The sequence below is a fragment of the Pongo abelii genome, chromosome 22 (assembly GCF_028885655.2).
Source record: "Pongo abelii isolate AG06213 chromosome 22, NHGRI_mPonAbe1-v2.0_pri, whole genome shotgun sequence".
Lineage (NCBI taxonomy): Eukaryota > Metazoa > Chordata > Mammalia > Primates > Hominidae > Pongo > Pongo abelii.
The window spans coordinates 37,802,148-37,874,236 of NC_072007.2; the positions used below are offsets into that span (position 1 = coordinate 37,802,148).

At 34.8% G+C, this 72,089-nt stretch overlaps 1 long non-coding RNA gene across 1 annotated transcript; it reads left to right on the forward strand.

Annotated features, from left to right (window-relative positions):
• The first annotated feature begins 18,266 nt into the window (after positions 1 to 18,266).
• On the forward strand, positions 18,267 to 35,874 carry LOC129052386 (uncharacterized). The gene is made up of 4 exons (XR_008517391.2): positions 18,267 to 18,657; positions 28,408 to 28,508; positions 32,672 to 32,815; positions 35,222 to 35,874. It is a non-coding gene; the product is annotated as an uncharacterized LOC129052386 (long non-coding RNA).
• Positions 35,875 to 72,089: the final 36,215 nt, after the last annotated feature.

Sequence of the window (72,089 nt, forward strand, 5' to 3'; positions counted from 1 at the left end):
ACTCAGGAGGCTGAGGCAGGAGAAGGGCATGAATCCGGGAGGCAGAGCTTGCAATGAGCCAAGATAGCACCACTGCACTCCAGCCTGGGTGAAAGAGTGAGACTCTGTCTCAAAAAAAAAAAAAGTTATGTCAATGAAGGAATGATATTTATCTTCTTTTTTTTCAATAGTGGCATTTCTAGCTTAATCTGAAAACAAAATTTACTAGGAGTCTTTAACCAGTTTACATTTTTTTCTCTTCTTCACATATTCCTTTCTGAAAAAATATCTCTATTTGAAGCCCATAGTCATGTCTAAAATTACCTTGTTCTTTGTGTACATTTATCCATACATATTTACTGAGAGCCTCCTACTTGACTGGCATTGGATTTTGAATCAGGAAATAAAATAGAAGCAAAATGAAATATTTCTTGAAGGAATGGAATGTCTAGTGAATTATGCCAATGGAAAACTAGGAGACGAAGGAATAACTTTTTTTTTTTTTTTTTTGATGGAGTCTCACTCTTTTGCCCAGGCGGGAGTGCAGTGGCGCTATCTCAGCTCACTGCAAGCTCCACCTCCCAGGTTCATGCCATTCTCCTGCCTCAGCCTCCCTAGTAGCTGGGACTACAGGTGCCTGCCACCTCACCCGGCTAATTTTTTTTTTTTTTTGTAGAGACAGAGTTTCACCGTGTTAGTCAGGATGGTCTCAATCCCCTGACCTCATGATCTGCCTGCCTCGGCCTCCCAAAGTGCTGGGATTACAGGCGTGAGCCACCGCGCCCGGCCAGAAGGAATAACTTTTGTCCTGGAGCACCACACACCACCATGAAGGAGGTGAGGAGGGTGACTAAGACAGCTATAGCTAATTAGGGACAACCATATAGAGAAGTACTTGTGAAAAGATGCATGAATTAGACTTAGCTACACAGAGAAACAGAAAGAGAGAGGACCGCAAGAAATTGGATATGTATATGGGTGATTCAAAGAACTACAGAAAGTTAGAAAGGAAAAACGTTTAACTTAAATGAGGTAAGATATAGGCCAGATCACAAAAAGCACTGGATCCTATGAAAGGTGTTTGGGTTTTAATTACTAAGAATTTCAAACTGAGAGTGGAAATAATAGATTTTTTTCATGTTAGAATAGTCCGTCTTTATTACTATGAATGGGAGACTGGCTTAGCAGGAACAGAGAATGAAATGCTAAGGGTCTGAAGGGAGGAGATCAAGACAAAGAGGCAATAAGAAGGGTCTAGGCTAAGAAGCTAAACTCAAGGTGAAGGGTAGGAATGCTTATAGGAGTACAAAATATTTCTAGGAGGAAGTTGTTTTAATGTGGGGGAAGAGGAAGAAGTTCAGAAACACATCAAGGTATGTCGAGCTATTAGAAAACCACTTGAAGGAAATGCAAGAAGGGCAGGGTTTTCTTAATTCTCTTTTTTATTTTTCCTTTTGGTTTTATGCATTGGCGCGAGTGGGAAAAGTCCCAGAGCTCTGGGTATTTCCACTTCCTACCCACATTCCTAGTTTCACTTTCACAAACTCTCTAAAAATCTAAAGAATTAATCCCATCATGCTCTACTTTTCTATTTACATCCTTGCCACCAGCTCGTTTCCCAGATTCCTCTTTGCCTGGAATCTTAACCCTTACACATGGATATGGATCTCTGAAATTCTAAACCACACTGGGCCCTTTGGATGTCCAGCCTAAGCAAAATCTTCTACTTCTTCAAGCTTTCATCAAACATGCCCTTTACCATCTTGTTCTAATTGAAATCTTTCTCATTTCTGTGGAAATGCTTTTTAACATTTGTTATTTTTTTCTCTCATAGTCTTTTATAAGACTGGACATAGAGGTGGAGTAAGTTTCCTATTGCCTCTTGATATCATTTTACACCCGTTTGTTGCTCCCTTCTTTTTTCCAAAATTCCCAACTTTGAAACTCATACCGTTAGTCTATGCTACCTATTACAACTCCATGCTGTAACTGTTTACAGGTTTGGGCTCACATCAAACCCTCATTCCATGATGATTTCTCTGCCTGCTTTATCTTCCAGCTTTTCAACATGATAAAGATATATATATGTGTGTGTATATATATGCACACATATGTATCTTTGATAAAGATAGATATACACACATATGTATCTTTGATAAAGACAGATATACACACATATGTATCTTTGATAAAGACAGATATACACACATATGTATCTTTGATAAAGATAGATATACACACATGTATCTTTGATAAAGATAGATATACACACATATGTATCTTTGATAAAGATAGATATACACACATGTATCTTTGATAAAGATAGATATACACACATATGTATCTTTGATAAAGATAGATATACACACATATGTGTCTTTGATAAAGATAGATATACACACATATGTGTCTTTGATAAAGATAGATATACACACATATGTATCTTTGATAAAGATAGATATACACACATATGTGTCTTTGATAAAGATAGATATACACACATATGTGTCTTTGATAAAGATAGATATACACACATATGTATCTTTGATAAAGATAGATATACACACATATGTATCTTTGATAAAGATATATATATACACACACATATGTATCTTTGATAAAGATATATACATACACACATATGTATCTTTGATAAAGATATATACACACACACATATGTATCTTTGATAAAGATATATACACACATATATGTATCTTTGATAAAGATACATACATACACACATATGTATCTTTGATAAAGATACATACATACACACATATGTATCTTTGATAAAGATACATACATACACACATATGTATCTTTGATAAAGATACATACATACACACATATGTATCTTTGATAAAGATACATACACACATATGTATCTTTGATAAAGATACATACATACACACATATGTATCTTTGATAAAGATACATACACACATATGTATCTTTGATAAAGATACATACATACACACATGTATCTTTGATAAAGATACATACACACACACATATGTATCTTTGATAAAGATACATACACACACATATGTATCTTTGATAAAGATACATACACACACACATATGTATCTTTGATAAAGATACATACACACACATATGTATCTTTGATAAAGATACATACATACACAGATATGTATCTTTGATAAAGATACATACATACACACATATGTATCTTTGATAAAGATATATACATACACACATATATATCTTTCTAAGTGGCATTCATAGCAAAAAAAGATATATATATAAAAAGATATATATATATCTTTTTTTGCTATGAATGCCACTTAGAAATTTATTCTATTCTCTGAGACTCTCAGTTCATTGACTTTCTCTTCTATAACCACTTTGTTTTCCACTACAACTCGCATGTCTTATAATAGACTTAGAGCATTGTTTTTTAAACTAGGGAATTAAAAAGAAATGATATAAAATATTTCCTGAAGGAACATAACGTCTAATAATGAATTATGCCAATGGATAATTGGATGGATCAAGATGGATCAAAGACTTAACTCTAAGATATAATAGCATAAAAATTATAGAAGGCAATAGTAGAGAAACCCTTCTAAACATTGGCTTAGGCAAAGACTTTATGATCAAGAACCCAAAAGCAAACGTAACAAAAATAAAGATAAATAGATGGGACTTAATTAAACTAAAAAGTTTCCGCACAGCAAAACAAATAATCAGCAGAGTTAACAGGCAACCCACAAAGTGGGAGAAAATTTTCACAATCTATACATCTGACAAAGGACTAATATCCAGAATCTACAAAGAACTCACACAAATCAGCAAGAAGGAAACAAATAATTCCATCTAAAAGTAGGCTAAGGACATGAATAGACAATTCTCAAATGAAGATATACAAATGGCCAATGAGCCTACGGGAAAAAGCTCAACATCACTAATTATCAAGGAAATGTCAATCAAAACAACAATACAATACCACCTTACTCCTGCAAGAATGGCCATAATCAAAAAATAATTTAAAAAAATAGATGCTGTCATGGATATGATGAAAAGGCAACAATTCTACACTGTTGGTGGGAATGTAAACTAGTGCAATCACTATGGAAAACAGTGTGGATATTCCTCAAAGAACTAAAAGTAGATCCACTGTTTGATCCAGAAATCACACTACTAGGTATCTACCCAGAAGAAAGGAAGTCATTATACAAAAAAGATAATTGTACGGGAATGTTTAGAGCAGAATAATTTGCAATTGCAAAAATATAGAATCAGCTCAAATGCCCATCAATGAACAAGCGGATAAAGAAAAGTGGATAAAGAAATGTGTGTGTGTATGTGTGTATGCGTGTGTGTATATATACACACACATACACACATACACACACACATTTCTTTACACACATAATATATATATACACATACACATACACACACACACACACACACACACACACACCATGGAATACTACTCAATCATACAAAGGAACAAAATAATGGCATTCACAAAAACCTGGATGCAACTGGAGACAATTATTCTAAGTGATGTAACTCAGGGGGATGGAAAATCAAACATCATATGTTTTCCCTGAAAAGTGGGAGCTAAGCTATGAGGATGCAAAAAGCATAAGAATGATACATTGGACTCTGTGGACTCAGGAGAAAGGGTGGGAGGGGTATGAGTGATAAAAGACTACACGTTGGGTACAGTGTACACTGCTGCAGAGATGGGTGCACCAAAAGCTCAGAAGTCGCCACTAAATAACTTATTCATGTAACCAAACACCACCTGCTCCATAAAAAGTTATCAAAATAAAACATAAATTAAAATAAGCCAGTACCAGCCACTGCAAAAACATACCAAATTGTAAAGACCATCAACACTATAAAGAAACTGCATCAATTAATGGGCAAAATAACCAGCTAGCAGCATAATGACAGGATCAAATTCATACACAGCAATATTAACCTTAAATGTAAATGGGCTAAATGTTCCAATTAGAAGACACGGACTGGCAAATTGGATAAAGAGTCAAGACTCATTGGTGTGCTACATTCAAGAGACATATCTCATGTGCAAAGACACACATAAGCTCAAAATAAAGGGATGGAGGATTATTTACCAAGCAAATGGAAAGCAAGAAAAAAAAAAAGAAAAAGAAAAAGAAAAAAAGTAGGGGTTGCAATCCTTGTCTCTGATAAACCTGACTTTAAAAGAACAAAGATCAAAAAAGCCAAAGAAGGACATTACATAATGGTAAAGGGATCAACCCAACAAGAAGAGCTAACTATCCTAAATATATATGCACCCAGTACAGGAGCAGCTAGATTCATAAAGCAAGTTCTTAGACACCTAAAAAGAAACTTACACTCCCACATAATAATAGTGGGAGACTATAACACCTCACTGTCAATATTAGATAGATCAATGAGACATAAAATTAACAAGGATATTCAGGACTTGAACTCAGCTGTGGACCAAGCAGGCCTAAAGACATCTACAGAACTCTCCACCCCAAATCAACAGAATATACATTCTTCTCAGCACCACATTGCATTTATTCTAAAATTGACCACATAATTGAAAGTAAAACACTCCTCAGCAAATGCAAAAGAATGGAAATCATAACAGCTTCCTAGACCACAGTGGAATCAAATTAGAACTCAGGTTTAAGAAACTCACTCAAAACCACTCAACTACATGGAAACTGAACAACCTGCTCCTGAATGAGTACTGGGTAAATAACAAAATTAAGGCAGAAATAAATAAGTTCTTTGAAACCAATGAGAACAAGATGCAACATACCAAAATCTCTGGGACACAGCTAAAGCACTGTTTAGAGGGAAATTTATAGCACTAAATGCCCACAGGAGAAAGCAGGAAAGATCTAATATTGACACCTTAACATCACAATTAAAAGAACTACAGAAGCAAGAGCAAACAAATTCAAAAGCTAGCAGAAGACAAGAAATAACTAAGATCAGAGAGAACTGAAGGAGACAGAGACATGAAAAACCCTTCAAAAATCAGTGAATCCAGGAGCTAGTTTTTTGAAAAGATTAACAAAACAGATAGACCCCTAGCTAGACTAATAAAGAAGAAAAGGGAGAGGAAACAAATAGACACAAAAAAAAATGATGAAAGGGATATCACCACTGCTCCCACAGAACTACAAACTACCATCAGAGAATACTACAAACACCTTTACACAAATAAACTAGAAAATCTAGAAGAAATGGATGCATTCCTGTACACATACACACTCCCAAGACTAAACCAGGAAGATGTTGAATCCCTGAATGGACCAATAACAAGTTCTGAAATTGAGGCAGTAATTAATAGCCTATCGAGTAAAAAAAGCTCAGGACCAGACAAATTCACAGCCGAATTCTACCAGAGATACAAAGAGGAGCTGGTACCATTTCTTCTGAAACTATTCCAAACAATAGAAAAAGAGGGAATCCTCCCTAACTCATTTTATGAGGCCAGCATTATCCTGATACGGCAGAGACACAACAAAAAAAAGGAAATTTCCAGCCAATATTCCTGATGAACATCTATGTGGAAACCTCAATAAAATACTGGTAAACTGAATCCAGCAGCACATCAAAAAGCTTATCCACCATGATCAAATTGGCTTCATCCCTGGGATGCAAGGCTGGTTCAACATACACAAATCAATCAATGTAATCCATGACACAAACAGAACCAATGACAAAAACCACATGATTATCTCAAAAGATGCAGAAAAGGCCTTTGATAAAATTCAACAACCTTCATGCTAAAAACCTCAATAAACTAGGTATTCATGGAACATATCTCAAAAGAATAAGAGCTATTTATGACAAACCCACAGCCAATATCATACTGAAAGGGCAAAAACTGGAAGCATTCCTTTGAAAAACAGCACAAGACAAGGATGCCCTCTCTCCCCACTCCTATTCAACATAGTCGGAAGTTCTGGCCAGGGCAATGGCAATGAGGCAAGAGGAAGAAATAAAGGGTTTTCAAATAGGAAAATAGGAAGTCAAATTGTCTCTGTTTGCAGATGACATGATTGTATATTTAGAAAATCCCATCGTCTCAGCCCAAAATCTCTGTAAGCTGAAAAGCAACTTCAGCAAAGTCTCAGGATACAAAATCAATGTGCAAAAATCACAAGCATTTTTATACACCAATAATTAACAAACAGAAAACCAAATCATGAGTGAACTCCCATTCACAATTGCCACAAAGAAAATAAAATGCCTAGGAATACAATTTACAAGGGATGTGAAAGACTTCTTCAAGGACAACTATAAACCACCGCTCAAAAAAATAAAAGAGAACACAAACAAATGGAAAAACATTCTATGCTCATAGATAGGAAGAATCAATATCGTATAAATGGTCATACTGCCCAAAGTAATTTATGGATTCAATGCTATCCCCATCAAGCTACCACTGGCTTTCTTCACAGAATTAGAAAAAACTACCTTAAATTTCATATGAAAACAAAAAAGAGCCCGTATAGCCAAGACAATCCTAAGCAAAAAGAACAAACCTGGAGGCATCACACCACCTGACTTCAAACTATACTACAAGGCTACAGTAACCAAAACAGATATATAGACCAATGGAACAGAACAGAGGCCTCAGACATAATGCTACACATCTACAACCGTCTGATCTTTGACAAATCTGACAAAAACAAGCAATGGGGAAAGGATTCCCTATTTAGTAAATGGTGTTGGGAAAATTGGCTAGCCATATGTAGAAAGCTGAAACTGAATCCCTTCCTTACACCTTATGCAAAAATTAACTCAAGATGGATTAAAGACTTAAATGTAAGACCTAAACCCATAAACACTCTAGAAGAAAACCTAGGCAATACCATTCAGGATATGGGCATGGGCAAAGACTTCATGACTAAAACACCAAAAGTAATGGCAACAAAAGCCAAAATTGACAAATGGGATCTAATTAAACTAAAGAGCTTCTGCACAGTAAAAGAAACTATACTTAGAGTGAACAGGCAACCTACAGAATGGGAGAAAATTTTTTCAATCTATCCATCTGATAAAGGGCTAATATCCAGAATCTACAAAGCACTTAAATTTATAAGAAGAAAACAAACAACCCATCAAAAAGTGGGTGAAAGATATGAACAGACACTTCTCAAAAGAAGACATTTATGTGGCCAAACAAACATAAGAAAAAAGGTTCATCATCACTGGTCATTAGAGAAATGCAAATCAAAACCACAATGAGATACCATCGCATGCCAGTTATAATGGTGATCACGAAAAAGTCAGGAAACAATAGATGCTGAAGAGGATATGGAGAAATAGGAGCACTTTTACACTGTTGATGGGAGTGTAAATTAGTTCAACCATTGTGGAAGACAGTGTGGTGATTCTTCAAGGATATAGAACCAGAAATACCATTTGATCCAGCAATCCCATTACTGGGTATATACCCAAAGGATTATAAATTATTCTACTACAAAGACACATGCACACATATGTTTATTGCAGCACTATTCATAATAGCAAAGGCTTGGAACCAACCCAAATGCCCATCAATGATAGACTGAATAAAGAAAATGTGTCACATATTCACCATGGAATACTATGCAGCCATAAAAAAGAATGAGTTCATGTCCTTTGCAGGGACACGGATGAAGCTGGAAACCATCATCCCCAGCAAACTAATGCAGGAACAGAAAACCAAAAAACCAAATACTGCATGTTTACACTCATAAGTGGGAGGTGAACAATGAGAACACATGGACACAGGGAGGGAACATCATACACTGGGGCCTGCTGAGGGGTAGAGGGCTAGGGGAGAGATAGCATTAGGAGAAATACCTAATGTAGATTATGGGTTGATGGGTTCAACAAATCACTGTGGTACATGTATACCTATGTAACAAACCTGCACGTTGTGCACATGTATCCCAGAACTTAAAGTATAATAAAAAAAGTAATTAATTAATTTAAAAATGAATAAAAATAAAAATAAAATAATGAATAAATAAATAATCCAGGTACAAAATTTTGTGTAATAACAACATTTAAATATTGGGGATATAGAACAGTACCTGAAAAAAAGAAGGAGCACAAACGATTAGAGTTAAAAAATAAAAATGGCCAGGCACAGTGGCTCATGCCTGTAATCACAGCACTTTGGGAGGCCGAGGCAGGCAGATCACGAGGTCAGGAGATCGAGACCATTCTGGCTAACACAGTGAAACCCCGTCTGTACTACAAATACAAAAAAAATTAGCCGGGCATGGTGGCGGGTGCCTGTAGTCCCAGCTACTCGGGAGGCTGAGGCAGGAGAATGGCATGAACTCAGGAGGTGGAGCTTGCAGTGAGCCGAGATCGCACCACTGCACTCCAGCCTGGGCGACAGAGCAAGACTCCATCTCAAAATAAATAAATAAAATAAATAAAAAATAAAAAAGTTTGATTAAAGCCAAAAGAATTAAGAAAAAGATTGCAAAAGAGTCAGTGTTATTAAATGCCCAAGAGACCAACTTAGATAAAAATTTGGATTTACAAAAAGGGGATTCTTGGAGACCTAATTAAGGCAGATTTAGAGAAACAATTGGGGCAGAAGCCAAGTTACAATACATGAAGGACTCAATGGGAAGATAGAAGATGAAACCATGGGCATAGATTGCAGGCATATTATTCTTGGCTATTAAAGGAAGAAGTAGGAGATATACAGAGGGTTAGCTAAAGGTGGGCACAGAGTAAGACATTGAAATTTCATCTGGGAGAGGATATCTAAAGATGCTAAGGAAATTTAATCAATAATATGGCAGCATTTGAAGATATAGGAGGGGATACCTGATAGGATAGGGTTCAGGAACAGATAAGGTGTCTACAAAATCAACATCAATAAAAATAGTCATTTTACTGCAATGGACCAAATGTTCTTTTATTATCAGTTTTATGAAGTTCTTAGTTCTGAGTACTATTAATAGGTCAGTCAATTTCTACGAAGCAAAAACAAAGAAAACCTTCTGCAAGCTCCAACCTGATGGCTTTAAACTAAGCAATGTGAAACAAAAGGTATGAACTATATAAAAAAAATAGGCTTCTGTACAACCAGTGATAACTAGCAAAAGCAGAGGAGGACTCTTTTTTTTTCCTGCACATTCTCTCCCTGTAGGAAAATTATGAGAAGCCAAAATCATATCAAAAGCCTTGCTCAGTGTAATAATTTGTTCTTGGTAGGAACAATAGTGGTCTTTGGCCTTCCTCCCCATTAGATGCTGTAACTACTGTGACGATATTCTCATGGAAAGCTAATTTTAGAACCTACTGAGAATACAACTGCACCCAGGTGGGTTATAGTTACCAGAGTGTATCTGTAAATGTACATAGAATTTAATTAAATCCATAAAAAGACTACTGATATAAAACTGGGGAAAAGCTGGAATGTTTTACTAGCAGGCAATGAATAGTCTCTTGGTAAAGAAAAAAAACTTACCTTGCTAATAACCATGAGAAAGCTCCTAGGTGTTGAAATGATGTCTCAATAATTAAGTACTAAAGCCATTTCTTTGCACAAAGTAGAAGTAGACGTACAAAGGAGATGAAAGGCAGGCATCTTCTAAAATTTGCAGGTCCTAGACAATAGTACAAGTAGTGTACCACATACCACATATATACATATTTAAAATATTGGTTACTAGTCGTTCCCTAGGTCAATTAATCTTAACCTTGGCTGTACATTTGAATCATGTAAAGAGGGTTTTAAAATGCCTACCCTGAACCTTTCAACTTGGTGAGACTTAGATTTATTTATTTGGTGGAGTAGTTAGTATTTTATTATCAGCTCCCAAGTTGATGCTAATGTGCAACAGGGTAACAAAATTCTTTGAAGAATAATGATAAATACCCTGGCATGTGGTCTGTGAGAAGGATGACACTTACCTAACTTAATTCTGTGGAATATGAGAACGTCCAAGAATCAATCTCTCATTATATTTCTGTTTTTGGCCAGAGGGTACATTTGGCTGCTTTTAAAATTCAATAAAAAACTGTGTGGGAGAAAGAGTGCAAATCTATGTAGGGAATAAATACATCTCCAAAGATGAAGTTTTTTGAAACATCAAGAGGCACGTGAAAACACCTTGAAACATACATGCAAATTAACTATCTTCTTAACCAATCTTAATGTGATTAGTTTCCTCTAAACTAGAGATCACAAAGATAAATATTTCCTGGTTCTAAATTTTCCAGGACAACTAAATAATCCACCAAAATAACATGGATATTTCGAATAGATAATTTCCTGTTCAGTTTAAGTTTACTTATACAAACATGAGGAATCATTTGTAGTTATTATCCAGGATAAGCCTGCAACTGTGTAGTAAAGAAAATATTCTGTAGATAATACTTACCACAAACAGTTTTAAAAATGTAGTAATACATGCACTTTTTACTTTGAGGGAAACTTGTTGTAGAGTTAGCAAATACATATTTATTGAAGAGAAACTTCAACAATCCTTGTAACAACATTTTCAATTCCTTCTTTCTCATCTAGCTGAGATAACATATTTCTAGAAAGACTAAGAAGTAGTTTTCTTTTGGTGTTAATTTTTTCTTAATGTCAGCATTATAAATTTATAGTAAAATGGGATGATTTATTCAAATTAGCAAACAGTTAATTCACAGATATTAAGTTCTAAATTTTTTATTAAAAATTTTTAAGAAAAATTACAAAAATGCATTAGTAACCTGTGCAAAAGCACTTGAGTATTTGTTTTTCTTTCATAAGGGACAGAATGCTATTTTGAGCTATTTATTAATACATAACTCATTCTCATTTTTCATAATCATATTTTCTCATACTTGAAGGCTTCTCTAATTCATAAAGCTAGGACATCTTGCAGTCACTAACCTCAGAGAAGGTTTGTTACTTGTTAGAGAAGTACGCATTTCAGTAACGCCTTCATTAGGAAAAACTTGGCTTCAAACTAAACATTATTTTCTGAGGTGGAACACATTTTTTGGCTATTGATAGTCACAGGTTCTTAAAGCACAGTAGTTTTATATATATATACATTTTACACTGAGCTTTATTTTTATATTTGTGTACTATTTACTTACTTAAAAAATATTTTTACTCTTAAGTTCACATAACAGAGAGGACACCATGAATCATCAGGCAAATGCAAATCAAAACCACAGGATGGCTATTCTCAAAAAGACAAAGAATAACAAATGCTGGTGAGGATGTTGAGAAATGGGAACTCTTATATATTGTTGGTGGGAATGTAAACTAGAACAGCCACTGTGGAGAACAGTTAAACATTCCTTTAAAAACTACCTATAGGACTACCATATGATCCAGCAATCCCACTACTGGGCATTTATTCAAAAGAAAGGAAGTCAGTTATTGAAAAGACATTTGTACCTTCACGTTTATTGCAGCACTATTCACAACAGGCAAAGTATGGAATCTGCCAAGGTGGCCAGCATTCAAATACATGGATTTTAAAATGTGGTACATATACACAATGGAATACTATTCAACCATAAAAAATGAACTCTTGTCATTTGCAGCAACATGGATGAAACTGGAAGAACTCTGGAAGGCATTATGTTAAGTAAAATAAGCCATGTTCTCACTAATGTGTGGAAGCTAAAAAAAATTTAAAAGGTGACCTTATAGAAGTAAAAATAGAACAGAGGATATTAGAGGTTAGAAAATATAGGGGAAAAAGAGATAGGGACAGATTTATTAAAGAATACAAAATTACAGCTAGATAAGAGGAATAATTTTTAGTGTTCTATAGCACCATAAAATGACTATAGTTAACAATAATATATTCCATAGTTTCAAATAGCTAGAAGGATGACACTTAATGTTCCCAACACTAAGAAACAATAAATGTTTGAGATGACAGATATGCCAGTTACTCTGATCTGTATATGAGTATATAGTAAACTGTAATGATCACTATACATGGCATGTATCACAACATGGCTATGTACTTCATAAATATGTAAAATTACTATATGTTAAATTAAAAATATATTTAAAAACTGTTTGGATGTTCAAAATGAAAGAAACACCGCAATGCCTTCAGCGATAGGTCTTTCACAGTTCTATTCTCAATACAAATAAAAACTGGTACTTTTTCAGAAAAGAGCATGCAAGGCAACCAAAGACGAAACAGTATCATGCAAATACATTGAGATACCTGCCACTGTTTAATACACACCAAAATATATAGAAAAGCTCATTGTTAGTTCATATGCTCCTTCTTGAAGTAAATTGAAATACTATTTGAATTAGCTCAGCAGAAAGAAGAACAAATTTTAATGATAATGAGCTGTTTTCCAAAAATGAGACTAGGAAAGCAGTAAATAATAATTTACTGTGTATCCTATAGATGTGTGCAATTATTACATATCAATTAAAAAATGTTTGAAAAAGAAATATAGCAGATTGCTCAAAATTAAGGAAACAACATAATGCCTTCAGGGAACGTAATAAGGGGATCTTGTTTTTACAAGGACTCTCTTTAGATCAGTGTTTCTCAAACTTGGCACGATTGACATTCTGAGCTGGATAATTCTTTGTGGCAAGAGGTTGTCCATGTAAGGTTTTCAGCAACATCTCTGGCATTTATCCACTGGATGCCAGGAACACTTTCACTCAGTTGTGATAGCCAAAAACTTCCTGAAGGCAAAATTGCCCCTGGTTAAAAACTGCTGCTATAGATATACACACAGATTGTCAGGTATTAGATGAATATAGACATTAGATGCAGATAACTATAGATGGAGACATATATATATATATGTATTGGTATAGGTACTACTCGCTTCTCATCATGACTTCATTTTCAAAGTGATAAATGTGAACATAGAGTCTCACAATTTAAAATTTAGTACCTGGACATAAAATAGTTTTAGACATTTTTCTCATGCCATGTTCAAAAATCTCAGGAACTGATTGATTCTTTTTGGTTCACATGCCTCCCTCAGATCAATGAACTTTACCCAGGGTATATGGAGTAATATAAATACAGTAAATCCTAACAAAATACGTAAGGATGGTGTCGTGAGAGGAATAATTAAAAGAAAGAGTCAATGCTGTCCCCCTAAAACAGAAGATTACAAAGAACCTAAATGAAATGGAAGAGGGAATGCTATTACAGAATTTAACACAGGAGATTTTTCTGAGCAGAAAGCAAGACAGAGGTCTTCAATGTGAAAGGGCTTCACCAACCTCCTAAAAAAATTAACAAAAATAAATACATAGATTGATGTCTAGCATATCAGTTCAATGTATCAACTAAAAAATTTCAAGAGAAAAGACAGTTTACCTACAACAGAATGAGTATTAATTTATATTATTAATCTCATCTACAGTAGCTCAAAATAGAAGAAAATGGAGCTTTAATTTTCTGAGGGGAGTTGTTTTCAACCTATAATTTTATACCTATCAATCAATGAAAATAACTGAGAAATGAAGATATTTTAAGAACTCAAAACTTTCAGCTCACTTCATCCAGTTTAAGGATTTAATGGTGAATTTGTTTGTAAAAATAAGCAGGAAAAAAGAAAACATGAGGAGGGGACGACGGATTCAATGAAGTAGAAAAGCAAAGGGAAGACCCAGAAGGACGTTTGTGCTGAGAACCTAAATTGCAACAAATCCAGACTAGAACAGGAAATAGCCATAGAGAAAAGCGTCTTCATGGGATGGTACAAATAATATTTTAGATATTATTGAAAGTATGACAATGTAATTGTTTAAGAAAAATAAAGGTCATCACTAACTCTAAAGAAAACAAGCTACAAGAGGATGTGAAGCCTATACAAAGCAAATTAAAAGAAGTCATAGTATACATATGTAATTAACCTGCATGTTGTGCACATGTACCCTAAAACTTAAAGTATAATAAAAAAGAAAAAAGAAGTCATAATGTTGAGCTATTGCTGGAAAATTCATAGAAATATATTTCCAAATATTCTCCTTTAACTGACAAAGAACTTGTAAATTTGAAACTACAGAAAACAAACCCTCGAATTCTGTAATGAATGATATTTCTCTAACCATAATATTCTTTTTTTTTTTTTTTTTTTTTTTTGAGATGGATTCTCGCTCTGTTTCCCAGGCTGGAGTGCAGTGGCGCGATCTCAGCTCACTGCAAGCTCTGCCTCCCAGGTTCACGCCATTCTCCTGCCTCAGCCTCCCGAGTAGCTGGGACTACAGGCACCCGCCACCACGCCTGGCTAATTTTTTTCTATTTTTAGTAGAGGCAGGGTTTCACCATGTTAGCTGGGATGGTCTCTCGATCTCCTGACCTCGTGATCTGCCCGCCTCAGCCTCCCAAAGTGCTGGGATTACAGGCGTAAGCCACCGCGCCTGGCCAGCCATAATATTCTTTTAAAAAAAGTCGAATTTTCTCTTTCTGGTTCAGATTGGTTAAATAATAATTTACATATCTTAAGATTCTCCTTTTTTTATAGATGTACAGTGCTATGAGGTTGATAAATGTATACAGTTCTGGAACCAATACCACAAATAAGATATGGAATATTCATTTCATCTCAAAAAGTTTGTTCATGTGGATTTGTATGGTTCTCCTCACAATCACTGATCTCGTTTCTGTCCCATTATTTTTTCAGAATGTCATATCAATGCAGTGAGACAGTAGAGAGTCTTTTCTTGTATAGCTTCTTTCACAAGAATACTGTCTTGGGATTTATCCACATAATTAAATCTATCAGAAGTGTGTTTCTTTTTATCACGGATAAATATTTCATCTTATGGAAATACAAGTATTTTTAGGTATTCATCACTTGATATGTACTTATTTTCATGTTTTTGGCAATGTATTTATCAGGATCCCATCAGAAGAGATGGAGTTTCAATAACTGAATAACAGATTTCAGAAAAATTATGAAAAAAATTATAGACATGTTAATATAAAAAGTGTAATTTAAGTGCATCGGTTTCTAGTTCAAGGGGTCCTAAAATCTCTACCAGATTTTAATAAACTATGATAACAGCCTTCAGATGGAAAGCAGGTCACATTAAAAAAAAAACTGGGAATTAGAATGGCATGGTAATTCTCACAGGAAGCACTAACTACAGAGTCTGAGTAAAAATATTTTTCACCCATCCTATACTCATACATCTTAGAAAATACAGCATCATAAATGGAATATTGGTAGAAATACAAGCATTAAAAGCATGCCTAGTGAGGGTTCATAAAGAAATGAGGAAAATGCTATTAGAAAGTGGAGGAAAAGGAATCCTTATTATGTAGTAACAGAAAGCTTGGTGGAATTGTGTCCTACAGTTATGTGGAAAGCAGAACCTATAAGAAATGAACTTTAATATCTAGCTGAGGGGATTTCCAAGCAATATGCTGAAGGTAGAGCCTTGTTTCTTCCCATTGCTTACAGTGAAATGTGAGAAGAGAGAGAGATTGAGGGAAGCAGTATCAGGAAAAAGGGAAACAGGACCTGATGACTTGGGAAATTCTCAGCCAATCCAGACTGCAAGGCACTAAAATTAGGAGATTCATAATCAAGAAAGCCTGTTCTGGACAGAAAGCCAAGGTGTGGCTGGACAATCTTTTGCTAGTACTTTGGAAGGATCAAAGGATCAGAGTATTCAATTACACACATGGCCTTTTGAAGGGATTAGAGCAGTGAATCATGGTTCCCCTCAGCCCTCCAAGCAGAAGCCAGGAATAGAGATGGTATTATAAAAAAAAGATTTGTGGATGAGCCTCTTGTCTAGTGGAGAGAATCCCTGAAACATACAAGGAACATTTGCAAGATTCTTAAGAATGTTGTGCCAACAGACATACTCAATGTCAGCTTGAACTAAAAGGGAGACAGAACAAAAGGAGGGAAGGCTATTGAATTCTCCAAATTCTACATGTAGAAAACAAAATGATAAAACTACTCAGCTGCAAACATATAGAGTCTCTACAATAGCAGCAGAGCCAGGAAACAGAGAATGATTCTCAAGCTTTGAAACCTAATGTTGAATGCAAAAAAACAGATTTTGAAATTGCTCAGCTCTGGTGATTCCTTTTGTGAATTGGATATCTATTCATGTTATCTGATCCCTATCTCGCCATAGCATTTTAGGAGCCAATAGTATGTTTTATAGTTTCACAGATCTCCCGATGGAGAATAATTTTGCCCCAGAGTGGATAACAGTGAAAGCCCCACCCATGACTAATTTAGATAAATTAGATTATAAGATTTGGGCCTTCCATGATAATGAGACCTATATCCTCATTCCTGGAACCTGTGAATATGTTATGTGTAAAGTAGGAGACTCTGGGGATATTAAGTTAAGGATCTTGAGATGGAGAGATTATTCTGGATTATTTGGGTAGACCCAATGTAATCATGAAGGTCCTACAAAAGGGAGGCAGGAGTGTAAGAATCAGAAAAGACCATGTGATTGAAGACGAACTGAGAGAGAGACAGCATGATTAGCAGATATTTGCTGTTGGCTTTGAAGATATAAGATAGGCCACTTCTACAATTCAAGGGTGCAGAAAATATCTAGAAGCTAGAAAAGGCAAGGAAACAAATTTTTCTGTAAAACCTTTAAAAGGAGTGCAGTTCTATTGATCAATTTTAGACTTCTAACCTCCAGAACTGCATGATAATGCATTTGTATTGTTTTAAAACACTAAGTTGTGGCTTCCCCTTCCTAACTCCACCCTTATTACCACAGCCACCTTGTCCCTCTCCCATTCTCCTACTCTGGGGTAGAAAGAATAGGGGAAAAATAAACAGAAACCAGAAATTTTAATGCAATATGGAAAATGTATTTTATGGAGTTTTCAGAAACTTGAAACAATTACAGCATTTCAATAGAGGGGTTTATCAGAGTCAGATAGATTGGGGCCCCATTGCTGTCTTTCCTTCATAGAATAGATGTAAATAGGGTGGACATTGGACCACACAGACAGTGTATTAAACTGGTGAGTGTCATCCAGGGGCTCTATGTCCCGTTCTGCAATGGAAGGAACTACCATGTAAGTAGAAGGTTAAGTAATGCTGTCAGGTTTACCAGTCTGGCTCAAGGTCATAGTAGGAGATCCAGGCACAGGTATCCTTTTGGAAAATACTTGAAAAGGAGGCTTTCTCAAAGCAAAAGTCTCCAGGCCAATACAAAGAAATTTGTATTGTTTTAAATCATCAACTTTGTGGTAATATTTTACAATAGCAGTAGGGTGCTAATATACCATCCATACTATTAATCTAGGGTGAAAGCAACATAAAAATAACCTCAGATATAGCTAGATCCAAAAGTTCATTTTATGTACTCTTTTTCTAGGAGGATCTTGAAGGATGTGTCTTCTAAACGGAGTATGGTTCCAAAGAAGACATGGTATCCCAGCAACCAAATATACAACACAGGAGACAGATGAATTTCTCATTCTTGCAGGCTACCATTTCTTTTGGCTTATTACAAAACAACAGGATGCTGCAGCTTTATCAAAGTCTACTTATTTGTCCACTAAAAGTTTATGGCTATACATTTCCAGCCAGAACATCTGAACACCAATATATGGAATTCTGACAAAGTTAAAACCAGGAAGAGATCCTATGAAGGCTGACATTGATTTGTACATCCTTTTTATAGAACAAGAAAAATAATAAGAACAAGAATAAGAACAGCAACAACATTTGCAGTGAGTCTGCTCTCTGTCTATCAATGAGTTATATTCTTTAACACACACATACACACACACAAAATGGGTTTGATATCATTTGGTTATTAATCACATGTATAGATAAGGAAACTGGATTTAGAAAAGTGACATAACATGCTAATGTCATTATATTATTGAAAAAAGAGATTCAATGAGAATTGATGTATTTCTATTTATAATTTAGGGCTATTGTGCCAGCTTCATACTAGAAACCATCAACTCATCATACAGGAAAAAAAATCCAGTTTTACTTAAAGAATAAGGAAAAGATAGAATTAGCCACAAAATCAAACAATATCCCCATATGCCTAGCTGAAATCTCATTCGTGTCACAATCATTTTAAAAATTTAAAATAAGACCACTCACCTGGAGGTAAAGAGCCATAGCATATATTTACTTGCCATGAAAAATGTTTTTCTTATACATAGTGTCTAGGAAGTATGGGATTTTATTTCCTTTTTCACAGCTGGAAAGGCTTAGTAACCAATTCGCTTTTTGTAGTGTAATATCGTCTGGTTTTAGGCAGTGCCAGAAAAGAAATGAAAAAACAATTGAGCAAAATATATGGTTTTAAATGAATGTAAACCATGTGCATGGGTTTCATATCAAATTCTGAAATGTTTTTTTAGTTTGAATGTGAAACTATTTAATAAGGACAACATTCCAGCTAGAGATCAATTAACTTATTTGTGATATTGCCTTTTATTTAAAAGAGTAAGCAAATATGGATTGGGTGTCTACTGTGTACTTGTTTCTATGATACCTTTCATTTACTTTATAATACTAGGACTAGTAACAATGCTATAGCATCATTTGAAGCAAGTATCTGACTTCTGTGGTAGTTGTCTTGAAGGCTTTTTTCCTAACATTTTAAGAGAAAACCGACTTAGGAAGATGTATTCCATCCAAAATATTTAAGCGAACTGACCTCTATGAGATGATGGATGCCAATAAGCTAATGGATAAATTCATTCTCTTTTCAAAGAGATAAAATCTTTTTAAAAACATTTATTACTATTTTGGTGCAATTAGAGAGGCAAAAGTCTAATTACAAGTAAAACTAAGAACATCAGAGTGTTACATAAAATAGGTTGATTATAATAAAAGTGTTCTGGAAAGTTATAAAAGAGCTGCTGCTTTTGCTTCCAAAGCTCTAAAATATTTAATAAATTAGAAAGAAAACACATTAGTTAAGTGTTAATTTCACTCAATTGTTTATCCTTAATTTCAATTTCCAGGGGGAAATTATTACTTGGTTTACACAGCAGGACTTTTTTTAACAATACAGGACTTTCAGGAAATTATTTTATAGAAGTAACGTTTGGACTACTAGTGGAAAGTGTCAGGTTGAGGATAGGAATTTACCTCCTTCCCTCCCAATATCCTGTGGAAATGAAGAAAAACTCATTTTAAGGTGTGTAAATCCAAAACATAGTTCTGGAAAGCAAGAAAGTGTGCTATTAATTCATTGCACTAATTTTGAGGACTTTCCAGAGCATAACACTGATATTGGATTAAAGGAGCAACTGAGTAGAACCAGTGTAACCCAAAACAAATGCAAGATCATTGTATTGGAGAGAGTCATCCTTCCCAACTCTACTTTAGAGAAACTAAACTCTAAGTGAACATTCACGAAGAACAGGGAATGATCCTAGGGACATTTAAAGGCAGAACCTATAGAAGGTTCTATAAAGGATTCTATAAAGTCTATAGAAGAATTTAGCCTAATGTAACTCCCCCTCCTGATTACCAGCTATACAGATGAGTGAGATATTCTTTTGTCAACTGCTTTACTGACCTCTTAACATATACCCAAGCTTTATATTACAGTTCCACAGGGCTAGGTAATGTGCTGTTTATTATTCTCTGTCATCTCTCCAACTTGATTTAAACTTTCTGCATTGTTTAAATATCATCTATCTCTTGATGACTTCCATTTTTCAAGTTTCCAACTCATAGCTAGATTTGAAGTCTGATTGCCTACTGACATGCCTACTTTGATGTTTCAGGACTTCTGTAGTGACCACTCATTGGTCAGGGTTCATTCACCCATTTTGTAGTAACAATTCATCAATCGCCCTTTAGAGAATCAATAGTTTTCCAATCTTCCCATGTTGTTCAAATTAGGTTGATTTCTTTTCTGCTCCAAGCATCAACCTATATTCCAGATTTAGTCAATCACATGAATCGGTTCTGATCAATGAGAGACAAATAAGTGGTTTTTGCAAAAGATATTAGAAAAAAAGAAAACATTACTGGGGTGGACAAGGTGAAAATAATATAAGCATGTATTTTAAAGGGCACACGCATGCACATACGTATACGAGGACACATATATAGACATAGGGCCCAGGGTAGAGGGACAAAGACAAAATTGTTACAAAACAATTTGAACCTCATCTTCTAATATCTTCCTCACATTATCACATTTTTGTCACCTTTGAGATGTTGCCATGTAGTTGGATTTTTCTTTACCAGGAATGCTCTGTGACCTTGGTCTTTGCCTGTTTCCTTCTCAAACTTCAGGTCTCAGTTTAAATATTAACTCCAGAGAGATTTTGCTCAACTATCACTCAAAATGGCACCATCAATATTCTCTGTAAAGGCTAGAAGATGTGGCTGCTATATCACTGTGTAGTGGTTTCATTCATTTGTTTATTTTTATTATCTGTCTTTTCCCTTGAAATTCAAGCTCCGAGTCAGTAGGCACCAAGTCTGTGCTGTTCCCTGTTATAGTCCTAGAAGCTGGGACTATAACTAGAAGCTAGTGGCACATAGTGTGCTCACTAATTTTTTTTTTTTTTTTTTTTTTTTTTTTGAGATGGAGTTTTGCTCTTGTTGCCCAGGCTGGAGTGCAATGGCGCCACCTCGGCTCATTGCAACCTCCACCTCCTGGGTTCAAGCGATTCTCCTGTGTCAGCCTCCCGAGTAGCTGGGATTACAAGCATGTGCCACCATGCCTCGGCTAATTTTGTATTTTTAGTAGAGCTGGGGTTTCTCCATGTTGGTCAGACTGGTCTCAAACTCCTGACCTCAGGTAATCCGTCCACCTCAGCCTTCCAAAGTGCTGGGATGGGATTACAGGCATGAGCCATCCTGCCCAGCCTCACTAAATATTTTTTAATGAATGAATGAATAAATGAATAAAAACAAAAATTGTATAACTACCAAAAATTGGAAAGTTGAAGAGAGAGTCCTGAAATTATAAGTATACTAAATTCCTCATCTTATATAAAAACAACTTAATAAATATTGCATAAAATTGGTAAATTTAAAAAGGAAGGTATAATTATATCAATGTTAGGATAGCAAATAGCAGAATAATTTATACAGAAACTTAACAGGCTTCCTTTCAAATGTAGAACTTGATTAATCATAGTGTTAGTCTGCATAGTCTGGTATTTTTTTAATATGCGTAACTAAGGGTGAAGGTAAAGGAAGGAGGCTTTTAAAATTAATTAGATATGCCTCTGCTTTATTTATTGACTTTTTCACATGTATTTACTTTTTTCACAAGTTTTACTATTCTAAATTACAACAATCTTCATATCAATTTAGTTTAATTCATAGAATAAATTCAACTCAGCACTAAAATCTGAAGTATTCCCTATATTATAAATTGATAAGCTTGTTTGTTTTACAACATAAATGAAAATTACTTAAAATATCTTACTAAAATTCTAAAAAAAAATTCATAGAAGTTGGATAATAAATCAGTGTAAAGTACAGCCATGTATTTTCTGTCACTGTTTTCAAGACACCAGCATATCTAAGGATGATCAATACTTTGGTCCTGTTCTAACGGAGAAGAAAAACAGAAAAAAGCTGACATTCATTTAGAAGGTACCTATATGTGGCCCTCTGCTATGTCCCTGTCCTTCATAAATTCACACAACAACCCTGACAGAAGATTTTGTAATGAAAGGGACATTCAGATATTGAGAAACTACTCTAGGTTTCTACAGTTAAACACATAACAAAACTAGGTTTCACTATTTTTTTCTGGCCTATTCTATTTCCCTATAACATATTGTTTTTATTACAAAAACATGAACATTTTGAAAATTTGTATTTAAAAGCATAAGATGCTTACTTTAAGGTTTATTTTCACCTTATGCTATTTCTATTTGTCATTTAAATATGTGATGTTTCTTTATACTTATGTTGCCCTAATATAAAGTATATTTTGGAGAAAATACCTTGTATATTTATGGAGGTAGGCAGGTATGTATGTGTTTATGCAATTTACTTGGAGTGAAGTTGAGCACATTCCTTAGTATTTTTTTCAGTGAAAAATGTAGGACTATCTTCAATGGCAAAAAGTGAAGAAAAACATTAATGGTTTTTGAAACACAATGTTTCAACACACATTTAAATGAAATTTACTTCGGGCAATAAGATTTCTTGATTGTGTGATATAGACAGATATTTGTGAAGATGGATTTGGCTTTGGTAAAGGGAAATTAATTTATAATATTTAAAATAGAGTTATTACAACTGATTATTACAAAATAATTTGACTTTTTACTTATGCCAACACTCAGATTCTGAAGAAAGCTCAGCAACATTGTGCAATATCAATTCTTTCCTACTCTGTGCATAAATAACATTTTTTCCATGTGCAGGAAATTTGCAAATTTCCAAATGGAGGATTTGAATATACTCATACTCCACTAACTAAAAACAGTTATATGTTTTTCATGAGCCCTATAGCAATTCTTATACTGGAAGATGCACATTGACCACTGATGGTTTGGCTCTGTGTCCCTACCCAAATCTCATCTTGAATTTTAATCACCATGTGTTGAGGGAAGGACATGTAATCCCCATGTGTGGAGGCAGGATGTTGATTAAATCACTGGGGCAGTTTCCCCCATGCTACTCTCATGATAGTGAGTGAGTTCTCAGGAGATCTGATGGTTTTATCAGTTTTTTGCATTTCCCTTGCTTACAGTTCTATCTCCAGCTGCCATATGAAGGAGGTCCCTGCTTCCCTTTGCCTTCTGCCATAATTGTGAGTTTCCTGCAGCCTCCCCAGCTATGTGGAGCTGTGAGTCAATTAAACTTCCCTCCTTTATAAATTACCTAGTCTCTGGTGTGAGAATGAACTATTAAAACCACATAATCAAAAAGTCAAATCTGAAGGTCATGTTAAAAGAGATGCCATGGATTGTTTTCCAAAAGCAAAAGAAAGGTAAAAATTAATCTGTCTGCCTTCATGTATTTGTCCTCTAAGAGTGATACGGCTTTGAGATTTCCTCAATGAAAACATCCATGTCATACTAATAAGGAAAAGTTATGTCTGAGTAAATTTAACTTATTATGTTTATTTAAATATTCAGATAACATTATATCACTAGTTAATATCATTCAAAGTTTATTGATATTTAATTTCGTATGGGATTGTCTTCAATAATTTGGAAAAACTTTTCCAAATTTGACAATCTTCAAGTCTAAAGTTAGAGGTAAAGCAAATATGTGTGTAACTACGTAAAAATTATTTGAAAGCTAGTGTGTGTGTTTGTGTGTGTGTGTGTGTGTGTATACTTGAATCATGAGGTTCTTTGACATTTATCTTTTACAAAAAAATTTGTATTATTTAGTTTTTAGTTCAGATTCTCGGATTTAAGACTTCAAAATACTTACATTGAGCATGCTAGGTAATTATCCTTTATGTTAGAGATATGGGTTAGAAGTCAGAAAAAAAAAACAGGGAGAGTAGAGGACAACATGTTTATTCAGCTTGTGTTCTCTCTTTATAAATAAGCAATTGAATACTAAGTACCTTACAAAATACTTCTATTGTTTGCATCCAGTTTTAGTCTGCTCTCACTCTGCTATTAAAAACATACCCAAGACTGGGTAATTTATAAAGGAAAGAGGTTTTATTGACTCATAGTTCCACATGGCTGGGGAGATCTCATAATCATGGTGGAAGACGAATGAGGAGCAAAGTCATGTCTTACACAGCCGCAGGCAAGAGAGCTCGCGCAGGGGAACTCCCATTTATAAAACCATCAGATCTCGTGAGACTTATTCACTGTCAGGAGAACAGTATGGGGGAGACCCCCCCAAGATTCAATTATCTCCACTTGGCCCCAACCTTGACATGTGGAGATTATTACCATTCAATGTGAGATTTGGATGGGGACACAGAGCCAAACCATATTAGACCTTCAAAGTAAATAAGCCCTAAGAAACTCATATAAAACCATTGATTAACATTAAGTACTTGTTATTGAAATAAAACACACAGCTATCCTTTTATAATTAAGTAAATATTTAATGTCCGTGTTTATGTAAAAATATACACTATGTTGTAAATTAATGTGCAGGAATTTTTTTAAATTTTTCAATTAATTTTATACCTGAAATTTCAAATCATAGCTTTAAAGCTGAAATAGGTAAATAGGTGCTGAAATTCATTATGTTGATTTATGCTGAGTACATGTCCCAGTTACCAACTATCGCATGACAAATAAAAGCAAACTTAGTGGTGTAAAGAATGACTACTTTATTGTGTACCCAGATTATGTAGGTCAAGAATTCAGTGTGCCAGCAAGAATGGCTTATTTCTGATTCATGGTATCTGGAGACTTAACAGGGAAGATTTCAATGGCTAGGAGTAACTGCAACCTAGAATCATCTGGATACTTTTTCATATACATGTCTGACAAAACCAGATTGGGAGGATTCAAAGACCAGGCTCACCTGGGGCTGTCAACTGAGGATCTACCCTGGCTTCTGTCACAAATTCCACGTGATGTGAACCTCCTTGAAGCATGTCACACTACAATAGTTGGTCTTTCTATATGGAAGCTTAAGGCTCTACTGTGATCAGAATGTTTGTGCCCCCTCATAATTCATATGCTGAAATTCTCACCTTCAAGGTGATGGTTAGGATGTGGGCCTTTGGGAGGTTGATTAGGTCATGAAAGAGGGGCCCTCATAAATGGGATTTGTGCCTCTTTTCCCCTTCCCCCATGTAAGGATATAGCAACAGGACATCATCTATGAATAAAGAAACAGGCCCTCAATAGACAAAATCTGTTGGCATCTTGATTTTGGACTTTCCAGCCTCTATAATCGTGAGGAATACATTTCTGTTGTTTATAAGCTGCCCAGTTTATGTTATTTTGTTATAGAAGCCTGAATGGACTAAGACAGGCTTCTGAATGAAATGTTTCAATGAATACAGTAGAAGTTTCATGGCATTTTATGACATAGCTTAGGAAGTCAAATAGTATCTTCTGCTATATTTTATTGGTTGTGACAGTCAATTCAAGGGAGAAGGATACATCCCTACCTCTTGCTGGAAGATTATCAAAGAATTTGTGACCATGTTTTAAAATCACCAGAGTAGGCCTTCTATTCACAAATGATTTGCATTTCTTCCACATGCAAAATTCACTTCTTTCCAAGACCCTCCCACCTAAAGTCTCATTTTATTCCAGTATCATCAGGTTCAGACTCAAGGTTCAAAATCTCAATCTCAATCAAGTCCAGGTGTCCATAACACTTCCCAGGTATAATTGCTCTTGATACACCAAAAAAACAAGGTATCTTCCTCTCCTCACACCCAGCATGCAATGGTGAGAGAATCAAGGACAATGTAAAAGAAAAGACCTATCAGAATAATTGCATTTAATGTAAAGTTATTCAGTTATTTCTGCTATATGCAAATTCCAATGATTGTATTTTAATGTGACCAATTTTGAAATGTAATTTTAAGTATTTCATACTTACAAATATCTACTCATCATCAGCATTGGCACATTATCAATAAGATGTCATTATTTCAAAGTGGAAAAGGAAGATGTTTTAAAACTGTATTCAGTTTCCCAGAAACAAGAAGATGAAGACAAAAGCTAGATGATCAAACAGTTTTAAAAATATTGCCAATAGCTTAACAATATAAGACACGTGTGCAAGGGAAAACTTGCTGAAGCTTGAATTGTGTCTTCTGGGAAATAAAAGGGGCAATGACTAATTGCCACAGGATATTGGCAATTGCAGATGCCAGATTGTTTCACAAAAATAGGAAAAAAATAAAACTACCAATCTCAGATACTTTACCTCACAAACAAAGAGCCAATTCCTTTGATCTTAAATATTATAATAATCAAAATGTATCCCAAGGTAAAGAAAATAATACTATGCAGTGATCATGGAAGGATAAAAATATTAGTAGGTATATGCTACAACACAAAACCTTTGGTAGAAAACATTCTAATCTGGAAATCAATGACACAATGGCAAAATATTGCAATTCTGAGCAGGAAATAAAGAAATGCTTTTTATTGTTCTTTAGTTCCAGAAATAATAACAATAGAAATAGGGTGATTATGTGGATTAAGTCAATCAAGATTTTTTTCTAGTCATATTGTATAAGTACTTGAACTATACAGAAATTAAAATACAAGGAAGACAAAACTTCATGGCCTGGAGCCTGTGAGAATTCTCTATTGTCTCAAGTCCGGTGTTTGAATTAAACAAATCCCATCTGTTCCAGTTCTACTATCTTGAAGTCAATAAATTTTTATTCTAAAATTTAAAGTTACAATATCAGACTCCATTTGATAATACCAGTATGTTTAAACTCTGGCCCATTTCCAACATTTTACATTACTCCATTGCTGTACTTACAACATCTGACTTGAGTACAACTATCTGATTTGGCTTGGTGTATATTTCACTGGTGTACTCACCTGCTCCCTTGATGATTCTAATAACACGATCTCCAAAGAATGGAAAGGAATTCCTGGAAAAAACAGTGTGCTCCTAAAAATTAAGTAGAATTTTCTTCTGGGGATTGCCTTGGCAAAAGGAGGTAAGAGAGGGGATTCCCTGACAGTGTACAGGAATTTCCACTGCATTTCCTCAGTAGTGCAGGGAAATCAGAAACTTCTAACAGTCATTCAAGAGTAGAAATAATTAAGGGGAATATAATAATTTACCAATTTTAAAAAGAGACATATTATATAGTTCATAGGACCTAGCAGTAATCAAGTTAAAAAATCACTACATAAATAACTTGAATATATCTACTTATATGTTATCTATCTATCTATCTATCTATCTATCTATCTATCTATCTATGTAAACTTTATAATACCAGAGAACAGAAACTGATTTGTTTTTTGTTAGTTGGTTTTCCCCCCGGAAACGTTAATGGCATTGGGATGTACTATGGTTTAGGTAATTAAGATGTTTCTGAAAAACAATTACTTAAATGAAATTGCAGTAAATTATTTATTAAAGAGAAATTTAAAACAAGTTGTATTCTATAAGTAAATAATTCAGGTCTCATATGATGGTTTTAAATCAATATTTGGTTTTGTGTCTTAGGTTTTCTGGTAGTAAAACAATTTGATTAGATAGACGATAGACAGATAGTTGTCATTAAACAACACAGTATTTCAAATAAAATTCCCCACCATGAATATTAGCAGATTTTACCATATTATAAATTTTTCAAACATAATTATATGAACGTTAAAACTAAAGATTATAAAGTGACAAGTATTGTAGTTCATGAAATTCTTTCCAGAACATGCCTGACTAGACAATGAGCACACACACTAAATATTCATTGTTGTAACTTAAGATGATAGCTTGTACACAAAAACACTGAAGAGTGTTGAGACAATTTTGAAAATACCTAAATAAGCAATATTTACATATTATGGCTCAAGGAATAGATATTAACAAAAATTATCCTCTCTCAGGCCACTGTCTAGACCACAGGAAACCTGGTCAACAACATATGGGATGTCACCAGATTCAGACTCAGAAGTTTCCATAATGCTGTGGCCAACAGCTAGACACAGTGAGTCATGGCTGCCCCAGTAACCAAACTCTCATCACACACAGGCTGTTTAGATAGTAATGGAACTAACATGAAATAAAATCAGGCCAAATAACATCTTAAGGTTCTAAAGAAATATTTTAGATTCAGCAGATCTTCTAAATTCAGCAGTATCCAGAAAGTTTTGCCAGAGCAAGAGAAGTATAATAAATTAGAAACAAGTTACTTTCCACAACTCAGGTTGCTTTGAAAAAGAAATTATTAGAAGAAAAGGATTTAATCTAGACAGTTACAGGTAGTCACATCCATGTCAATATTTATATCTCTGTCTATATAGTAAGCTTGATATCTGTGTACATCAGCGAATAATAGTACCTACCTCAAATGAAATTAAATAAAAAATAAATGAGATACCACAATTGAAGTTGATTAGCATGTTAGTTGTGTAAACAGTCACATGTAAGCACAAGTGTATACACACTACTTTTATTGGGTCCTTATATTTCTTGGAAAAAAATTACATTTGTATTTACCAGAGAAGCAGAGTTATAAAACATAGCAATATGCTATTCCACATACAACAATAAGCATGTCTTGGAAGGCAAGCTAGATAAAAAATTGACGTATAAGATGGAGTTTAGAAATCAACTGTAATTATATCTCTGGAAAATTCGTGCACTTTAGGGAAATCTAGCTCCTGCCAGCTTTATTTGTATGCTTTGATTTATCTTAAAGTAACGTCATGCTTCATGCCAGTGACTGATTCCACACATAACATTCTACAAGTCACAGGAGTCCATTCAGGAAGGAAAGATATGTGACTCACTCACTATCATGAGAACTCATTCACTATCATGAGAACAGCAAGAGGGAATAATCACCATAATCAGCACCTCCCACCAGACCCCTCCTCCAATTCCACGTGGAGGAAGAATTTGGGCAGGGACATAAATCCAAACCATATCAACCTTGCTTTTACATAATCTACGTTTGTCACCCAGATTTTCAGTAAAACTTTCCCTCATTCATCACCAATGTGTTCAAGGCACTTCAGGGAGAAAAATATTTCAATATATTATTTAGAAAGGGAAGAATAAGTTCAAAATACATGAACCTGATATGGATACTGGTCAGGAGAAAACAAACCCACTGGACAAACTTGGAAAGACAGGGGAAGTTTTTTGCACATGAGTGGGGACAATGTTTCATGACTTGGATGAGTTGAGTTGGATGATGTTTCATGAGTTGGATGAGTAGGGAATAAATACAGCAGATCTAAGGAAACGGGAACACACTGCACATACAGTGTATGTGTAATTATGAACATACAGCAGCTGTAAAATGTAGTCTATCCAGTTGGAAATAAGATTATTTAATGTAAATATTCTCTAAAAGGCACATTACTTACCTGAAGTTTTTCTGATTTGAACATGTATGTTCTTAGTTGCAAGTATTGGTTGAGTCACATAGTTCATGTATATGTGTATATAAGGGGCTTGAAATGAGGATATAATAAACATAAGAAATGTATATAAATACTCTTCTCTATATGATAAAACTAAACATATCCCAATATACAATTCTTATGTACATCTAATATGGAAACAGTACAATGATAATGTAATATAGTCCACTCACTACTCACCAAAGAGATGGTGAGAATCCTAATCTAGAAGAACCAATAGAAAAATAAATTAATAGTGCGTTATACTCATCTTCTCTTTTTGGTATTATGTCCTCTGCTAATTCTTATACTTTATAGCATTATCATTACATGTAATCTACAAATTTTATAGTTTTTACTATAACTATAACTTACAGTTTGATTTTAGAGTTGAAAGGCACATAAATCATTTTAAGTAGAGTATTTACACAGATTTTATTTCTCTCTACTATGAAGTGCAAAATGCCAATAGCATACTTTCCTGACTAACCTGGGGTAGCTTTTCTTTTATTCTTTGTCCCTGGAAATCACTCAGACACTGGTGTTCCATGAAGCACCTAGTTAGGGAGTGTACCTAGTTAGTGACTGTTCTCACGCTGCTAATAAAGACATAATTGAGAATGGGAAATTTATAAAGAAAAAAGAGGTTTGATGGGATCACAGTTTCACATGGCTGAGGTGGCCTCAATCATGGCAGAAAATGAAGGAGGAGCAAAGGCACATCTTACATGGTGGCAGGCAAGAGAGTATGTGCAAGGGAACTTCCCTTTATAAAATCATCAGATCTCAAGAGACTTAATCACCATCATGAGAACAACATGGGAAAAACCTCCCCATGATTCAATTACCTCCTACTGGGTCCTTCCTACAACATGCGGGGATTATGAGAGCTACAATTCAAGATGAGATTTGGGTGGGGACACAGCCAAGTCAAACCATATCTGGAAGTATATTTAATTTTGCCTCATCTGACTAAAGTTTTTCCTTTTTCTGTTATCCAAGCTGGATGTGTATTTCCTTTTCTCATTGTTCTATTACACTGATGAACAACATTGTGAAATAACAGTAATTGACTAGTACTAGTTTAAGAATGCTGTTGTTTTCTTATGATACATTCAGTATCTTGTAGTCTGCACAAATGCTGTAATTAAATTTTATTTTTTCCTCCTCCCTCTAAAAAAACTGAGATAAAAATAGAGGTGCCTCTATGTTCCAAGGTAAATTTCTTGCAAAAAAATGACAATCCATCTCTAACCTTTCTATGGCATTTTATTTTTAAAAAATGGTTGATGAACTAATACCAGAAGATACTGAATAAATATATATAAATGAATGGAAGAAAATTAATATTGTAGTGAACCATAGGGTGATGATGCATGTTCCCCACTACTGTGACTGACTTAATGATGGTTTCTTTTTTATTGAATAATTTTCAGTGTAACTAACAGATCTGTAAATTATAAACTTCACTTAATTAATTTCTGTAGTTTCGTCACAAGACATTTAGCTCTGGAATTTTATTGAACTCTACATTACTAAAAATATATTTGCAAAAGTAAGCTATGAAAAATATCTGGATGATTTCATTTCATTGAAGTTTGGTAGAAAATGAAATCAAACTTCTTGTGTATCTTAGAACGATGTACTAAGTTGACCAATATATGTTGCATTAAACAGAAGTACTGGAACAAACAAATTAACAGACAAATATGTTTACAAAGCCCATATTTAGAGTCTTATTTTATTAAATCCAGATCCTTCTAGAGGATCATTGAAAGCATCTGTAATTATTTCAAATAACATTATCTCTTAGCCTTGCAAAAAATATGGTAGCTTTTTTTTTTTTTTTTTTTTTTTTTTTTTTTTTTTTTTTTTTTTTTCTGAGACAGAGTCTTGCTCTGTTGCTTAGGCTGGAATGCAGTGGCATGATGTCAACTCACTGTAACCTCTGCCTTCCAGGTTCAAGCGATTCTTCTGCCTCAGCCTCCCAAATAGCTGGGATTACAGGCACCTGCCATCATGGTCAGCTAATTTTTGTATTTTTAGTAGAGATGGGATTTTGCCATGTTGGTCATGCTAGTCTCAAACTCCTGACCTCAGGTGATCCGCCTGCCTTGGCCTACCAAAGTGCTGGGATTCAGGTGCAAGCCACCACGCCCAGCCACAGTAGCACGTCTTATCTGCAATTTAACTTTCTGTCCTTTCAGTTATCCAGGATCAACTACACTTCAAAAACATTAAATAGAAAATTCCAGAAATAATTAATAAGTTTTAAATTATATGTTGTTCTGAGTACCATGATGAAATTGCGTGCTATCCCTCTCCATCTTGCTCTGGACGCGAGTCATCCCTGTGCTCAGCAGATCCATGCTGCAGACACTCCCAGCCTGTCACTAAGTAGCCTCTTTCAGTTATCAGGTTGACTGTTGCAGTATCACAACCTTATGTTCAAGTCACCCTTATTTTATGTAACAATAGCTCCAAAGGTCAAGAGTAGTGACACTGCATATTGTTGTAATTGTTATATTTTATTATTATTGTTGTTACTCTCTTACTGTGCTTAATTTACAAATAAACTTTATATTAGGCATGTATGTATAGAAGAAAAAATAGTGTATATAGGATTTGGTAATTTTGGTGATTTCAATCATCCACCAGGGGTCTTGGAATACATACCGCTAAGACAATTGAGGACTCCTGTAACAAAATTTATTTTCTATTTACATCCATCCTGTTCTAGGCGACAGGTGGAAATGGAGAGTGGCAAAGAAGAACATACTCTACATTTGAAGGAGTCTTGTTCACAACTCTATCCAGGCTACCAGCACACTTCCCAGGAACTCTTGTTTTTAAACAAGTAAAAAAAATGGAGGCAGTCTTGGAGGTGAGTGATGGGAGAGACACACCATGGATACATAGCTGGTGGTCTTCTCTACCGATTTTTGCTGAGATTCTCTATGTTCATGGAGTTGGAAGTACCATCTTCATTTAAAATACCTACATTAACCAGCCACATTCCCTCTGAACTAGGGTTTAAACTTAGAAAAATATGACGACAAGTAGGACTGCACCGCAAGCAAGAAAAATAAAATATGATTTCTAACTTTTCCATTCCTTCGTGTTGGAAATAAAAAAATAATAAATCATTGTTATTGATGCCAGATTTTGTGTAAAGAGGTAATGTTTATGTGAATCAAAATAGATTTATAAACCTTTCAACACTGCAGCTTGGCCTTAGAACCTTTCCTGAGATACCTCCTTTTTGTCGTGAAAGCAGATGGCACACATATATGCAAATTAAAAATAGACTTTGGTTATAAAACAAAAAAATAAGATTCAACAAGCTCAACTTAAATTATTAGCTCACCACAGGTGAGTCCAATAGTAGCTATCATTAAATTCAGACCAGCCCACCATTGTAAGAAAGACAGTAATAGTTATGCAGTATCTGCAAGGCATTTTGAATCCATTACATAAAAATGTGTGCTTGGAATACTATGCTATAGTAAGCATTATGAGAGTATGCCCACTTTTACCCTGAGGAGTGTAATTAAGTGCAATGCTCAAATGAATGGTTTGCAGTGACATGTATTATCCTCGTAAGCTGGCTCAAAAGAAGCTCTGAGTCTGTGCTATAGCTTTCACTTCTACCTATCTTTAACATGTATTATGCTCCCTTAAGCCTCTGGGAATGATTCAACGAAAATGTGTTGCTTGCTTCAGTTCACATTATCTTACGGCAGCCACAAACCTTAGACTATTTTTACACAGATTCTCGGTTTTCCTAGTTGAAATATAAGACCATTAAAATGAGAAGAAACAACTAATTGAACACTGCAGATCATTTTATGTGTTTGAAGCTTCCTCAATGTGACTTCTGCACAGTTACTACTTTAAGGAGTAAGCTGAGAACATGAAATTGCATGTCTTCAAACAGTCTAATGACATCTATAATTCCATAATAGTTTGGCCAAAATCACTGCCGGATGTATAGCACAAAATTAATCTCATACAATGAGGGTATGTTGACATTTTCAGGTCGACCTGGGCTAATGAACTTCTTGCATTATTCGATGTGGAGTTTCCAATTGAATATGACAAATTTGGAGATGAAAATTGTTACTGAAACATCAAAGATATTCCTTTATAAAAGTGAACTCATATCAGACCTACTCAGAAACCCAGTTAATTTATAAGAATGTATAAATCCTACATAGGCGTTAAATGGAGACTAGGAAGGGTGGAGTGAGAGGAGAGCAAATGATGAGAAATTACCTAAGGGGTACAATGTATGTTATTCAGGTAATGGATGCATTAAAGCCCTGATTTTACCACTACGCAATAATCCATAAATTAAAATTATACTTATACCTCATAAATTTATACAAAAAACAATGTTATAGGCCACAAGCAACGTCAGTGAAATAAATAACAATTTTAAATCCCAAGTTTTTTCAGCATTTCAACTAATATTTATGGAGTTTGCAAATATTGTAATATATTTGTTTAGAAGTTTAGATTAATTTATACAAAAAATATCTTCTATGATAACATTTACTCTCTGAAGATTATGAGCTTAGGAAAGTAAAATATGGATAAGAACAATCATGTGATAAAAATCTGGACTATTAAAAAAATAAGAAAAAAATACAGTACCAAATCTATTTTTCTGGTACAAATAAGTTGATTATAATTTACTTCCAATACAGTAAAATAGTAATATAAGGGAAAGACGCTTTACTTTTGAAATTCAGGCATCTTTATTTAAAGTTAATTAAAATTTCTCATATGCTTCCAGAATGTATTATATTTACAAGTAACCTTGTGCCCAAACATCTAGTTATATATTGCTACTGTTTCACTATTTTTTTTCCTCGGGTTTTATTAAAATGACTGTTTTTATCGTTTTTCATAAATACGTGTAATCCTTTCCTGCTAGAGCATTATAGTGTTCATGCAGTTGAACTCAAATGGCAAGCTAGCTTTACACAATAAAGTGTGAATGGCAATGACAAGCTCGCCTTATTCCTGTGAATTGACACCTGCCATTGTTCCAGAGAGAGTACTCTGTGTTCTTGAGTGGAGATGATGAAGATCAGAACTATACCTGAGTTGTGATGAACACGGAAAGTGATTTGGAGAGTTGCACTTTTCTTGGTATGAGCCAGTTACTTGGACATCATGGGCAAATGATTTATCTGTTCATTTTCTGTCATATCCAACCCCAGCTGTTGTTTTCCAGATATTTCTCAAATTTTCTTGTCCCACTGATGTTATATTTTTTTTCCAGAAACCTGAGCCTGAGAACTTGCTTATGGATTGTCTGTAATGCCAGGAAATGGAATAGAGGACTGGGAAGAGTGAGAGAAGGAAACGAAGCCAGGAGGAGAGTATGTTACGAGCTGTGAATAATTTGGACTTGATTCCACTGAGCTCCTTTGAAGCATCTGAGAATTTGACTGCAGAGTTGTGAACCTGAAAATCACAGAAAAGAGAATATTTATCTATTGAACCTTGTCTTCATCTTGCATTGGTCAAGAGTTTTCCTATGGGATATTAAGACACTTGCACTTTCAAGTTTGCAGAAGTATGGGAACCAAAGCATCCAAAAAGCCCTGAGGCAGGAAGCAAGCTGAGACAAGGTGTTGGTGATGATGGTACACCTGGATGAAGCTAACTTTAGCAGCAATAGTGCTAAATGAATTTTTCATTTAATCTAAGTTGCCACATTCATCAGCATAAAATTGTTAATGATAATCTTTTAGAACTTGGAGGGTGGTAGGAGAGAGAGGAGCAGAAAAAAATAACTATTGGGGTACGAGCCTTAATATCTGGGTTTTGACATAATCTGTACAACAAACCTCCATGAAACAAGTTTACCTATATAACAAACCTTCACATGTACCCCCAAATCTAAAATAAAAGTTGAAACAACAAAACAAACTAGGAATTTCTATTTCTTGTTTTGCATGCCTGATATTGGCAATGTGTCTTCTCATCATATTTTTCGTGATCAAGTTTGCAAGAGATAGTTTTGTCAACCTTTTCATATAATTCACTTTTTACTTTGTTAATTTCTGAAATTATGTTTCCATTTCTTTTTTATGTATTCTTTTAGTATTCTTTCCTATGCCTTTTGGTTTGATTTCTTCTGTTTTCCTAAGCTGTTAATGGGGAAGATTCAATTATTTGTTTTCAGCAATTCTACTTCTTTAGTATTATAAGAGTGTTTACATATAAAATAAGTTGATGTATTAAATAATATTTAATATTTAAATTATGTATATATACAAAAGAATTATAGAGCTATTAATTCATCTAAATGCTTTATTAGCTGTATCTCACAAATTTTATGTCATGTTTCTATTAATATTCATTTTGAATTCCCCTCATGATTTCTTTTTTGATAAATGTGTTAATTAAAAGGGTGTTGTTTAATGTTCAAATATGTGAGACTTTTCTGGTTGTATTGTTTTATTTATTTTTGATTCAATCCCATCATGTTTAAATATTATTAGTATCAGTAAAATACTCTGTATAATTTCAATGTCTTAAAATTTATTGAAACTTTATGTGTCTTTATAGAGTCTACCCTGGTAAATCCGTTACTTGCACCTTGGAATAATATACACTCTGCCCCTGTTGACTGAGGTACTCTATAAACATCAATGAAATCAAAATAGTTGATGATATTTAATGTATCATTTAGACCTTTAAAATGTTGGTGATTTTTCTTTAGTTGTTTTATCCATTGTTTAGAAAGAGGTACTAATGTCTTCAATTATAATTATCAAACTATCTCTACTTTTAATTCTGTCCATTTTTCCTTCATGCCACTGAAAGCTCTGATATATTGAATTCATAGATGTTCATGGTGCTATGCCTTCCTGATGAGTGAACTGATATCATTGTGAAATTTCCCTTTTTATTTTTGGGAATAACTAATTTCTTGAAATGTTTTTTTAAAGTATAACTACTCTGATATTCTTATGCTTAAAGCTTGCATTAAAAATATTTTTATATTCACTTACTTTCAACCTACATTTTTCTTTAAAATAAAACATACTATTTTTAGATAGCATAAAACTTGGTTTTGTTTTTCAATTCATTCTGAAAATACGAATTTACTTGGATTAATTCATTAACAATTAATGTAACTACTGATATGGTTAAATTGTGGGTGGTTTCCTATGTTTTCTGCTTTTTTCTCTGTCTTAACTTGGTTCTTTTTTCTTTTTTCTTTTTTCTTTTCTTTTCTTTCCTTTTTTTTTTTTTTTTTTTTTAATGGAGTTTTGCTCTGTCTCCTAGGCTAGAGTGCAATGGCAAGATCTCGGCTCACAGCAACCTTCACATCCCGGGTTCAAGTGATTCTCCTGCCTCAGCCTCCCGAGTAGCTGGGATTACAGGCACATGCCACCACGTCCAGCTAATTTTTTTGTATCTTTAGTAGAGACGGGGTTTCACCATGTTGGCCAGGCTGGTCTTAAACTCCTGCCCTCGTGATCCATCCACCTTGGCCTCCCAAAGTGCTGGGATTACAGGTGTGAGCCACTGCGCCTGGCCAGAAAAACATCCTTTTCATCTACCCAGATATTTACCTATTCAGATGTTTTTTTCTTCTATTTTGAGAATATACATTTCTTTGCTATCATTATTTTTCAGCCTACAGAAATTTCCTTAACATTTCTTGTAGTGCAAATAAGTTGGTGATAATGTACCCTTAATTCTTTTATCTGACAATATTTATATTTCACCTTCGTTATTGAAAGATGTTTTGCTGAGTATAGAATTCTGAGTTGATAATTTGTGTGTGTATATATATACATATATATGTAGCTTGTATATATACATATTATATATATATTAGAAGATAGAAATGTCTTACAGCGTTGAAAAGCCATATATGTATATATAGTTCAAAATGTTTTTGAACTATATATATATATGGCTTTTCAACGCTGTAAGATGCTTCTGTCTTCTCTTCGTAATGTTCTGGAGTAATGCATAAAAACATATATACACATCCTCGTGTATGCAGTATTTGATTATGCAGAATTCTGAGAAGTTCAAATATATATAGCTTTTCTACACTGTGAGACATTGTTTCTATCTTCTCTTCACAAATTCAGATAAGAAATTAGCCATTAATTGGAATCTTGTCTCCTGTATGTAACAGGCTGATTTTATCTTGTCACTTTCAGGATATATACTTTATCTTTGGCTTTCAAATATTTGGCAGCAATGCACCTAACTTTGAGCTTATTTTCTTTTTTTTCTACTTGATATCTATCAAGCATATTATATCTGCAAATGTACATCTATCATCAAACTTAGAAAATATAAAACAGTTTCTTAAATATTTTTTCTCAATTTTCTTTTCTTCTACTATTATAATTACACATTTGTTGCACTGTTTGAGATCAAGATCATCAAACAAGCCCCTATGTCTCTGTTCATCTTTCTAATTTATTTCTTACTGTTTTACATCTTATATAATTTTAATTGATTTATCTTACTTTCCTCAGTCATGCTTATTCAGTTATCAATTCCAATCTAGGAAAATTCCTTTACTTTAGAAATTTTATTTTTAGTTCTAGAATAACTAATTAATTCCTTTTTATTGTTTATTTTTCCCCATTTGGCATACCTATTGTGCCACAGAACCAATTTCCAGGGTGAAGCAGAAAACCAGAAATATATACAAAAGGAACTTTGAGAGAAAAAACAAAATGCATTTTTACAAAGGTGGTTATGTAATATTCATGGATATTTTTGCCATATATTTGGCTATCATAACTTAGGGCAACTTGAATATATTAGTAAAATATTATGGAAATGCCATGGTACTTTTGTTACTAGGTAACATAGTTCACTAACATAAGTATTGTTAGTTCTTGGAAAGTGGCCATGTTATGCGTCTATGCTCAATTATCTAATTCGTAAAGAATCTTAATTAAAAAGGAACTTCGGGGAGTGTTCCATAGATATTTTTAATGCCATCATGGGACTACTGAACTAATTTTACTGCTATCATAGTATCATGGAAAGGTACAGAATTATAACTAGAAAAGGTAGAGAAGTGTTCATGTAAGTGCTTAAGTGATGTTCACATAATGAAACCTCACATACATATTAGACATTAGCAACAGATAAAGTACAGCAATATTTTAAGTGCTTCTTAGAAAACAGTGACAGTTAAGATTAGGTTGATATATATTTATTATTAAATTGGAGGATTTTAACTATCAAAATACCTTAATAATAAAAATAATATTGTGATTTGATTGTGTAAAAACATTTTTGGTCTTATGTTAGATAAACTGGTAATGTTCTGGAATAATGCATGAAAACATACATACACATCTTTGTGTCTATACAGAACAGTGTGTACAAACAGCATTTTACCTGATAAGTGATCTCATTTTCCTCAATCTAGAAGTAAGCCATAACACTTCCGCGTAGCCTTCGTAGAATTTTCATAGGTTAAAGCTGCTGCACATTGATCACAGAAGGATATCTCAGATATGTATGCAGTATCTGATTATGCAGAATTCTGAGAAGTTCAAAATGTATTTGAAATACAGTAAGAAGGAATGGATTCTAAAGTGAACTTGTCCACGATTTCAGTTAAGACAGCAAAAATAACACAGTATAACCATACATACAATAAGACAATCATAGCTCAAAAACAAAAATGAGAGCCCTAAAGATGAAAAGACAAAATCATTGTAGACAGGAAAGGGTATTCTGTCAATCTAGTTCCCAATTCTTCTTCTTTTCTTTTTAAAAAAATATTAAATTGACTAATAAAACATATACGTTTATTATGTACAACATGTTGTTTTGAAATATATATATATATATAGTGAAATGGCTAAATTTAGCTAATTAATATATGAATTACCTCACACACATTTTTGTGGTGAAAATATTTAAAATCTATTCTTTCAGCAATTTTCAAGAATATAATACATTATTATGAACTACAGTCACCATGTTGTACAATAGAAGTTTCTAATTATTTTCTACCAAATTTTATTTTTCTTTACATTATTGAGTTTTACTTTTATTTTCTTTATTTCACTCAACTTTTAAGGATTCCCTACTTTCCTTCTTTGATTTCTGGTCTACAATGCAATAAAGAACATTTTCCCATTAGTACAAAATAAAGATAAATTATGATAATCATTATTATAATAGTATATGTCAGGCTTCTTCTACAGCAAATAATTAAGATTCATCTTGACTAAATTAATACCCCATTACCAAAAAGTTCTGTTTGTGTTTGTTGGGGAAGCAGTTGATTGATTTCATTAACTTAGAGGATCAGAGAGTCAATTTCAGTTATTGCTCTTTCTAATAACTCAACTGATATCAGAAAATCCCTACTCAGCTCTCCATTTAAAAAAAAATTTTTTTGTTAAATTTTATTTTTATACTAAAACTACCATGAGTTCAATATATTTGTTTTTCCTTTTTTCTTCAAGTTTCATTCAGCATAGGGAAGGTATCAGTATCCGTCTCCAGACTTATAAAATAACTGGTCTATGATCTTAGCAAGTCTCTCTTCTGTCATTGGAAAATTCATGAAAAACTCCATTTAAACTTGCTTCTGTTGCCTGCCTAATCTTCTAACATTTACTGTGACACTGGTCTCATCATACCGTGCCAAGGCTTCAGTCATGAGCCTAACCCTTATAGAAGGAGTGAGATATTGGACAGGGTCAACCCCACCAAAGGCACATAGAAAGGATGCTCACAGGAAAGGTTTTCTCTGACACCAAAGGAGAGGATGCATGGGATAAAACAAGAGATTTCTACCGTAAATTATGATAATGAAAATATATTCCTTTTTAAAAAATATAAATAAATCCTAAAACTAATGAAGTGAATCATATTTAAAGCAAAATGAAAAGATAGGATTTGCACATTATTTAACGCTAAGATAATTACTTTTTTATAAATATGTTCTATGTTCTTGGGTTCAGCATCATTGAGAGGCCTTTGCTGAACAATACTTATTGGTGCCTTCAAGTCCATGAAAAGTTTTTAAATTTAGTTTCAAATTTTAGAATAAACTTTTCTTTTCATTCTTTTTTTCTTTTTTTAACATTTTAGTCCAAAATCAGATGACCCTTTATATGACAACACCTTCAACTGGCAAAAAGAAATCATATTTTCATAAGTAGACAATTCAAATTATTCAAAGCAGTATTAATTTTATCTGACATCTAATATTAGAAAATGTATTAAGATGAATTATAATGTGGTAGAAAGGAAAAAGTTGTCATAATATGCAACAGTATTTTTAATTGGACACTTACAAATCTTTTTAAAAATTATATTAAAATGGAATGTTAGAACAGGCTACATTAAGTTTCAGTAACAAATGACTTCCAAATCTCAGTATTGTAGTTCTATTATTTTTTTCACTTATATAAAATGTTTGTTCAAGCCATTCTGCAGAGAAACGTTTCTTCCTGGGTTGACTTAGCCTTTGACATTGCTTCAATCTTATAGAAACTGTATATTAATATGTGGTTTACCTATTGCCATTTTAGAGAAAGAGAGCACTAGAGAGTTCTAGCAATAAAATTATTATACTCACTTGTCATTTACTTATGTGTAATTAGCCAAGATATTACACGCCCATACCTCCCTTGAAAGAGGTAAGGGTTCTATTCTAATGACATAAAAGGTGAAGAAAACCAGACTTTTTAAAGCTGATTTGTGTGAGAAATATAAAGCTTTTTATGTATGTGTGTGTTTATATTTATATATATCTTCTATCTCTATATTTTCTTACCAATTTGTGTGTATCTGTGTGTGTATTTATATACAAACACCATTGTAAAATGTATTCTTAATTATGTACTACTAGTAGCATGTATGCTAAAGGCAGTACTACATGTGTTTTCACCTATTAACTATTAATATTGGCCTGAATCTGCTAGTTAGTGTAATTTTCACAAAACAAAATAAATGTTTAAATGTGAATACTTGAAATAAAGAGACCTACTAGCATTTTTGCAAACACTTGATTTGCATGCCTGGAAATAAGGCAATTAAATGAAAAGTTTTAAGAAATAGTGCATATTCACTAACCGGGACAGTTAAAAATTAATATATTTTGTAGAAACCCTGAGCACTTGTTGCCCCCCACAAAGACAGCCAAAACAATAAATGCAAAAGTACATGCTGATGAAAATAACTAAAGGAAAGCTTAGAGTACATAAAACGAGTAACAAAAACCCTGGTGGGCATAGGAACTCAGTATGGCCACATGGAGAATGGAAGAAAACACTTGGACTACACCACACCATTCCCCAGCCTGGATCAGCTGGGAACCAGGAGAAACCTCTCTTGGGGAAATGTGGGGAAAAAGTAAGCAAAGAGAATCCCAGAAGCCCCCATCAACACCTGGGGAGCCTCCAATCCTCATCAGTGGGTATATCTGCAGTCCTCACAGACACTAAGCTTAGCTGAAAGAACTGCTTGGAGTCCACATAACTGTGCTTCCCCCAGAGAAGGAGCTGATCCTGTGACCTGTGTGTCTACTGCACTGCGCCATCTTGGAACTGGAACTACTGCTGGAACTATTTTGTTCTGGGGGGCTAGTGGCCATGGCACCCTTTCATCCCTGAGGCGAAGCTGCCACCAAACCACCATTCCTGGTGACTCTACATTCCCAAGCCAAGCTGTGAGCCACTGTTACACATTGCGCTATGGAGCCAAGCAGAGTAGAACTGCTCCACAAAATCCTACCAGTCAGAGCTGGATTCCAGGCCCTCAGACCTGAGCTAAAGCTGTGCATTTCCTTCTGTGCTTTGGCAGAGCTGTTTCATCCACCTCACCCATTTGCTGCTGTATACTGCCACATTGTGCTGGAGCTGAAGCAATGACTGGCATCCCAAGAAACAATGCCTATGCTGCCCAGAGAATCATAAATCCCAGAACATAACAAAAAAGGAAACTATAGGCCAATATTACTGATGAATACAGATGCAATAAATTCTCAAAAAATACTAGTAAGTCGAATCCAGCAGCACATTAAAAAGATCATCCACCATGATCCTAATGACTACTAGGTACATAACGAAATGAAGGCAGAAATAAAGATGTTCTTTGAAACCAACGAGAACAAAGACACAACATACCAGTATCTCTGGGACACATTTAAAGCAGTGTGTAGAGGGAAATTTATAGCACTAAATGCCCACAAGAGAAAGCAGGAAAGATCTAAAATTAACACCCTAACATCACAATTAAAAGAAATAGAGAAGCAAGAGCAAACACATTCAAAAGCTAGCAGAAGGCAAGAAATAACTAAGATCAGAGCAGAACTGAAGGAGATAGAGACACAAAAAACCCTTGAAAAAATCAATGAATCCAGGAGCTGGTTTTTTGAAAAGATCAACAAAATTGATAGACTGCTAGCAAGACTAATAAAGAAGAAAAGAGAGAGGAATCAAATAGACGCAATAAAAAATGATAAAGGGGATATCACCACTGATCCCACAGAAATACAAACTACCATCAGAGAATACTCTAAACACCTCTATGCAAATAAACTAGAAAATCTAGAAGAAATGTATAAATTCCTCGACATATACACCCTCCCAAGACTAAACCAGGAAGAAGTTGAATCTCTGAATAGACCAATAATAGGCTCTGAAATTGAGGCAATAATTAATAGCCTACCAACCAAAAAAAGTCCAGGACCAGATGGATTCACAGCCGAATTCTACCAGAGGTACAAGCAGGAGCTGGTGCCATTCCTTCTGAAACTATTCCAATCAATAGAAAAAGAGGGAATCCTCCCTAACTCATTTTATGAGGCCAGCATCATCCCGATACCAAAGCCTGGCAGAGACACAGCAAAAAAAGAGAATTTTAGACCAATATCCCTGATGAACATCGATGCAAAAACCCTCAATAAAATACTGGCAAACTAAATCCAGCAGCACATCAAAAAGCTTATCCACCATGATCAAGTGGCCTTCATCCCTGGGATGCAAGGCTGGTTCAACATACGCAAATCAATAAACATAATCCAGCATATAAACAGAACCAAAGACAAAAAACACATGATTATCTCAATAGATGCAGAAAAGGCCTTCAACAAAATTCAACAGCCCTTCAAAAGGCCTTCAACAAAATTCAACAGCCCTTCATGCTAAAAACTCTCAATAAATTAGGTATTGATGGACATATCTAAAAATAATAAGAGTAATGTATGACAAACCCACAGCCAATATCATACTGAATGGGCAAAAACTGGAAGCATTCCCTTTGAAAACTGGCACAAGACAGGGATGCCCTCTCTCACCACTCCTATTCAACATAGTGTTGGAAATTCTGGCCAGGGCAATCAGGCAAGGGAAAGAAATAAAGCGTATTCAATTAGGAAACAGGAAGTCAAATTGTCCCTGTTTGCAGATGACATGATTGTATATCTAGAAAACCCCATCGTCTCAGCCCAAAATCTCCTTAAGCTGATAAGCAACTTCAGCAAAGTCTCAGGATACAAAATCAATGTGGAAAATCACAAGCATTCTTATACACCAATAACAGACACACAGAGAGCCAAACCATGAGTGAACTCCCATTCACAATTGCTTCAAAGAGAATAAAATACCTGGGAATCCAACTTACAAGGGATGTGAAGGACCTCTTCAAGGAGAACTACAAACCACTGCTCAACGAAATAAAAGAGGACACAAACAAATGGAAGAACATTCCAAGCTTATGGATAGGAAGAATCAATATCATGAAAACGGCCATAATGCCCAAGGTAATTTATAGATGCAATGCCATCCCCGTCAAGCTACCAATGATTTTCTTCACAGAATTGGAAAAAACTACTTTAAAGTTCATATGGAACCAAAAAAGTGCCTGCATTGCCAAGTCAATCCTAAGCCAAAAGAACAAAGCTGGAGTCATCACGCTACCTGACTTCAAACTATGCTACAAGGCTACAGTAAACAAAACAGCATGGTACTGGTACCAAAACAGAGATATAGACCAATGGAACAGAACAGAGCCCTCAGAAATAATACCACACATCTACAACCATCTGATCTTTGACAAACCTGACAAAAACAAGAAATGGGGAAAGGATTCCCTATTTAACAAATGGTGCTGGGAAAACTGGCTAGCCATATGTAGAAAGCTGAAACTGGATACCTTCCTTACACCTTATACAAAAATTAATTCAAGATGGATTAAAAACTTAAATGTTAGACCTAAAACCATAAAAACCCTAGAAGAAAACCTAGGCAATACCATTCAGGACATAGGTATGGACAAGGACTTCATGTCTAAAACACCAAAAGTGATGGCAACAAAAGCCAAAATTGACAAATGGGATCTAATTAAACTAAAGAGCTTCTGCACAGCAAAAGAAACTACCATCAGAGTGAACAGGCAACCTACAGAATGGGAGAAAATTTTTGCAATCTACTCATCTGACAAAGGGCTAATATCCAGAATCTATAAAGAACTCAAACAAATTTACAAGAAAAAAACAAACAACCCCATCAAAAAGTGGGCCAAGGAGAACAGTATGTTAAGTAAAATAAGCCAAGCACAGAAAGTTAAACACACCTGTGTTTTACCCATATGTGGAAGCTACAGTGTTAATATAGAAGTAAAGAGCAAAATAGTGATTACTAGAGGCTGGAAAGAGTGTGGGAAGGAGAGATAGTGAGAGATTGGTTAACATACACAAAATTACAGCTTTAAAGGTGGGATAAGTTCTAGTTTTCTATAGCACTGTAGGATGAGTATAATTAACAATAATTTGTTGAATATTTTCAAATATCTAGAAGAACAGATATCAAATGTTCCCAACACAAAGAAATTATAAATGTTTGATATGATGGTTATGCTTATTACCCTAATTTGATCATGTATATGTGCATCAAAATAACACACTGTTTCCGTAAAAAGTACAATTATTATGAGTCAATTTAAAATAATAAAAACAGGCCAGGTGCCGTGGCTCATGCCTGTAATGCCAGCACTTTGGAAGGCCAAGGAGGGTGGATCACTTGAGGCCAGGAGTTCGAGATCAGCCTGGCTAACATGGTGAAACCCCATCTCTACTATAAATACAAAAATTAGCTGGGTGTGGTGGCACACGTCTGTAGTCCCAGCTACTCAGGAGGCTGAGGCAGGAGAATTACTTGAACCCAAGAGGCAGAGGTTGCAGTGAGCCCGGGATCACACAACTGCACTCCAGCCTGGGCAACAGAGTGAGACTCTATTTCAAATAATAATAATAATAATAAACAAAAAAGAAAATGAATGAAAATTAACATATTAAAAAGTAATAAATGTTATTAAAGTAGCCCTATATAAATATTTTTCATGCATGAAAACAATAGCCAGTCTGAAAATATTCTAAACCAAAAGACAATATTTTTGTAGTAATTTAATTAAGAATGGATTAATACCAACGAGTAAATTTTAAAAGCTATAAGAATAAACAAATATGGTAAGATGTAGGTAGTAAAGTTGGGCACAGTGGCTTACGCCTGTAATCCCAGCACTTTGGGAGGCTGAGGCAGGAGGATTTCTTGAGTCCAGGACTCAAGAGTCAACAACACCCTGGCAACATAATAAGACACCAGGTCTACAAAAAATAAAAAAGTAGCTGGGTATAGTGGTGAGTGCCTGTGGTCCCAGCTACTAGACAGGCTGAGGTGGGAGGATTGCTTGAGCCTGGGTGGTTGAGGCTCTAGTAAGACATAATCACACCACCGCACTGGAGCCTGGACAACAGTAAAATCCTGCCTCAAAAAAAAAAAAGATATAGGTGGTAAATAAAAGTACAAAAGTTATAAATTATGAGCATAACATAAATATATTTAAAAATTATTTGAGAGATTAAGAACAATAACTGGGAAATATTTTGAAAATTATGAACATTAGGGATGACTTTACATATTTGCAGGAAGAAATCCTGTTAAGTGTGTTTATACCTTAATAAGAAAATGCTGTTTTTAAATATATTGGTAGCAGTGATCATCACAAGAGGCACTGCTGTTGAGAAATGTCTTTATTAAATTCAGAGTTTTACTTACAGTTAGACCAAGATATTTTTTTGTAGGGCGCTCAGATACTTTAAAAAAGAACAGGTAAAGAGATGAATATATGTAAGAAATCTAGACAAAACAAACAAAAAGCATTCAGATCACATACAAGTGACTTAAAGAGCTATTTCAGAGCCAAACAAAAAGTTGGGATCTCCAAATAGTCTCTGGACAGGACCAGAGGGAAATTCCTCTTTGCTACTTGAATAAATTCATGCTTAGGACTCAAGAGGCCCCAAGAAAGTATGAGTGGAGGCCCATCCCTAACCCCTGCAGAAGTGGCGACTGAGAATCCAGGCTGGGTTGTTCTTTCCCTGATCTTAGTCCAATCTTCCCATTCTCCTAATATCTAGCTTGGATGATGCTTACCCACAGATTTCAGTGTGAACTTAAAAAACATACATACATGCCATATTTGGTTAAGAATTAGTCTCAAAGGCCTGTTAACAGAAATACAAAGAACATATTTTTGTGATCAGAAAATTGGTCTGATAGTCATGAACTCTTGTGTTTTTTAATTTTGTTTTGTATATATTTGTTGAGACAGGATCTTGCTGTGTCTCCCAGGCTGGAGCACAGCAGTGCAATCATAGATCACTGCAGCTTCAAACTCCTGGCATCAAATGATCCTCCCATCTTGGCCTCCCAAAGTGCAGGAATTATGAGTTTGAGCCACTGTGCCTGGCCTCATGAATTCTTATTATTTAAATCTATTTAACTTAATCGTCACCACACAGATTTGTGAGAAGAGAAAGCTGGGTGGCTAATGGGTAGGGAAATAGTTGGAAGAGACACACAGAGATACTGCTGACAGTGATGGGCACTGGGTAATGAAAAAGCTTCTACAGTAACCTTGATCCAAGTCCTAGGCCAAAAGTAGCAATAAGGTTCTAGTCTCCTCTTACTTCTCATTACCTCTATGATTTCAGGAAAAGCAATCAAAAGTGACTTAAAGAGCTATTTCAGAGCCAAACAAAAAGTTGGGATCTCCAAATAGTCTCTGGACAGGACCAGAGGGAAATTCCTCTTTGCTACTTGAATAAATTCATGCTTAGGACTCAAGAGGCCCCAAGAAAGTATGAGTGGAGGCCCATCCCTAACCCCTGCAGAAGTGGCGACTGAGAATCCAGGCTGGGTTGTTCTTTCCCTGATCTTAGTCCAATCTGTCCATTCTCCTAATTCTCTAGCTTGGATGATGCTTACCCACAGATATCAGTGTGAACTTTAAAAAACATACATAAATGCCATATTTGGTTAAGAATTGGTCTCAAAGGCCTGTTAACAGAAGTACAAAGAGCACATTTTTGTGATCAGAAAATTGGTCTGATAGTCATAAACTCTGGTGTTTTTTTATTTTGTTTTGTATATATTTTTTGAGACAGGATTTTGCTGTGTCTCCCAGGCTGGAGTGCAGCAGTGCAATCATAGTTTACTGCAGCTTCAAACTTCTGGCATCAAATGATCCTCCCATCTTGGCCTCCCAAAGTGCAGGAATTATGAGTTTGAGCCACTGTGCCTGGCCTCATGAATTCCTATTATTTAAATTTATTTAACTTAATCATCACCACACAGATTTGTGAGAAGAGAAAGCTGGGTGGCTAATGGGTAGGGAAATAGTTGGAAGAGACACAGAGAGATACTGCTGACAGTGATGGGCACTGGGTAATGAAAAAGCTTCTACAGTAACCTTGATCCAAGTCCTAGACCAAAAGTAGCAATAAGGTTCTAGTCTCCTCTTACTTCACATTACCTCTATGATTTCAGGAAAAGCAATCATCAATTTCTGGCATTAATTTTCTCATCTTGGAAAAAAAGAGGTAATATTTTGAAATAACGCATGTGAGTGTGCTTTCTTGTTTCAAATGCTCCAAGGTTGGGGTTAGTGTTATTATCAAATGTTTATTGAAATCAATCAAAGTTGGCTCCTGCTCCTAGTTTTATAATGGCAATATGATAATCAATAAACCCTAGCCAGACTTGGGTTATTTACAAGCTGTGTGGAAGATTAAAGGATCAAACTATAATGACAGCATTGTTGTGATTTTTACCGTTATGTCATCTAAGCAGGCAAAAACATTGTAATTTTACTTAAATGACTACAATGAGATTAGAAAGGACACATTTTTTAAAAGGATAATATTAGAAATATATAAAAACCACTTTCCTGGAGTTGACTAAAATAAATGTTTAATTGACTCCATGATATGAATTATCAGTTCATATACTCCTGTTAAGTCAGTTATGATCTCTATTACTGAAGCCAGTCTCCTCTTTAACTTTTTCTTCTCACTAGCTGAGTGATCCTGGATAAAGTCTTTAGCAATATAGACTTCAGCTTCTTTGTCTACACTTTGAATCTGTTGGCTTACAAGCCTCTTGTTTTATTATTCTATGATTCTCTCACTCTTTATTTTGCATGGCTAAACTCGGACCAATCACATAGAGAGAGGAATGACATTGGCCTTTCCAGTAGATCTGATACCCTAAAGGAAGCCACTGGCCACCCTTCATGATTATAGTGCTGCATCTATGATGAAACCATTTTGTAATGAGCTTGGAATTCTTCATCACATTTTCAAAATAACATGTGTATTAGTTCATTTTCACACTGCTATAAAGAAATACCCCAAATTGGGTAATTTATAAAGGAAAGAAGTTTAATTGACTCACAGTTCTGCATGGCTGGAGAAGTCTCAGGAAACTTACAATCATGACAGATGGCAGCTCTTCACAAGGCAGAAGGAGAGAGAAGTGTGTGAGAGCGCAGGAAAAGCTACCATTTGTAAAACCATCAGATCTGGTGAGAATTCACTATCGTGAGAACAACATGGGGGAAACTGCTCTCATTAATCAATTCCATCTCTCCCTCAACACGTGTGGATTGCATTTCAAGATGAGATTTGGATGCGGACATGAAGCCTAACCACATCAACATACTTCAATTTTATAATGTCTTATCTTTTGTTAATTATTGTTACACATGCAAGAAGTTAATTATTTTGTTAATTATCTTTTGTTAATTACTGTACACACACAAGAAGTAATTATCAATTCTATGAAGGGCAGGTTTAAACTTTAGGGACAGAAAGCAGATTAGTGTTTATCTACAGCAAAGTGTTCTGAGAAGTGATTGACTAAAAAGGTTCCAAACAAACCTTTTGGAGGTGATGATAATGTTCTATGTCTTGATTATATTTTTGAGACCACAGGTGTATGCATTTCTTTAATCTCATCACACTATCCATTTGAAATAGGTGTATTTCTTTTTATCTTATTCATACCTCAATCAAGTTGATTTAAAGAAGAAATAATACACCTAGGGTTTTTACTATTGTTGTTGTATTATCTTTCTTTTGATCTCTTCTTGGTCACATGATTAATTATAAAAATAAGAAACAGAATTCAATATCTTCATCCATGCCATAGTTTCCTGTTAGAGTATGAACATATTGTTAATATATTTATCTACTCCCCCAACTTTCGAGTAAAATATTTTGATATTTAGTTTTTAGGTCAAATTATTTAATGAGCAAATTATCATGAAAATGTATAAGTCGTTTTATCATCTTTGTCTTCTCCATATGTCTATTAAAAATTTAAATATATGCAAACAAATAATGTGCCAGGAGCATACCTGGTATGTTTTATGTGTTTAATAAATGTTGGTTGAATGAATGAACAAGCATCACTGTCCTGCCTATAGCCACATCCCTACTTTCTTTGACAATACAAATTTGCAAAATTTAAAATTTTGCACCCAATGATGATGGAGCAAGAATATCTATTAGTAAAGGAAGTTATAACCTGAAACAAAAACTTTTTATAAAAATAAATTGATTTATAATAAATGTAATGGCTAATAATCCTAATAATCGTGTAACTCCAGAATGCATTTCTGTCAGATGGGCCAACTTTTTTGGCTTTAGTGTCTTATTTATAAATCCATCCCTTGGGATTGTCTTGTCTAGTTGTTACTTTGCATAACATCAGTTTCTTTGATGCTTTTCCATTCATGCACCCTCTTAATAGTTATCTCCTGAAATTACATTGGGATCTGGAAATCCCCTTTCAGTCTTTCAAAAAATACCCTCAAATTTATTTCTAACTCATAAAAATTAATCTTCCCATTTTTGTGAGAGGATTTATGAATAAGCAGAGATATTTATTTATGTGTAACTACCAGACATTAAACTTTGCTCTGGATTTCAACAGTTTTTCTTGTGTCTTTTGTTTTCACAATAATCATTGAGTCCTTTGTGTCTTTTGTTTTCACAATAATCATTGAGCCCTTTGCTGGCCAAATGCTCTGATACCCTTAAGGAGAAATGTTTTCCTGCGGTTTTTAATAAAGGGCAGAGCAAATCTTGGTTTATGAAGATTAAGAAGTATATTCACCCTATTTAAAGTTAATCCCAACTTCCTGCCTAACTCTCTTTCAAAGCAATTTAGCTTTAAATCTTAATTTTTTTTAGGAAATATAAATGGAGAACTTAGATAAACAGTAACTGTAAAAATTTTAAAATCACAAATTAAGAGAATTTCTATAATTATAAATTTATTGATGTAATGTTAGCATTCCATTTAATCTGATATAAAATAGTAGCAATTAGTGAATAGAAAGCATGGCCAGTGGAAAAATCATTTTTGTGATAATGCATATGCTTAATACATAGAAATATCTTTCTTAACGGTAATAGGTAACATTTGTTGACTGTTTACCATTATCAAGTACTATTCTTAATGTTTGACATTTGGTCTTCACAATAATCCCACGTATTAGATATTATTACAAACTACTTCAGAGGAAGCTGAAACCCAAATAAGCCCAAGTAAGATACTCATTGTGTAACTAGAAGTGATAGAGCTGAGATTTTTAATTCTAGACAATCTGAGACCAGAGCCCTTACTTTTAACCAATATGTTAAACAGCTTCAAAATAATACTAAAATCCTTAAATCATGCATTTAGAATCATCAAATGCATCATCAAAAGCAAGTGGATTGTTTGAGGAAAAATTTTCAAAAATTGAAGAAAAGGTGAAAGAGATTTTATTTCTCCCAGCAGAAAGAAAGACTTTAAAAGATAGGAAAGATAATGCTGTTATTTCTTATTAAAAGCATATGATCCGTTGTCACCAATACCACCAATAGATAATGAGGACTGGAACTCTTTGTCTCTAAAGGATGACCTGAAACACTATGGAAAAGGAAGATGCATTACAACACACTATCAAAGCATCATTTTCAGATACACTGAGTCCATCTTCTCATGGACACAATGATATAGGTACCATCATACTGCCCATATCCTGCTCTGTCCTCCACTAATTTCTTTGCTCTTCAGGGACCCTGGCAGTGGCTCCTCCTAGATTGTTCCTAAGCCCCACATCCCCTGGCACAGCTTCCTTGGAAGAGTTGTCTGGCATCTTTGACACCCAGTGACTACATTGATCGTGCTTCTAAGGCACTCTTGTAGTCAGTCATCACGTTGCTGGGATGCTATAATTAGTGTGAGAAAATAATTATCACAATCAGACGATCAATTCTATATTTGGGCTTTGATTCCAAGTAGATCTGATGGCTATAGTGCTGTTTGCTAAGAAAATCTGAAAGAATTTGAAACTGAAATAGTGAATTCTTTGGGGCTCAGGTGGAATAGAATTTCTCTCCTGACTCCATGTGCGTTTGTCACAACAAAAGTGCTGGAGAAGGAAACTACTGTAGAAAAGGCACGCAACACCATCAAAGGCCACCAGTGGTTGCAAAAAGCCATCTATGCAACTGTGATCTCTGGAAATACCAGCTCAAGGCTTTTTTGTTTGCCTCAATCTGACGTGGTCTCATCTACCTCCTTTATTTTCAGTTGTGATCTGGATTAGATGACAATTCCATTGATTGGTTTAGACCTATATAGCTAGCTGGCATTTTTTCAGCGAATCAAGGAGTCTGTATGTCTCTCTTCCTACACACCTGCTAGGTCTCAACTTAGCTATCTGCTATAGCTTGGGTATTAAAAGAATGCCTGATTGGTCTAGGCCTGGCTTACTCCTCATCTGCTGCCTGTAAGGCCCACACAGAAACTACCCATGTGTTATGTAGTCTCCTTTCCCTCTCAGGTCTTCAAACAGCTACAGTGTATCTCAGCCTTCAGCAGTTCAGATTTCTTCTTCCAGCAAATCTTCTAGAGCACAGCTCAGAGCAGTAGCCCTGCAGAGCTATTTACTCCTCAGTGACAAGGACCTTCTCTTCCTCTTCACTGTAATGATGCATCCTTATGGTTACTCTGTGGGCCTGCATATCACCTAAAATCTGAAACTGCTCCACTTCTAAAATCTTAACCCTCAACATACCAATATTGGAATACATCTTCTTCTTCAACATTATTATTTTCATTATATCCCCTTCTTGCGCTTAACTAGATGCTTGTTTCTGTTCCCCCCACATTCACAGAATGAACTGCCAATCCTCTTTCAGCCTTGCTTCCTACTATGTGCCTCTTGGCTACATCTTATGACTTTACGCTATAATGACGCTGCCACCACTAATTCTGACTGCTTTCCCTCTGTGTGTCTGACTAACCTGTTTTTAAATCCTCTATGGTTGGGTAAAGCCAACTATTCCACCTCTTTGTTCCAAGACCCAGGCTACTCAGGACTGGTTTAGAACATCAGAAAATGGTGTCAATTGACAACACTGCAAATTCCCAAACTCCAGCTCTGGACTGGCACTTCAATACTGCCCAGAACCCCTTCTACAAGTGCAATCAGCTCTCTGTGCTTTGCCATCTAATAATTTTCTGCTTAGTACAAGAATAGTTTAAAAACTCTTGGATTTCTAAAACAAGGACTATCACAACCAATTCCTACTCAGCCTGTCTAAATCTATAATCAACTACCTTGCAGTAAAACTGATTTTTTTTCCTACATTATCCATTATAATAAAAGGCAATAAAAGGTATTTAGTAACCCTTGTGAAACTTCTGGTATAGCCTTCTCCTTTTCTCCATTCAAACAGTCACTAAGTATATGGATTGCACTATTTTATTATTGCTCCTCTCAGTCTCCTACCCTGCCAGATTTCTGGTCACCATTGCCTCTTACATGGTCCCAAGGACACTGGCTATCCTCACACTGCTGTCTGATAAATATTCCTACAATGCAAGTCAGGCTCAATTATAGGACTGTGCATAATAATGGATAGTACAATCCTACTAACCTTTTCCTTTACATAAGATTAAATCTAGACTATCATGCAAACCTCCCCCATCTCCAGCCATTTCTCATCTTGAACACTTCAAGTAGCCGGATTTCCTCACCACTGCGAAAGGCAAAGTGCTACTCTGTGTACTTCTTTCTTTGTTGAAAACACAACCTTAAGTTGTTGCTATTATGCAGCTTTTTTCTCTATGTCCAAAGTGGACATGTTAAAGTCTTCTAAAATTCTCCATAAGTCACACATTATATGTGTTCACTTGCCAGAGAATGTATATGGGTATTTCTTGGGATAACTGAATTTAGCTATTGCTATGAAGAAACATACTTGATATCATCTGCAAAAGAATATATTGCAATTGTAAGTAATGAATAAAATATGTGGTGAAATCAGTGCACCAACCTAGTATTTTGAATCATATTAAAATATTTAGCACTTATCCTGTGCCAACAAGAGTTCAAAATGTTTTATATATATTAACTACTGTTAATCAGCTTAACAATTTTGTGATTTCTACCATTTTATTTTCACAGATGAAGAAACGGCTATATAGAGAGATAAAGAAGCTTGCTCAAGGATACACAGCTAGAAAGCAAAAGAGTTGTAGTTTGAACTTCGACAGTCTAACTCGAGGTTCTTTCTCTGTGTTTAATCAGTCAGCCACACTGCCTCTTCAGAAGCACGCATAATGTATGCTCTAAAAAGTAATATCAATGTATTAGGTGTCAAACAGTAAATGAAATTTCTCAGAATACTGCTCTCTACCATATCAATAGTAGATTTAATACAACCACCAGGCAAATCAAGCCAAGAAACTCAGCCCTGGAGGTCAGATCAAACTGGTGGCCAGCCAAGAAATAGACTAAGGAACGTTCAGGGGCAGAGTTTAGGGAGGTTGGAGTGTGTGTTCACAGGGGCAGAGGGAGTAAGGGGTGATGTGCGGTCAAGGTTTACAGGTTAGGGCATGGATCACAAAGGTGATACCAGGGAAGGGAGTACAGGAAACAATCCCATCCAAGTAAGAAATCATCAGATGCACGGTTCCGTTTTTAAGCTGCCAAAATTAAGAAGGTGGGCGTGAATTTGCACAGGACTGTGGAAAACAGAAGTTTCTGGGTCTGGCTTGGGATTTTACACAGCTGCATTATGGGGGTATGACTATATGATTTCTAAACAAAGATCTCTTGGTTTGAGAAGCTTTCCTGGACAGAGAGACTGCTCATATCCGCAGAGTGGGGCAGGGATAAATGGGAGAGAGATGGCAGAGAAGTTATGTCTAATGAAGCGTCCCAGGTATTCTGTTGTAAGTGCAGAGGTGAAAATAGAAAGCTCTGCTCCTTAAAAGCTATGAGAACTTCAGAAAGTTCATGACCATTTGTAAGCTAGGGTTATTAAGAGGGTCTGTTTTATATGGATCAATTAAGTAACTAGCATCTTTTGAAATATAAGTTGAACACAGCTTTTTTAGAAATTTGTAAACTTTATTTTGATAAGCAAAAACACATATAAATATTCATATTCCTCTCCTCACATTTTTATAAGGATTCAAGCTAGAAAAAATTAACTATGTTGATAGGCTTAGAGAAAAATTAGGTGTCAGTGTCCCACAGAATTCTCTCCATCTATTTGTTACAATGAATCCTAACAGTTTATTTTTTAATAAGTGGAATATGTTAATCAATTAATTGAGCTAAAGCTATTACTTAATGAGGTAGAAGGGTAAATTAACTGAAATGTGACTGGCATTCTTCAATATAAGAAAGATACTGCTAGCCTGGGAATCACAGGGATATTCTGTGGATTCACAGACACATTAGTCCGTGTGCCTTCAGTATGGCTTTATGTGCAGCTTGTTCTAAAATCTCAAGTTAGCAAGTTTCTGTATTCCTAAAAGGTAATAATTAGAACCAGAGTATCTGGGGAAGTCGCCACACAGCAATAAATATTGGGTCTCCAGAGCCAAGTCTTAACATTTTGTTTTCTTCATAGCTTAAATTATTTATGAACATGCATTTGAACAATTCTTAAATCCAGTAGCTAAATTGAGTTGCATTTAGGCCTAGAGGGGTCTAGGCTAGGGCTGTTCTGTGGAAAATCTGTAAAGTCGGGGAGCAGAAATAATTCTTCTTAATCTTTGATTGTCAACCACAGTAGGGGATGGTAAGAATAATGGGAGACTTTATACAAAGGCAGCTGCTTATAATTGGGGCATTTTCAGCTGACCACAAACATTTGTTTCCACTGAGATATTCCTAATGAGTGATACTGTTGAAGGCAATGCATTAATATTTATGTGATTATTGTTTTATATCTAAGAAGGGACCAAGAGCGTAATCAAATATTCATGTTACCAGGCAAGCAACGGGCTCACTGCCTGATGAGCATAGAAATCAATACCATGGCACCAGTTTTTGAGAAAATAAAAGCTTTATTGCAAGTTGATTGGCAAGGAGACAAGAGGCAACACAAATGTGTCTCCCAGAGCTGGGGGCTGGGGCAAATTTTATAGGCAGAGGGTAATGATCTGATTGGATCTTGCAATAAGAAATGCTGTGAGGCATGATCGGACTGGATTGTGCCATGAAATGATGCCAGGACTTGATCTGATTGGATCATATATCATGACATGAGGTGTCCACTTATTAATTCATTCCCCCATTTCTTGGTCTGAGCACTTAGGTTCCACCCATGCTTGCAGGCTTAGATAATCTGGACATGCTCAGATTGCATAACTTGCAACCTAGGGAATCCATGGCAACTGAAAACTCACCATTTTATTACACAAAGTTGAGTCAGATTAGGCTGGTTCTGTGGTTATAATAATCTACCACAGAGTTTTTTAAGATTTAACTTCAAATATCCTGCATCAGAACCATCTGGAAAACTTGAGAATCATCACAGAATGTACAAAAAGTTTGCTAGTGTAGCCCGGTAATATTCATGTTTGATTCTTTCTGGGCCTCTGCCAATGCTTTCTGAGAATATTCTTGAGAATCATCCACTTTGTAGCTACTCATAAATACGACATTTGGTGACAGATCGCCTTCACTTCCCCAGTACTTCCAACAGTTCTGAGTGCCTTTACTTCACTGTATTATGTCTCTTCCTACTCAAAATACACAGAATGCCTTCTGCTTTCCAGACTGAATCCAAACTGACATGCTCAGGTGATAGAGAAAAGACACTGAAATTAAAAATGTGACTTCTGTTTTATTATTGCTAATAATGAAGCCTCCTTTTACTCTTTTATAGTAGGTGATCTCCCACCAGAGTGTACCAACATGTGGATCGGTCAAGATAAATCATTACAGTGTGTCGAGAAACTATTAGAACACCTATTTAAAGGTAGTCTCAATTTTTATTAAGTTCTAAAAACATAAATGAATGTCAATATTTATATGTGTAAGCTGTTAAAAATTATAACAAATGCTCATCAACAACCCTGGTAACTAAAACATCAGCAATATTTCTGAGTTTCTCCTCAAATTCATCTTCTCTTTTCTGCTGTTTGTCTCTTTCCCAAATTATACATTGGTATTACAACTGAAATTTTTGGTCTTCATTTCTTTACTGCTTTTGCAACTTGCTTTTATATTAACTAACACAAGGATTTTCAGATTTAATTTATGTAACTTCTCTAGTAGCTACAGTTCACCCTTTTTTACTACAGAAAAGTTTTGTATTATGAGAATGTAACACAATATGTTAATTTATTTTTCTCCCTGTAATTATTATGATTCTTTTTTTGGTACTTTTGTTCGTTCGTTTGTCTCATTTGTTTTGCCAGTATACACAGTGCCACTGTTATAAGCATTCAATATTTGTTATGTAACTACTGGCAAACATAGGTCAATGTTTCTATAGAATATTCTCTCAGGAGATTTCTGACTTCTTGGGTCTTCACATTCTCAGCTTCATTAGATAATGCCAAATTGCTTTTAAAAATATTCCCACTAGTGTAGAGTCTATCTGGTTTGTATGAGTTCCCGTTATTCTACATCCTTGCCAAAACTTCATGTTTTGGGACTTGTTAATTTTTGCCAATCTGGTGGGTGTAAAATGGTATCTCATTGTGGCTTTAATTGGAATTTCCCTGATTACAAAAGAGGTTAAACTCCTTTTATAGAATTAAGAGCTATTCATCAAAATGCCCATTTGTGCATATTGCCAATTAGTATGCTGAGTTATTTATCTTTTTCTTACTAATTTGTGGGAGGTTTTCATATGTTCTGGAGAGTAATCTTTTGTTAATTACATATTTGTTGAACCAGTATGCATTGTATTTCTTTGCATTTTTTGTATTTATTGCTACACAGAAATTATTAACCTTTTCCTCATCTATTTTTTGATGCTTTAAAAATTAACCCTTTGGGCCAGGCATAGTGGCTCACGCCTGTAATCCCAGCACTTTGGGAGGCTGAGGCGGGCAGATCAGGAGGTCAGGAGATCGAGACCATCCTGGCTAACACGGTGAAACCCCATATCTACTAAAAATACAAAAAGTTAGCCGGGCATGGTGGCGGGTGCCTGTAGTCTCAGCTACTCGGGAGGCTGAGGCAGGAGAATGGCGTGAACCCAAGCGGAGGAGCTTGCAGTGAGCCGAGATTGCGCCACTGCACTCCAGCCTTGGGGACGAACGAGACTCCGTCTCAAAAAAAAAATTAACCCTTTGATAGAACAAAGACATAAAATTTTCTCCTGATTTCACTTAAAAATGTTTCATAACTTTGCATTTTTTCGTATAGACCTTGAATTCACATTATCAAAATTGGCCAGGAATGTAAAATGGACAGGAAAGCTCTTAAAGTACTTAAAATAGTAAACAAATGGTGATAATAAATATGAATCCTGTGTTTAAACTTTTCATGTTGTTGTTTGTTTTGAGATTATTAAGAGAATAAATTCAAAATGAAATTACAAGTAATTTTACTTTGCGGTAAAAAATTTACTAATATGGTAATTTTATTGGAATGTAGAATACTTGTAGGACACTGGCATATTCGAAAATATACATTGTGAATTGTACAGTAATGGAACCTAGTCCTTCTTTGAAACTGAGTGAATGTGCTATAGCTTTAGTAGGAAAACTAATGAGACCTGGTAAAAAGGCACAGCTTTTTATATCTGTTGTATACTAACTCTTAGGGAATGTTTTTAAAGCATTCAGACAGAGACAACAGAAAAATCTAGGTTTATTTATTCTGTTTGTTTTTCATTTAAGAATATTTGATCTTCTTACCTGCTTAATTTCACCTGGTTTGTTCAGTTACTAGTATATAAACTTGTACTGAACTTTCAGAAATGTAATTTATACAACATTCTTGTGAAAATGTTTACTCTTTATCTTAAAAAATTAAAAATCGAAAGTTTGACTGCATTTGTGTCCAAATTTCTTGAGATTCAAAACATTTTTATGAGTGTTCTAATATGCATATACAGGTAAGTTCTAAATTAAGGCAGTTTAGGGTCTTTTTCCTCATATAAACATTCTATAAAATAAAATGATGGTAAACTATTATTTCACTTTTTATGAACAAAATGAAAGAGAAAATTTCAGATCTCTCTACACTCCATTCTGGACTTCAATGTGCACAGAAAGGCATCAAGAGTTAACTTAAGAGGAAGAATAAAATAAACATCTAACTCCCTTTAAAGTGTTATATTTTTATGGCAAGTATCTGGATTTGTTTTTATAAAATCTTTTAAAATTACTTTTGTGCAAGCTACCATAAAATATAATATTGATATTTTGGAAAATATAGGGGTTTAATTCTAAACTTTATTAAGTTAGTGTTTATCTCAATAAATTTGGAAAGTAATCTAACTTTTTTCAGCCACAGTTAGTTTTCTCACCTCCTAGAGATCACACAGTTATGTGAAAAGCAAATGAAAAAGTACTTCGTAAACCTTAATATTTTTATATTCCTGTAATATATGATGTGGAAATGAGACAAAACAATGTTATCATTTAGAAGTCCCAGAGGAAACTTTTAGTGAATCCATTAAATTTATGTCAAATCTATTTTGAAGCTAAATATTATTTATTTTTTTGAACTACATAACATAAAATTAGAAGTTTCCCAAGAGAGGTTATAGATGAAATTATGGATTTAACACTAGTTAGTTAAGAATGTAATTTTGTTTTAATACTGCAGGCTTTCAGCCAGGATTATACCTCATACATTGCTCGAATATTTTCCTCAAAATAATTGAATACTTTGGAATGGAATTTTACATTCACTCTATATGCCAGCCCTCAAGCCTCAACTAAGCTCAACTTGGAAAACAATGCTGTACACATCACCCAAGCAAAAACTTTCTCACATTAATTAAGAGATTCTGATTGGATCCCAGCAATCAACTCATATGGCGCCATCTCATCCACATTATTTGTAGAGTGAGCCACGATATTTATTACTGTTGGCCTGGCAGCTGTGTCTTCTAAATTTTGAGGTGGTTACAAATGGAAATGGGCCACATACCCCAAACTTACTTTCTTTCATTACTTCATTTTTTCTGGCACTTGTAGTTGCATTTATGGAATTTATATATTTCATAATACTGTCTCCTTAAGCAAGGATTAGCAGCAGCATCAACAATAAATATGACTGAAAAGAAACCCAGGATTGTCTCCAGAACAATACAATGTTCATCGGTAGTGGTTATATCCAATTCAAATGATAGATTTGTTAGCCTCTTCTTTTGCTTAGATTTGTTTGGCTCAAAAATAGTTTCAAAGATAACCAAATTAGGTAGATCAGTATGTTCAGGAATAGTGATTGCCTAAACAACAACTAAAAGTTGTGTACTAATTTTGATTATTTCATATCAATATTAATTACTTTAAGATTCATAAGAAAGCAAAGGAAATATAAATATACATGTTAATTATCAGTCTTTTTGTCATTTGTTAAAGGAATTAATTTTATTTTGATGTGGTTAAGGATAATGTCAGCCAAAACTAAATCTATAGATTTTATCACATTGAAAAAAATTTAGATGTAAATATGAAGAGAAAATAATACGAAGATCGAAGTATTGCCCTCCAGAGCTTGAAGGAAAGCCTTCCTACCATGAAGTCTGTTTATACTAAAATAACTTCTGCCTTTTTATCTGTTTCTCTATGTATTTATTAGAATCTCACACACATAAAACATGTCTACTGAAAGAGATTGTTTGCAAATTAGTGCCCAAAATGTACTTCCTTGTACGTATGCTTTTGGATAATCGCCCAATCCTGCACTGACTTTTTCATTGCCATGTGACATTCTCTTTTTAGTCGGACAAAAATAAATGAAAAGCACTTGTGTACATGGCCTAACTTCTTTTGCTACTGAGAACGTGTCCCAAACCATGTGAACAAGCCCAGGCAACACTCTTGGAGGGTGAGAGGACACTCAGAGAGAGGTCCCACCGATCCCCCCATTTCCTCTTAGCCATTCCACCAGTTGGATATAAAGATTAGTTACATGAGCCCAGACCAGGACCATTACCCAGCAGAACTACAGAATCAAAGACAAATATGTGATGATTGTTTTTGCCACTAAGTATTGGAGTTTTTTTTAGTAAGACAAAATGCATTTATCATCATTATATTTTCAATAAAACAGAAAATACAAAAGAAAGCAATTTGTGGTGAGTTTATTAATCTGATCTTTATTCTTACCTTAATATGTATTTCCAAGAACTGAGTTTTGACACATTCTCACATTTGCACATTTATACAGTATTGGAACATGCAGTCTTATATACAACTTTTTTATAGAATGACTTGAACACTACAACTAGCTAAATTAAATTTTTTAAAATGGCTCATGTATAATTCTGAATTTAAAATTTTAAAATTAATTTTTAAAAGCCATCTTAATACATTTTATGTACTGAAATTATGTTTATGTTACTATGAAATGGAATCTTTGTTTAGAGCTTTTATCTTTGGATAATCTGTTGTTTGTAGCACTCTACCCAAGACAGAATTTGCATGTGATTTTGAATGCTCTATAGGGATGCAAGATTTTTCTAGACTTCTTTGTCAGACTTGCAATGAGGGTGCCTCATTTACTTGGCCCACCATGCTCAACCACTTGCGGGAGGGAACACATGAGCGAGCCAGTATGGGATCCATGGGACTGCTTTGGGCATTGGCAGCAGCAAGCTCCATGTGAGCCCTGCGGCAGCACCCAGGTGGGGGTGCCCGTGACACCTGAAGCCCCAGACATGTTACAATGCTCTCTTAGCTCCACTGTCCATGGACTGGTGTGTTATCAGCTTGGTGGGCCCCTTGCCTCATCGCATGGGGTGGCTGCCCTCCACCAGCGAGGGAAAAGGGCCAGTGTGACAGCTTTGGGGGGTACCTGCCTTGGGTGGGTCCCGAGCTCTTGTCCAGAGTCCAAGAAGAATGAGGTCACGCAGACACTTGAAGGATAGTGGAAGTGGAGAATTTTATTTAGCAATGGAAATGTCTCTCAGCAGAGATGGGAGCTGGACAGGGGATGGGATGGGCAGGTAATCTTTCCCTGAAGTCAAGCCATCTCTCCTCCAAAATCCAGTTATCCCTCTGAAGTCAAGTTGCCTCTCTACAGTCAAGCCACTTTTCTCTCTTCTACTGACTGAGTCTGGGGTCTTTACAGGCACAGGATGTGGGGCAGGGTAAGCCATAGGTAGTTTTGGAAAAGGCAACATTCTATTGGTAAAAATACATTATTCAGAAAGAACCAATCAGGAGAGAGTGGGAAAACAGGGATAGAAGTTTTCACTTTGGGCAGCAGGTTTTAGGCTTTTCAGCTGAAAGGTGGGGTTTCACTGGGGACCCTCCCGTCTGCCAAGAATTTCTGTGCCTCCTGCCTCTATCAATAGGAAAACATATTCATGAAGTGCAAGAGCTGTTGCCAAGTCTCATGAATATTCTCAAATATATTCCCCTGAAGGAAAAAAATGACGCAAGGGGAAACAATATGAAACAGACTTTATAGAAATTAATATATACTCCAAGCCAACAGAAGGATTACAGATCATGCCTTCAACTACAGAACGTACAAGAAGAAGCATCTGGGGGAACAGTGGGCAGAGTAAATGCTGTGGAGTTACAAAAGAAATGTCCATAAGTCAACCCTGCAGGTAATAAAATAGGTTCTGTACAGTGGTATTTGTTTGTCCTTAAGCTCCACTCACCTATGTGTTTAAAATTTGTATACCTGTTTTATATCAATTTATTTTGTTCAAGTCCATATCAACATGGGTTCTAAAACTGGCTTCACAGCTATTTCTGCTAACTTCCTGGAAAGCCTGATTTTTATCTAGAAAACAAATAGAATAAACTCAAGTTTCTCTCCTCTGGTCTTCTCGTATCAATGGCATAGCATTATGTTCAATGTTGTCATAGGGACCACCTCTTACACTCTCACAGTGACCTCTGTTGCAAAAGGGAACCATTATTGTCCCGAATCCCTAAAAACACAACAGGGACAGGGCTGTGCTTTCTAAGAAGATTTGACAAAACCAAGAAAAAAAATGAAATTAAAAGAAAAAGTAGCTTATCACTATTATTATGCACTCTTAAAATCCAGAGTAATGGGGTGCACCTCATCATCCCTGATTAGAACCTGGTAGTTTTCTATGTAGTAGTGGCCAACTCAGCCTGACCAACAGGAATGCATTCCTGAAACTCCCTGCTCTTCTTTAATGATAAAAGATTTTATTATCTGTCCAAGTTCAAGTCCCATCCCATTTTCTTCTCAATATATACATAATTCATGATTAATAATAAAACAATTCCCTTGGAGAATCTCTCCCAACAGAAAATTGGCTGTATCCAGGCACAGTAAACAAACATAGTAGTTGAAAGTACATTATGCCAAGTTTGTGTTTATTATCTTAATGACACTATAGGTATCTCACCCTCAGTTGGCCTAGATTTTTGATAACCAGAATGGGGCATCTCCTTTACATTATATTTCTCCTAAAGTTAAATAAAAGTAATATTACACATAAAAGTCCTTGTTGCTATGATCTGGTTTTATTCTACTGTCTATTTTGAGTAAATGCAGAGACTAAGACAAAGAAACAATAGGACTAAAAATATATTGCTAAAAATCCATTTTTGGTCCTTATAGTACTTTAAATCTCCATTTGGGAACACTTTTTTTCAAACAATTTTTTAAAAACAATTCTATTGATTTTAAAAAATGGTTTAAAGTTGATCAAGTTTTGGTATATGTTCAATAATAGTTTATAATCAAGTTATTTCACTCAACTTTTATTGGTGAACAGAATATTTAACGTCGTCTTATAAAGCCTCTATGTGGGTTCCTATTTTAGTATGTTCTACCTTATATGTGCATGATATTAAGCAACTCTTCTCTCAGAATAAAGGTGTACACTCCTCTAAAGACAAACATTGATACCCTGAAGGCAGAAACAAATTTGCCACCCTCCTAATGGTGGTTTTCTGGCCACAAATCCTACTACAAGTTACCCACAGTAATTTCAAGCAATTCATAGCAATATCCGAGTTGCCAACAGATTATCAGAAGGCACAGTACTGTGAGTCGTTCTTCTGGAATGCTAAGACAGAAATGTGAAAAATAAATTAAGTAAAAATGAGCTGAGATATTGGAACCCTTCAGGAGAAACAGACAATGGACTTGAGACATCAGGAGCTCTTTTGAAGATGGCCTACCACAGTTATCAAAAATCAACTTAACTTCAGGAAAGCCATGCAAAAAGGAGAGTTGGGCCTTAAAATGCCCACATTAAGTAGCTGTTGGATGAGATAAGTGAATACGAAATAATTCAATGCTTACTACCTAGAGGCTTCAGTCCCGCCCTATAGTGATATGACCTTTGAGGGAATTCATTGTGTTAAATTGTCATGCTTACTGATGAGCTCAAAACTGTCTAATAATCTTCTGAGTAGACTGATACCAAGTGTACTTCATGACAGTATTTTAACTCTGAATACCTAGGTGAACTTAAGAAGGCCTTTGGTGATCACTGCAGGCATCCTCTGATTACAGATGGTATGTAAAGGAATAGGGCTAGATAAAAATTTTAAGGAGGGCCAACAGATAAGAGAAGGGGACACAGGACTGTACTTTGAGGCACTTTAGAAGTTAGAGGTCAAGGAGAAAAGGAGGAATCAGGAGGAAACTGAAAAAGAAACACCTATTGATGTGGAAATATAATCAAAAGACTGTGGTATACTGAAAACCAAAGGAAAGTTGTATTTTAAAAAGATAGGAGAAATCGCCTGTGTCAAATGTCACCTAATACTATAAAATAGAATATTGCGAGAAAGAGCGTGTCGTAAGGGGGTAATCATTTTTGGCTGATCTCTGTTCTGATTGGCTAACACCCATGCCACACCCTAAAAGGCAACATTAGTCCAACTTTTCTGGAATTTGGACGAGAAGTGCACAGGGGAGTTAGAGTTGGTTTTAAGCATACTCTACCTTGTCCCAAAGATGTCATGTTGTCAACATCTTCAGTGGCAAGAGTATGTGGAGACAGTGGAAGAATGACTAGGAAGGGAAAGAAAAAAGAAATAGGGCAAGGGACAGTTTAGCTTGTACATACATACATACATCAATATTTCATTCCTTTATAAGAAATTACCAAAGGAAATGAAATAGAAGTTTTTCTCTATTTTTGCTATTCCTAAATACTAAGAATTAAATTCCTTGTTAAAACTAAACTATATCAAAAGAGAAATACATAGAGAATAATAAATATTTGAGGAGCTCATTGATATTGACACCTATTAATCATCCTAAATATCTAAGGACAATACACAATTGTGTTTTTATGACTGATTAAATTTCAAAAAGTGATTACTTCAGAATAGATTGTGTGTTGTATTTTTTAAAAATTATATGCTATATTTGGTGCACAGTCATTTCCCATTCTTCATATGGCACATGGCGCTTTCTTTAATGACACATGTGGGCTGGGAAATGTCTCAATGAATGGAAGGTGCAATTCCAGTCATTTAATACACCCTGCTGCCAGTCGGTGCATGTTGCTTTTTGCCATTCACTTAAAAATTCCCTTTTGTTTTATCAACAACTTCACCGCTGCTAAAAACAGGTTGTCAAGAATGACTACACCTGGCATTTTATTCATAAGGAAATTTCACATTACATCATAGTATTTGGAAAGAGAATGTGGAAAGTTGATATTCTCTCAAATCCTTGCGCTTTACTTCACTTTTTTACACGAAAAGTACTGTTAACAAGTATTTTCATGATTGGCACCAGCAGTCAGGCTGTAAGAAGTTAAGCATCCAGCACATCTCAGCGGTGTAGCCATTGATCCAAATGCTCTCCTTTCCCCCTGAAAAAAGCAGGGGTCACAATTTGGTTATGTGGTAGTTATCTTCATGACCAAGCCAATTCATGTTGACAGACTATTCTATTCCATTAATTTCTAACCCAACATGAGGCTGTAGGTGATGGAAATCAGGTTACATTTTTAGATATATAATAAACCCATTTTTTAGAGCTAACTCACTCATAATCAGTGTTATCTAGATAAGAGCTAGGATGAGAATTGATCGCTACAAAAAAAAATTTTTTTTAATTAGCTGGGCTTGGTGGTGCACACCTGTAGTCTGAGCTACTCTGAAGGTTGAGGCAAGAGAATCCTTTGAGCCCAGAGGGTTGAGAATCTAGTGAGCCATGATTGATCATACCATTGCACTCTAGCCTGAGCAACAGAGTGAGAACTTGTCTTAAAAACAACAACAACAACAAAACAGATGATCCAATTAATAGTGCAAACAAAATTTCAGGGGTGAGATATCTGTATTTATTCTATCCATATATAATAGAAAGTCCATTTGTTCAAGTAAAAATTTTAGTTGTGACCAAATGCAAGATGCTTAAGTCTTCCAGCAAATATCGACTGTAATGTGATCTTAAGGATGAAATGTATTTATTTATTTATTTATTTAATTTTTGAGACAAAGTCTCACTCTGTCGCCCAGGCTGGAGTGCAATGGCACAATCTCGGCTCACTGCAACTTCTATCTCCCAAGCTAAAGCGATTCTCATGTCTCAGCCTCCCGAGTAGCTGGGATTACAGGCATGCTCCACCAGTGCCTGGCTCTAATTTTTTATTTTTAGTAAAGACAGGGTTTCACTATGCTGGCCAGGTGTCGAACTCCTGACCTCAAATGATCCACCCGCCTCGGCCTCCCAAAGTGCTAGGATTGCAGACATGAGCCACTGCGCCTGGCCAAGAATAAAATTTAAAGAGCAAATCAAAACCAAACAGTGTAATTATACAGGTTATGGTGAGTAATATTTGGGGCACACTTTCTAGGAAGAAATCAGTAGTGAAATAGATTCGTTGTAATTGAATCTAATTACTCAGATAACTTTATCACACACTTGTAAATCACTGAGAAGCAACAGGAATTGGCCGAAGACTCTAGACTTGGAAGTAGGAAGCTTGGCTTCAGCCCTGAAGGGTTTCTAGATTATTTTTTAACCTTGATAAAGTACTCATAGCATCTCAAGCCTTTTTGTAAAGAGAGGAGTAGTTTTCATGATCATTAACCTTTTTGGATTGTGAAAGCTTCTGAGTCTAGGATGAAAGCTAATGACCCATTTACCCAGAAAAACACAAGAAAGAACAAACCCAAGGTTTAAGGATACTCAACGCAACCGAAAACAATACCGCCAGTTAGTTTTTCTGTGCATATACATTTATCTGTATATGTTCTACAAAATATATTTTATATGTATAGTTTTGTACCTTTCTATATGTTCCATTTACAGTTCTGTAACTTTTTTCTTTCATAATGAATGGGTATTGAAATTTGTTAATTTACTTTTCTGCCTCAAATGAAAGGCTCATATAATTTTTCTTTGTTAGCTTGTTGATAAGGTAGATTATATTGATTGATTTTCAAAAGTTGAACTAGCCTTCCATACCTGAAATAAATCATATTTGATTTTGATGCATAATTATTTTTATACATTTGTTGGATTTAGTTTGATAGTATATTATTGAGAATTTTGGCCTCTACATTCGTGAAAAGTATTGATCAATATTTTTCTTTGCTTACAATGATCTATTTGTTTTTTGGTATTCGGTGAATTGTGGTTTCACAGAATAAATAGGAAATGTTATTCCTCCTATTTTCTGGAAAAGATTGTAGAAAATTGGTATGATTACATTGTTACATGTTTGATAGAATTAACCAGTGAACCAACTGGCCTGGTGCTTTCTTTTTTCAAAGGTTATTAATTATATATTTAAGCCATTTTATATTTATAGGACAATTTAGAGTATTTATTTCTCTTTCTTGCAGTTTTTGTCCTTCAAGGAATAGGTCCATTCCGTCAAAGTTATGAAATTGGTGGGTGAACACTTATCAATGGTGTTGCTTTATTTTTGTATTACTGTCCATGGATCATGGATAGTAAATGATGACCATGCCCTCATTTCTGATATTGGTAAGTTGTATCTTTCTTTTTTTCTTGGTTAGCCTGGCTAGATATTTACAAATTTTCTTGATCTTTTCCATGAATCAGATTTTGTTTCATTAATTTTCTCTATTGTTATCCTGTTTCAATTTTATATTTTTCTTCTGTAATTCTTATTATGTCGTGTATTTTCTTGCATCAAGGTTAGTCTTTTCCTCTTTTTACAGTTTTTAAAAGTTTAAACATAGGTTATTTATTTTAGATCTTTCTTCTTTTTTAGCATATTTATTTCATGCCAGAAATTTTCCAATAACCATCACTTTCATTATATTTTATAAATTTTGATGTTATATTTTTACTTTCATTTAGTTTTAACTATTTTTTATTTCTTTTGAGATCTTTTATTGGCTCAAGATTTATTTAGCAGTTTATTTTTTAACATCGAAATATTTGAGGATTTTCAGGTCTGTGATTGCTTCCTTGTTGAATTCCATGTAATCTGAAAACATACTTTGTATAATTTCTTATATTTTAAATTTCAGAAGGTGTGTTTTATTACCCTACATATTGTCTATCTTGGTAAATATTCCATGTGAAATTGAAAAGAATGTTTATTTTAATGTTGGATAGAATATTCTTTAAATGTCAATCAGGTCAACTTACTGATAGCGTTGCTCAGGTCAACTATATTTTTACTTGTGTTTTGCCTACTTGATCCTATTAATTATAACATGTGTTGAATTCTTCATGTGCAATAATTGTTTTGCCTTTTTTACCTTTCAATTCTACAGCATTGTTTCGTGTATGTTGACACTCTTTTTAGAGGTATACGTATTTAAGATTGTTGTCTTTTTGAAAAATGGACATTTTTGCAATTATGTAGTGTCTCTCCTTATTGCTGATAGTTTTTCCTGTTCTGAAGTCAGCTGTCCGATATGCAGCTATCTACTGCAGCTTTCTACTGATTATTTTTAACACAGGATACCTTTGTTTATACTTTACTTTTAATCTAGTTGAATGTTTGCTTTTAAAATGGGGTTTCTCATTAACGACATATAGTTCATTGGGTATTGAGTTGTTATTTTAATCCACTCACAATCTCTGTTGTTTAATTGGTGCATTTATTTATATTTAAGGTGCTTATTGATATAGAAGGATTAACAGATAACATGTCTGTATGCTAATATGTTTATATTGTTTTCTATTCCATTGTATTTGTCCTATGTTTCTCTTTTCCTTGTTTATCTGCCTTCTCTACTTTTAATTGAATATTTTCTATAATTCAATTCTTCTGATTTTATTTTTATTCTTAGTATATCAATTATATTTCATTGTTTAATAATTGTGTGCTTTTCAAGAACCTATGATATTTATTTTTAACATTACACATAACTACATTTCATGGAGATGTATCCTTTATGACATTTCTGTCATTTATTTAATTTTACTTGGCATAGTCACACAAAACATTGTTACTATTATTGCTTAAAATACCTGTCTTTTAGATCAATTAAAATTAAGAAAAAATATGGTTTTTGGGAGGCCGAGGCGGGCGGATCACAAGGTCAGGAGATCGAGACCACAGTGAAACCCCGTCTCTACTAAAAATACCAAAAAAATTAGCACGGCTAGGTGGCGGGCGAGGCAGGAGAATGGCGTGAACCCGGGAGGCGGAGCTTGCAATGAGCCGAGATGGCGCCACTGCACTCCAGCCTGGGCAACAGAGCAAGACTCTGTCTCAAAAAAAAAAAAAAAAATGGTTTTTATTCTACTTTCATTTACCCTTCCAACACCTTTTTTATGTAGATCTAAATTTCTGACATAAATTAATTTTTTTCTGCCTGAAGAACTTCTTCAAATGTTTCCTGAGGACAGGTCTGCTGAAAAAGATTTCCTCCATTTTTATTTCCCTAGAATAGTCTTTACTTATTCTCACTTTTGGAAAATAATTTTGCTAGATATATTTTTCTCTGTTTAGTTCTTTGCACGGTTTATGACAAAAAATGTGCTGTAATTTTTATCCTTATTTCTTCATATGTAAGTTGGATTTCTCTGCACCTCTTCTCTCTCTTTTTGTTTCTTTCAAGAGTTTCTTATTTTCTTCTTTGAATAAGAAATGTGCAGGAATAATTTTTGTGGTTATTAATCTTGATTAATATTCTTAAAGCTTCCAAGAACTATTTTTTGTGTCTATTACTAATTTTGGAAAGTTGTCAGGCATTAATACTTCAAATAATTTTTCTGGTATTCCCTGGTATTCCAGTTGTGTATACGATATGTCTTTTGATATTATTGTACTGTTTGGAGCTCTTATTTTTCTGTTTTAATTCATTCTTTTCCATTTCCTATTTCCTGTTTGCCTTTTAGTTTGGGAAGTTTTTTGTTGTTGTTGTTTTGTTTTCTTTTGTTTTTTTGAACCTACCATCAAGTTTGATCTATCATCAATTAAGACTATTTTTTATTCCCTGCTTTTATTTTTTTATTACTCTTTTGAGTTTCTCTCCCTCTCTATCTCTCTCTCTGCTTATATTATGCATCTGTGCTTGTTGGTTGTCTATTTTTTCCATTAGAGTCTTAAGAAAATTATGATAGTAACTTAAAAATCCCTGTCTGGAAACTGATAATGCCAATATCTGAATCTGGGTCTAATGATTGTTTTGTCTATTTTCCCTCTTTATTGTGGTTTTTAAAAAATATTTGTTTGGTTTTGCCTTTCAGTATGACTTGTGTTTTTTTCTTGCTGTGGTTGTGGCTGTTATGAGGTTGAAAGCCACACATGCTGTATTGGATAATACTAAATGAGGTAACTAGGACTTTATTGTGAGAGTCATGTTAATCTGGCTAGAAGTTAGTTTGTGTTTATTATTTGTTATATGTATTAGTTTCAGTGACTTCAAATTCCCCCTTTTGACCCTGGGCTTCTCTGTATATCTCTCTCAGACAGATTCTGTGTTTTTTTAGTTCTTTAAATAAATAGATTGTTTAATAAACAGATTTAATAATTTAGACTAATAATTTAAATTTAATAAATAGATTCTTTAAATAAGTAGATTAAATAAATAGATTTTTAAAGCTTCCTGTAGTCATCCTTTTCTTTCAAGGTTGTTGATCAACCTTTTTATTCCCATCTTGTATTATTCCCCAGGCATCTATATTGTTAAACATTTGCTGCTAATTGTTTTCAGCAATCACCCAGGGACAGGGATTTTCTTATTGGATGAACTCCATTGGATGAGCTTTTTTTTCCCCTATTTCTACTGAATGAGTTATTTTAATATTGAATGAGCTCTTGTCATCACTAAGTGAAATAATCACAAACCCTGTGAATGGAGCTCTTCAGGGAGTTGCCAGGTAAAATAGTGACAATTACCTGATGATGGGGCTTTTTGACAAACTCCATTCCTACTATACCTTCCCTCATA